The 72,089-nt window shown below is 40.8% G+C and overlaps 1 protein-coding gene across 1 annotated transcript; it reads left to right on the top strand.

Moving 5' to 3' along the window:
• The first annotated feature begins 41,849 nt into the window (after nucleotides 1-41,849).
• Nucleotides 41,850-55,632, top strand: ARL14EP (ADP ribosylation factor like GTPase 14 effector protein). The gene is made up of 4 exons (XM_027562774.1): nucleotides 41,850-41,944; nucleotides 51,712-52,199; nucleotides 53,444-53,571; nucleotides 55,092-55,632. The coding sequence occupies exons 2-4, from the start codon at nucleotides 51,774-51,776 to the stop codon at nucleotides 55,318-55,320; spliced, it is 783 nt and encodes a 260-aa protein (XP_027418575.1). The 5' UTR covers nucleotides 41,850-41,944; nucleotides 51,712-51,773; the 3' UTR covers nucleotides 55,321-55,632.
• The last annotated feature ends 16,457 nt before the right edge of the window (nucleotides 55,633-72,089 follow it).

Below are 72,089 nucleotides of genomic sequence, written 5' to 3'. Positions count from 1 at the left end.
GTTCATCAGGCACTCTATCTATCAGATCTAGGCCCTTAAATCTATTTATCACTTCCACTGTATAATCATAAGGGATTTGATTTAGGTCATACCTGAATGGTCTGGTGGTTTTCCCTACTTCTTCAATTTCAGTCTGAATTTGGCAATAAGGATTTCATGATCTGAGCCACAGTCAGCTCCTGGTCTTGTTTTTGCTGACTGTATAGAGCTTCTCCATCTTTGGCTGCAAAGAATATAATCAATTTACTTTAGCACCTATCAAAAATCCATTAAAATAGTAAAGGATTTTTTTTAAAGGCACAAACCCACAAAAACGTGGAGAACAGGAAATGAAACAAAAACAAATTCTAAGAGAATATAAAACTGAAGGAAAAGAAATTATGACTTAGTAGAGATAAGAAAACTGAATCTTAGCTGGCAGCAATAAACCCTGGAAATTTTGGGCAGGAGGAGAAAGGGGAGCAGAAGATGAGATGGTTGGACAGCATTAGCACCTCAGTGTACATGAGTTTGAGCAAACTCCAGGAGACAGTGAAGGACAGGGAAGCCTGACGTGCTGCAGTCCATGGGGTCACAAAGAGTCTGACACAACTGAGCAACTAAACAACAACAGGTATCTTTGGGAATGTGGGTAAAGAGAGGACTTTTAAAAAGAAAATTATTTGAAAGTCTAATTGGGCATCTGAAAGTCTCAGAATGCAGTAGCAAAAGATTGGAGGTCTTTTCCTTAAGAAATGTAACATAGAGGCACCTCTCTTCTGGACTGATATCACTGAAAATAGCTCAAGGGTCAGCTACTAAAAATAGCTTACTAAAAATAGAGGAACTTGCTATCCCACTGGGCTTACAGAATGCTGTCAGCCAGCCATCACCCTCCAGGAAGGAGACTGAAGATTCTCCTCTGCAGAATCTCATCAGCCCCGGAGGACACAAACATCAGAGTTCCTCCACTCCAAATGTCTAGTTGGAGCAACCTGCAAGGGAGTTGAGAGTCTGCACTTGTATTTTCACATTTTCATTTGGCTTTTTAATTCCCTTTGAAAACTGAGAAGAAAGCTACCTATCAGCACACATTTAAGGAAAACTTCTCCTATAATGTGTTTTTTCCAGCACCATGGAGCAATTGTCCAACTCTCAGTGGACCCTGACGGGGTGTCCTACAATTTATTCTAGCCCTGCCTACCTGAAAAGCATGGGATCCTCCGCCTTAAGGATTCAACCCCTTCCTTTCAGATTCCAGTCATCCTGGTTGTCACCTGTGCTTCTGACCAAATGACTACAGATCAGAGGTTCCCACAACCCACTCCTTGGTTTCATTTAGATTGCTAAAGGCACCCACAGAACTCAGAGGAACATTTGCTTAATTTACCTGCTTATTATAAAGGGCACTGAGAGTGAGGAGGCTCAGCCACTGGACCACCAGGGAAGTTCCAGAAATATGATTTTAAGAATAATGAATATATTAAACCAAAATTAGATCATCACTGTATTGGAAGTATACGAGATAAAGTTGCATGTGTATGGTGAGGCAGAGAGAGAAAAGAATTATATCCTTAACTTTCATAGACAGATATCAATAGCTTGGATAAATGAGAATATATCAATGAAATCATATTAGTTAGAGACACTCACAGATACTGAAGTAAATGTGAAACCAAGTAAGTTGTGTATCTCCAGCTTTGCTGGAAAATATGGAGCCTACCCACTCCATACGATGTCAAAAAGGCAACACAGCACAGTTGTTGAAAGCATTTGAGAGGTGAACAAGCCTGGATTCTAGTCTTGGCTCCACCATCTATACAGTTCAGTTCAGTCGCTCAGTCGTGTCTGACTCTTTGCAACCCCACGGACTGCAGCACGCCAGGCCTCCCTGTCCATCACCAACTCCTGGAGTTCACTCAGACTCTGTGATACAATGGGAAAGTTCCTTAACCACCTAAAAGTGCAGTTCACTCATTTACAGCATGGACATAATGATAATGATAATATTTAATACATTATTAGATACACAGTTGGTACTATGTATTTGTAGAATGAATATTAATAAAGAGACAGCATGTGTAATATTTTAGCCTGATATATAATAAATGCTCAATAAAAATTAGTTTTGTGTTTAGAGCTAGTCTGAGTATAAGCATTTTATAAATCTAAGCCCTCTCCCTTCTCATCAAGTTAATGGGAAAGAACTGGTTATTACACTGACTTTATTCTTAGAAACTCTGGAGGCATGTTTAACTCCTCTCTTTCTCAGCCAGTCTCTCAGAACAATCACTATATTCTATTAATTCTACTTTTATACCATCCCCACAAGATCTCCTTCCTCTTCTGACTCCCCTTATTTACTCTTGCTTATCTTCAGCAAGTTTCCTAAATGGTTCCACTGCCTCAAATCTCCTACTCTTCAACTATATCTTCTACCTTGCTGCTAGAGTTACCTTTCTAAAAACACAAATCCAATCATATCACTTCCACGCTCAGACTTCCTAGAGCTCCTCATCACTTGGAGCAGATAGCCAAGCTCCTCAGAGCACCCCTACTAAGCCACTAAACTGTTAAGTCACTTCAGTCCTGTCCGACTCTGTGTGATGCCATAGACAGCAGCCCACCAGGCTCCCCCATCCCTGGGATTCTCCAGGCAAGAACACCGGAGTGGGTTGCCATTGCCTTCTCCAATGCATGAAAGTGAAAAGTGAAAGTGAAGTCGCTCAGTCGTGTCCAACTCTTAGTGACCCCATGGACTGCTGCCTACCAGGCTCCTCCGCCCATGGGATTTTCCAGGCAAGAGTACTGGAGTGGGGTGCCATTGCCTTCTCCCAAGCCACTAAACAATCTTATCCAAACGCACCTTAGTCTTATCTCCTGATAGAATCTAACCCTCCTCTGCCCAGCCATCTTTCCTCCCCTGTATAGCCCAGGCACATGCTGTTCCACAGTCCCTACATATGCTATGCTCTTTCTCCAATCTGAGGCTTTGCACACACTCTTCTACCTGGAAATCTTTCCCTCCTTCCCCTTTTCACTTGGCAAACAAGCTGTAAATTAATAGCTTGTTCGTCACCCCAACTATAGTTCAGTTAATTTCAGTCACTCAGTCGTGTCTGACCTTATGGACTGCAGCACGCCAGGCTTCCCTGTCCATCACCAACTCCCAGAGCTTGCTCAAACTCATGTCCATCGAGTTGGTGATGCCATCCAACCATCCCTTCCTCTGTCGTCCCCTTCTCCTCCTGCCTTCAATCTTTCCCAGCACTGGGGTCTTTTCCAATGAGTCAGTTCTTTGCATCAGGTGGCCAAAGCACTGGAACTTCAGCTTCAGCATCAGTCCTTCCAATGAATATTCAGGACTGATTTCCTTTAGAATTTACTTATTTGATCTCCTTGCTGTCCAAGGGATGCTCAAGAGTCTTCTCCAACACCACAGTTCAAAATCATCAATTCTCCAGCGCTCAGCTTTCTTTATAGTCCAACTCTCACATCCATATGTGACTACTGGAAAAACCATAGATCTGACTATATGGACCTTTCTCAGCAAAGTGATGCTCTGCCTTTTAATATGCTGTCTAGGTTGGTCATAGGTTTTCTTCCAAAGAGCAAGTATCTTCTAATTTCATGGCTGCAGTCACCATCTGCAGTGATTCTGGAGCCCAAGAAAATTATTTTGGAGCCCCAACTATAGTATAGGTTCATTAAAGTTTGCAGTCTGTAAACTTGTAGCCTGCCCAACACCTCCCATAGAGCCTGGCCCATGAAAGTGAAGTTGCTCAGTCATGTCCGACTCTTTGCAACCCCATAGACTACCAGGTTCCACTATCCATGGGATTTTCCAGGCAAGAATACTTGAGTGGGTTGCCATTTCCTTCTCCAGGAGATCTTCCCTACCCAGGGATTGAACCCGGGTCTCCTGCATTGTAGGCAGATTCTTTACCATCTGAGCCACCAGGGAAGTCCATGGTAGGTGCTAAATAAGTCTTATTGACTAAAGGAAAGAGATAGCCCTATATGAATAGTCACTCTCATTTTGGGGTTTTGGCTTACCAATAATTAATAGGAGTTGATTATTTCATGTTATTAAAATCATACTCCTTTTCCAAACAAAAGAATCAGATTTCCAGTTTCCCTTATTTACTGTCCAATACTAAAGGTATTAAGTATGGAGAAATCTAATTTACTCACCATTCAATAAATGAAGAAGACCTTCCACTGTACCTGAATTCTGTCTCCTCTAAAGACAGTCAATTGGTACAAACATGCCCATTTTAATAAGCAAAGAATTTGCATTTTAGGGGAGTATTTACTATCTTTTAATTTGTTTATTGATTCTATTCCCACCCAATCTCACTGCCAGGGAAACCTAGATTTAACAACTAGTGTGTTTGCACCTTTACATATTTCTACATGTCAAAATGGGCTTCCCTGGTGGCTCAGATGGTAAAGAATTTGCCCGCAATTCAGACCTGGGTTCTATCCCTGGCTTGAGAAGATCCCCTGGAGGAGGACATGGCAACCCACTCCAGTATTCTTGCCTGGAGAACCCCCATGTACAGAGGAGCCTGGAATGCTACAGTCCATGGAGTTGCAAAGAGTCGGACATGACTGAACGACTAAGCACAGCACAGCACATGTCAAAATATTTAGACATGTAGGTATATACACATATGACACACCTGTATGCACATGCAATAACCCTCTTTACATGCTTTTCCACATATTACTTTTCTCACTCAGTGGAATCTATGAAGGGTCCTCTAAGTATTATATTAATTCATGTTGTATTTATTGGCTACATTATTATCCATTGTCAACTCAGACTTTTATGAAAGTTTTACCACCCTCTCATTTAAATTATCTTCTTGGCCTGGTCAGTCCAGGCTATAATAACAGAACACCATAGACTGGGTGGCCTATAAACAACAGGAATTTATTTCTTAGGTTCTAGAGGCTAACAAGTCTAAGATCAAGGTGCCAGAAGATTTGGAGTCTAGAGAGCCTGCTTCCTATTTCACAGACAACAGTCTTTTGGTTGTGTCCTCACATGCTAAAGGGGCGTCCCTGGTGCCTCAGATGGTAAAGAATCTGCCTGCAATGCAGGAAACCATGGATCAATCCCTGGGTCGAGAAGATCCCTTGGAGAAGGAAAAGACAACCCTCTCCAGTACTGCCTGGAAAATTCCATGGACAACGAGTCTGGTAGACTACAGTCCATGGGGTGGCAAAGAGTCAGATACAATTGGGCATGCTTGCCTGCATCACATGGTGGAAGGAGGTGGAGGAAGGAGCTCTCTGGGGTCTCTCTTATTAATATAAGGGTACTAATCCATTCATGAGGGCTTTGCTCTCTTGACCTAATCAACCCCAAATGTCTCATTTCCAAACACCATCACATTGGGGATTAGGTTTCAACTTGTGAATTGGGGAGGGCATGGGGTGGCACATTCAGTCTATAGCATGGCCAGTGAGAAGGGAGCATGAAGAAACTTCCTCACCAACCAAATGAAAGGAAATCTGTAATTCAAAATGATTGGCAATTTCAAATTTCTGCCAGGATTGAGCAGATGTAAACAAAAAAAAACCTAAGCTGAATGTAATCAACAATGAAATTGAGGTCAATGATTTAAATACATATGTTGCTAGACAAACTGTCTTAGGAATTTGTATTTGATTCATTTATATTCAGTACAACAAAAACACTACTGCAATTTATAAGGTACCTCTGGGCATTTCATTTGTTAGACTAGTTTACAGTAAATTGGATTATTCCAACATAATAAAGAATAGTCTTTGCTACATGCCACTAAAATAAATTAATCAAGCAATGTAAAATTGAGTTTTCACACCACAATCCTGTTTTGTTTTCCCTCATACCTAAAGTAATAGCATCTATCATCATTTAAAACCAATAATATGATTTGTGCTATGCAGAAACCAACAAATTAAAAACCAAACCTTTGCATTAGGAGCAACAGAAACTGCCAACAGTGTTTGAGAAATGAGTATGATTTTTCCTTCACTATTACTATAGCGCATGAAATCTGGGAGCAAATGGGGCTTCATACTATCTTGTGATTCATTTAAAGGCTGTAACACTTCAGGACAATGCAAATGGCTTCTTACATTAAAAAGACATTAAATAGCTCAACAATTTAGCAGAAAAGGCACACAACTGCTCTCGAATGTTAAAATACATTTCTGTGAAAAATGATCCTGGGGTGGCAGGAGACCCTGAGGCTACTGTAATGTATCTCTTCATGTGTGCTGTAAGTGATGAGAGTGTTCCCCAAGCTCTCCAGGGTTGAGAAAGGCAGAAGTCTTATTGTTCAAAGTATTTAAAATGAGTGATGAATCACAAGCTGTGTCATAGGCATAGGAAGCAATGAAGATGGAAAACCTGAAAAAAACAAATGGCTTTGTGGAGGAGGTGTAACCAGCCCTAGATTAATTCTGCTAATGGAAAAGAGTGTTGTGGATAACACAAACATAATTAAATGCCAAAGGAAAACCAGCCTGACTTTGTCCCAAAAATATAAACTGAAATTTCAAGATATGAAACACATTTTCCTCCCATGAAACTGTTATCCATGGGGATGGGTCGATAATTTAACCAAATACTATCTTTAAAATAATAAAGCTTTACAGTGTTATAGAAGTTAGAGTAATAACATTTGACAAAGGGAAATACAGTCTAGATACATTCTTTCTAGAATAAGCACAGCTTTCTCTGTATTGCCCTCGAACCCCTATACCTATCCCCTAGCCTTTAACATAAAGAGGTGAAATTTTAATTATTGGAAATTTTAAAAAATCTACTAAGGTTTCCCATAGTCACTGAGACACTCTGATAAAACAGAATATAATAATCCAGGTTTACCGAAGCTTTTATAGGGATACAAACTGGTCTGTTCCATAAACACACTCACCAAGACAGGGACAATATGAATGTTCATTCAAGCTTTCTACCAAATAATATTCAGTGGGGATTATGGCCCAAGCAGCACACTAGATACTGAGGATGAACTGGTGAATAGAACCAACATGGTCACTGCCCTCATGGAATAAAGCACCCAGCAACTCTTAACACACAGTAAGTGTGCAATAAATATAATTTATATTTTTCCTCTCTCTCGGCTTCTTTTAGCTTGTTTACACTTCTGTTAAATGAGAATACTAATATATACCAGAACATTACTAAGATTAAGAGTTTTAATAAGAGTTCCAAAATATACTCATTGATTTTGAAATCTCTCCAGCTGCTCAGCCCAGCTGATAAAATATCAACGTACATTAAAAGGTGGGGGTGGGTGGGGGTGGGGTTGGGTAGACCATAAGTATTTAGGGAAACACGCTAGCTGTTACTTCCTCTATAATGGGAAGTGCAAATAAAAGAAATCAAATCTAGTGGAAAATCCATGGGGGAAGAGATTTTTAGGAGTTTAACTGATGGTTGTCAATATTTAAGAACTTTTAAAGAGTGAATGGAAAGGGCATCAGATTCCCAAAGAGATTTGTTCTAAGTTTAGTGCCAACACAGTAGAAGATTTTAAAAAAAGGTTGAGAAAATGTCAAATAAAAAACATACAAAATCAAAAATGATACTTGCTTATACCAAGTATACTTTGGGAGTTGGGGAAGAAGGCAGGAAAATATCTAGTCAATAAATCAGAATTATTCTTAAATATTTTTACTGGATCCCTTATTTTTCCCACTTAGTGGTTGACTTTGTCACTGTAAAAACAAGAATCACATGATTTTGACGACTTACACAGGAGCATCCATGCCTCTAGAATTCCATCTAAAGAATTTTGCTATTCCCTGTTTAGGGCTACAAGTATTAGAATCAATTTTCCCCAATTTCTACCATCTATCATTCTGAGCATTGCAGAGATTTCTTTAGACTCCTCTCTATACAGATTAAAGCTTTACAAAGACTGAGTTTTAAAGTTCAACTGTAGAAAAAGAACATATACCAAAAGCCAGGAATATTCTGAAAAAGAAAATGAGAAGGACAAGCTCACCCTGATAATTAAACATGGTGAGAAGTTACAGTTTGTGACTGAAGAAGCAGCATATGGGTCAATAAAATAAAGAGAGAATTCAAAAATTGATGTAAACTCCATTTGCTAAGTGAGTATTTCAAATAAATGGTCAAAAAGAATAGATTATTCAATAAATGATTTGAGACAACTAGATGATCCATTTTAAAAAATTAAGTCAGATCTCTATTTGATATGCAGCAATTAAATAATTTCCAGAAATATCTAAGATTTAAACACTTTAAAAATGAAACCATGAGTGTTCTAAAAGAATCAATGAATGCATTCAAAATCTCAGAATGGCAAAGGCCTTTCTAAGCACGATACAATTCAGAAATCATGTGACTGCTGCTAAATCGCTTTAGTCATGTCCAACTCTGTGCGACCCCATATGACTACATTTTAAAAAATTAGTCATTAAAAATTATATTCAAGACTGGGGAGGATATTTGTAATACATAAATGAAAGGAATAATTTCTTTAACATATAGGAAAGTTTTATGAATCAAGATTAAGACAATCTAATAAAATTAAGCAAAATATGTGAAAAAATAGTTTAAAGAAAAACAAATGACCAGTATGCATGGAAAAATTCATAATTCATAATTAAAGAAATGCAAACCAAAACAAGACATTCAGTTCAGTTCAGTTCAGTTCAATCGCTCAGTCACGTCGGACTCTTTGCAACCCCATGAATCGTAGCACGCCAGGCCTCCCTGTCCATCACCAACTCCCGGAGTTCACTCAGACTCATATCCAACGAGTCAGTGATGCCATCCAGCCATCTCATCCTCTGTCGTCCCCTTCTCCTCCTGCCCCCAATCCCTCCCAGCATCAGAGTCTTTTCCAGTGAGTCAACTCTTCGCATCAGGTGGTCAAAGTACTGGAGTTTCAGCTTTAGCATCATTCCCTCCAAAGAAATCCCAGGGCTGATCTCCTTCAGAATGGACTGGTTGGATCTCCTTGCAGTCCAAGAGACTCTCAAGAGTCTTCTCCAACACCACAGTTCAAAAGCATCAATTCTTGGGCACTCAGCCTTCTTCACAGTCCAACTCTCACATCCATACATGACCACGGGAAAAATCATAGCCTTGACTAGACGGACCCTTGTTGGCAAAGTAATGTATCTGCTCTTCAATATGCTATCTAGGTTGGTCATAGCTCAAAAAATTGGTCATAATTTTTAAAATGTAACAATTGGACCAAGACTAACACTGTTGGTAGCAGTGTAGATTTATACAACATTTTGAAGACAATTAACCACTATCTTCCAAAATCTGAGGAATTTGACTCATTTGATCCAGCAATTCATTGCAAGGAATTTATCTACAGCCACACTTGCAAGATACGATATAGGGTGCTTACTGTAGCCAAAAATGGAAACAACAAATCCTTTGAATATTACAGTTCTTATTAAACAAAATATGACATCTATACTATGGAATATCATACAGCCCATGATATAAGAGGGGCAACTTACATTAGCTGATAATGGAAAGATGGCCAAGCCATATTACTGAGTTACAAAAGCAAGTGTAGAATAAAGTGTAAAGTATGATCCTTTTCTGTGAATAAAAACCAGAAATATTTCTAGATGCTAGTGTAGGCATAATTTCTTTTCTGGAAAGAAGCACAAAAAACTATTTATAGTTAGTACTTTTGGATGAGAGACTGGGAATCATTTAGAAGCCTTCTGTACTGTTTGAACTAGGTTTACTATGAGTAGATCTTTATTTTTTTATGTCATAGACATTATGGGCGATTTCCTAAAATACATTTCACCTATCTTTAAAAATAAATAATATTATTTAACATTTAAAAAATTTTAAGTCAGTTATTTGGAACTCAGGATAGATCATCCACTTAGCAAGATGAGGCTAAGAAACTTCCATCTGGTCACACATGATCACATGTTCTAGTTCCTATTTTCAGCTGACCATTGAAGGAAAAAGGGACATAGATAGGATTTCTGTTAATAAGGAAAATAGTTCTCTCTTTGTGTTAATTAAGATATCTAAAAACACAAGCATACACCTATGAGTTTACCCGTAGAATTTCCTAAATTAAGAAATCCTTGGAGAACTAAGCGAGGCCCAACTCTAGCATGCAAAAAGGCCTCTGCACAAAGCAAGTGAGTGAGCTGTGATCAGGTTAAAAGACTGCCCCAGGCAACAGCAAGAGTCAACAACATATATCTGACGTTTAAGTGAGGAAAGTGCAGTTATTTATATTCCAGGCATTTGTTCAACAACAAACATTGACTGAGAATCTACCACATACAGACAGGTCAAAAGCATTTAGTAAAACAAAGTATAACATGGATCTTATATTCTAACCAGAAGAGACAGATAAAGACTGAATAAAGACAAAGACTAAATAAATGTGTAACTAATAAAATGTCAAGCAAGAGCCCAAGAAAAAAACAAAGAAGGATAAAGAGATTGAGAGTGAAAGAGTGGTTATTAGGGAAAGACTTCCTGATAATTAATGTTTAGGTAGATTCTTAAACTCATTAGGAATAAGCCAAGATAAACTGAAGAAGAGAATTCTAGGCTGAGGGAATGGCATGTTTTAAAACGCTGACATGGACGTTAGATTTGTGTGTTCAAGAGACAGCAAGGAAGACAGCCTGACACGGGGACACCACAGAGAGCACTCAGTGAGACACAAGGTGGCGTCAGGAACAAGGCAGGCCAGCTCATACAGGGCCTTAAAGAAGCACCTTAGAAGTTTACTCCAAGCATGAGGGGAAACCGCTGGAGTATTTTGAGCAGGAAAGTGATGTGATCACATTTATTTTCTTAAAGGATTCCTCTGGCTGCTTTGAGAGGATAGACTTATGGAATGTACCAGTCAGGGTTCTCTAGAGAAACAGAACCAATAAAACATTACATAGACAGATAGATAGGAGAGAGATTAATTTATTATAAGGAATTTAGAAGATTACAGAGGCTGAGAAGTCTCAAGATGTGCAGTCAGCAGGCGGAATGGAGACCCAGCAGAGCAGGTAGTATAGTTCCAGTTTAAGTCTGAAGGCTAGGAAAACCAGAAGAGCTGATGGTGTAAAATCTAGTCTAAAAGCTGGCAGGCTCAAGACTCAAGAAGAGATGATTTGTCAGTTCAAACCTGAAAGCAGGAAAAAAGCAGATGTCCCAGCTCAAGACATTCAGCGGGATTTCCCAGTTACTCACAGGAGGGTCTACTTTTTATTCTAATCAGGCCTGTAACTAACTGGATAAGGATCACCAACATTATGCAGAGCAATCTGCTGTACTCAATCTACCAATTCAAATGTTAGTCTCATCCAAAACACCCTCACAGATACACCCATAATAATGTTTGACTAAATATCTGGGCACCCATGGCCCAATTACAGTAACACATAAAGTTAATCAACACACAGATAAGAAGAGAGGAGGCAGAAGGACCATGAGAAGGTTCTTGTCATTTACCAGACAAGAGATAAGGATGTCTTGGACTTGGGTTGCAGCCGCTGAAGTGATGGAAAGAGGCGGGATTTGGGTACTTTACTTGAAAGTAAAGCCAAAGGAAATTGCTGCTCAATTTCATACAGGATATGAGAAGGAATAACCAAGGATGACTCCAAAGTATTTGGCCTGAGCAACCAGCTAAACTCATAACCCTACTGCACTAATCGCAGCTTTTCTTATTTACCTTCCTTTTTGGTGGGAGGAGGTGAGAATAAAGTAGAAATCAAGAATTTGGTTTAAGACATCTTAAGAGTTAAGAAGTTTATTAGATACCAAGTGGCGATGTCATCAGTTTTCATATAAAAGCCTAGAGTTCAGAAAAGAGATCAGAATTGGAAATGTGAATTTGAAATTTATATAGGTGGTATTTAAAGTTAAGGGACTGAATTAAGTCACTAAGGGAATGAGTACAGAAAGAATAGAAGAGGTATGAGAACTGAACGTGAGGAACCCCAACATTTAGAGGTCAGGAATGATGGATGAGCCCATAAAATCAAACGAAAGCCAAAAGTATTCCAAGTAGAGGAAACATCATGAGAACAAAGTACCCTGGAAGCCACATAAAGTCTTTCAAGAAAGAGATCACATTTGTGGGAAGACACTTAAGAGGTAGGAGGACTGACCACTGTATCTTGCAACCATGAGTTCTTGGCTGATCTTCCAAAGAAAGTTTCACTAAATTTTATTACAATTTGTATTTCTTGTTTATACACATCCTGTAAGCAGGAAGATATATACATTTTTGTTTGTTTCATTTTTATTTTTAGATATCAAGGAGAGGAACTGGCTAGCCACTGATGAAGTTCACATTATTATATGTTGGTGAATGAAATAAGGTCTTCAGTTTTGATGGCCTCTATTTTATCAGTTCACACAGAAATGTTTAAGTTCCAGAGAACCAACTCACCCTGAAAGTTACAAATTTACTGATAAAATCTGATTTGTTAATCAAAAGCCAGTTTACCCATTTTTATTAGGAAATATACTATTCTAACACCAATGGAAAAGAGTTAATAGTAAAATGAGCCCTCTCAGGGTGGTATTACTTTGAAGAAGTTACCATAGTCCAGAATCTAGTCCTTATTCTGCCTGGTATTAAACTCTGTGAGCAGATTTGACTTGAGAAGTTTGGCTTTTCACTAATCACATTCAAAAAGACTCCTGAATGAACTCCAATGAAGTTTGTTTGAGCTTGAAGATCTATTATTCTTTGACTTGCTTCACTATCAAAGACTGAACACTTACTGGCCATATTTCAAACTTCTCAGGACACCTTGCTGTAGCTCTTTATGTCCTATATTCATGTAAATAGATATCTGAATAAGCTTAATAAGTTATATTTTATAGATAAATGCAAACCTAAACATGGAACTGCACATTCTGTCTATAATGTATCAGGAATGTGACTAGTACCCCCCACTTTAACTGCTACTGCATGAGCTCACAGTACTGTCCACATTGACTCACTGCATCGGCGTCCTCCCAAGTCACTGTGCTCCCACACTTGCTCACAGTGTATTCCCAAGAACTGACTAATCCAACAGCCAGAATGATTCTCATAAATGCAAGACAACTTTCGAAACTCTCTAATATCTCTCTATTTAACTCAGAGAAATACCCAGAGTCCTGACAGTGTCCTAGGGCATACCACCTGAGCTATATCCCCATCACTTACCTTTGACTTGTTCCTACTACTCTTGGACTAACTCACCCTATTCCAGGTGTACTGACATCCCTGATGTTCCTCACTCATCCCGGACATGGCTCCACCTCAGGTATTTGTACTGATTGTTCCCTCTGCCTGGAGAGCTTTTCACCAGATAGTCACACTGCTGACTCCCTCACCTCCTTCAAGTCTTTGTTCAAGTCATATCTTCTCAATGAAAATTCCTCTAGATAAATGGTTAACAACACCCTTTCTACAAAATTGCCCTTGGGTTAACATTTTAGCACTCTTTCCCTGAAAAGTTAATAAAGGTAAAAGAGCAGTTGTGCCATTAAGCAACAGCACTTATGGTAAAAACAACTCTGGATTCATAAGTAGCATCTGGATCAAAAGTTATGTATGTGAACCATAGATTCTTGGTTGGAATCTATAGCTTTGGAAGTGATAATTCTCGTAACTAAACATGCCCCTTGCAGGAACATGTTCCCATGCCTGAGATCGTAATGTGAGACACTAGGTTATACTTAAGGAACAGGGTTTCTAAGCCAGGGTGCATGTTGTACTTCCCCAAATGGACCATCTACTTTCACACTAAAACTCTGGTGGGGCTGCAAAAAAGTCTGGCTCCTGGATGGCTGTAGGGATTGCTGCAAAGACTGCTCACACTAAAGAGAAACACATCCCTGAGCTACTGGCATGCTGCTTTTCCTGACCTATATCCTTTTTTTTTTTGGTAATCAATGTTTATTGGAGTATAGCTGATTTACTGTGTTAGTTTCTGCTGTACAACAAAGTGTATCAGTTACATATATACATATACCCACCATTTTAGATTCTATTCTGATATATATATATTATATAAATAATATATGTATATATATATATTTTTAAATAATATACATTATATAAATAATATATATGTGTGTGTATGTATATTTATTTACTTATTTATTTATATCCTGGAGAAGGAAATGGCAACCCACTCCAGTATTCTTGCCTGGAGAATCCCATGAACGGAGAAGCCTGGTGGGGTCCATGGGGTCACAGAGAGTCCAATACAACTGAAGAGACATAGTTCACACACTATGTAAGTCATTACCAAGTATTGAGCAGGGTTCCCTGTGCTAGGTCCTTATTAGTTATCTATTTTACTGACCTATATCCTTCTAAGTAAAGCTTAGTGCAAGTATGGCCTATGGTAATTTAACTGAACCAGAGAATACTTCCCAGGTGGTGATCACACAAGGAGTTCAAGAGAAAATGAGCTGGAAATCAGCCATGAAGCAGACCAGCAGGAGTGTGGAAGAACTAGGAAAGCTCTGAATGAGGAATCTGGGCATGTGGACAGTGCAAGAATGCAAGACTAGAGGTCAGAGCTGAAGTCTGCAGGCACTAAAAGAGGCATCTGTAGGTTCATCAGCACAACTACTCTCCCATTAACTACCCACATCTAGGATGCCTGCACCTGGCTTCCTAGCCTTTGGATGGATCCTGGGGAGCAAACTCAAACACCCCACCACTGCTTCTGCACCTGTCGACGGAACTGACAACTATCTGCCCCTGACTGGAGTGGGCGCCACAGTCAACTGGCAGCAATTCCTGGGAAGCCCACAAAGCACAGTGGGTGAGTCAAAGCCTTAAAGCAGCCAAAGCACTGCTGTGCCAAGGCAACTCTGGCAGCTTAGTGGGAGCATGTGAGAAACTGTGTCTCTAGGCCCAGGATGTTGGGTCCAGGGACTCAAGGAATGTTTTGGAGGAACTGATTTCCTATGTACCATGTCAACAGAGGAACATCCCACTTCCATGGGCCCTTCATGGAACAGCTCCCATTGGTCTCTAGCTCCATCAAGTCCATATCCTTCCTTCCCTGCCTGCTCTCAACATGCTGTGCTTCTCACCACTGCTTCAACACAGAGGACTTTTCACACCCCTGTATCTTGCCAAATATTATTCCCTCTGCCTGGCATGGACTTTTCCAACTCACTTTCTCTATCTGATCCAGAAAAGGTTGCTTCAGGCTAACTGAATCCCTTGACCTAAAGTCACCTTTCTTTAGGTGTCCTTTTCTCCAGATACTGCTTCTTCCTCCTTTCTTTGTGCCATATCTCCATTAAGTTCTCCTCACATTATTCAATTTTTGTGTGTTCCAGCTCTTTCCAACTGAGACTCTGACTGGCAACATTTATAGAAATGTACTGAATATTTTTACTTATCAGTTTCTTCACTAAGAGTATACCTTCCTCAAAAGTGCAAACAATTATTTTATCTATTTGTTCAGTAGTTTAACAAGTATTTGCAAGTTTTTCCACTGTCAGGGATCCAGAGAAAAAATGGCAAGCAAGAAAGACCATCCCTCATGGAAGGACTATTAAAATGCTTTCCTAGGATTTCTTGATTTTAGAGACCACACATCATTTCAAGCATTTTTACATATTTTTTTTAAAATATGTTTGTTTATTTATCTGGCTGCATTGGGTCTTGGATCCTCGATCTTTATTGCATCATGCAGGATCTTTTAGTTGCAGCATACAAACACTTAGTTGTGGCATGTGGGATCTAGTCCCCGGACTAGGGATCAAACCCAGGCCCCCTGCACGGGGAGTGCAGAGCCTTAGCCACTGTACTACCAGGGAAGTTCCTCAAGCATTTTTAAATGTACCAGTAAAAGTCATGAAAGAGTCTTACAATTTATTGTGTGACTCATTAGATACAAATAGCACATATAATTCATGAATTATGATTTTGTATGCAAGGAGATCCAACCAGTGCATTATGAAGGAGATCAGCCCTGGGATTTCTTTGGAAGGAATGATACTAAAGCTGAAACTCCAGTACTTTGGCCACCTCATGCAAAGAGTTGATTCATTGGAAAAGACCCTGATGCTGGGAGGGATTGGGGGCAGGAGGAGAGGGGACGACAGAGGATGAGATAGCTGGATGGCATCACTGACTCGATGGACGTGAGTCTGAGTAAACTCCAGGAGTTGGTGACGGACAGGGAGGCCTGGCGTGCTGCGATTCATGGGGTCGCAAAGAGTCGGACATGACTGAGTGACTGATCTGATCTGATTTGATCTGATCAGATCTGATCAGTTGTATCTATTGAGGACTTTGAAATTAAGAAATAAACTTTTCAAAATCACTGAAGTATTTATGAATACTCAACAATGAAGTCAACATTTAATTTATTAATGTGGATTTTCTTCATTTTTAAACTTTGGATTTTTTTATTAATTTAAATTTATGAATTCAGATTTTCAGTTTTATTTTCACATTTTGGAACTTTTAGAGACATGATCTAATACCAATATCTAGCCTTCCTTGCCTCCAGGCAAATAGAAAGCTGTATTTCTTAATGACTATAGTTGTGCAAAGCCATGTGATTAGACCTGCCCAATGAAAGGAGAACGATGGACAAAGAAGAGCCTCAGTTCTTTAGACTCACCTTTTCTCTACCTTGGCAATCCGGAAGCCTGGGTTTTCTAGGTAGTGCAGCTAAGGGACTGTGGAGGTTGTATCAGTATGGGTTCTTGAGTGACTTTGTAGAGCCCAGCATGCCCGTTCCCTTACCATTAACCTGTAATGAACATGTAACATAAGCTAGAAATAAAGCTTTTGTATTAAGCTGCTAAAGACCTGGGAAATATCAGTTGTTGCAGTATAGCCTAACCAATGCTGACTAATACAAAGCCCCATTTTTATTTTTTTGGTATTTTTTTTCCAGGTCTCTTACATTTTCAGAGACCCTGCCTAGAGGCCTAAGACACCATGCAAGCTGCTGCTGCTGCTGCTGCTGCTGCTGCTAAGTCGCTTCAGTCATGTCCGACTCTGTGCGACCCCAGAGACGGCAGCCCACCAGGCTCCCCAGTCCCTGGGATTCTCCAGGCAAGAACAATGGAGTAGGTTGCCGTTTCCTTCTCCAATGCATGAAAGTGAAAAGTGAAAGTGAAGTCGCTCAGTCGTGTCCGACTCTAGCAACCCCATGGACTGCAGCCCACCAGGCTCCTCCGTCCACGGGATTTTCCAGGCAAAAGTACTGGAGTGGGTGCCATCGCCTTCTCCGACCATGCCAACACTACCTAGTAAATAACACAGTCTTAAGTCTACTAGGGGAAACAGATGATCAAATGAGAAGTTAAAGTTTAATCAATGCAATTCACTCAACAGAGATTTACTGAGCTCATGCTACATGGAAAGAGGATAAGATCAACTTCCCCTGAGTCACATGGCTGCAGGAAGAGCGTGGTGGATACTGGAACAGATTCAGAGTTCTAAGCAGGAGAAAGAGAGATGAATGCTCTGTAGACAACTATTAGTATCTGCCACTGGGCAACAATTCCAAAATTATAATGGCTGCTCTCACCAATGGCCCCAAATGAAATAACAATAAGATACTCTGGTACCAAAGAAAAGATGATTTCTATGAGAGATAAACAGAGACACTGTTCTGTGTTGTTTTAGTCTACAGGCTATTAAGGGAGGCTAAGGAGGATGGACTCTTATAAGGAAAAAGAGGCCATTCCATTAAACAGAGTGAAAAGCACTTTCTCTTCAAGTGGGGTATGATAGAGAAAGAACCTGGATACCTGAGAGATGGCAGTGGCCAGGAAAATATAAGGGAAAGAACACAAGAAAAAAATTTGTCAAGAATTCTGACCTAAGAAGATTCTCTATTTTTGGCTGTCAGTAATACTATAGTTAAAATATTATCTTGTACAATGCTCCCCGTAAGGTTGAGAGACTGGGGTTCAGACTTCTTTTTCTGTTGATATTGTACTTTTTAAAATATAGCTTTCTGTATATCACAACAAAATCAACCAATAATCATTCTTAAATTGATTTTATAGAGGCTAATTTAACTACAGTAAAATTCACTAATTTTAGGTTTACAGTTTGATGAGTTTTAAGCTATGTAATAAGCATTACTACCAAAATATAAAACATTTAATTTGTCCAAAAAAGTTCTCTCTTATTCCTTTGATATATATCCTCATTTTGAAATGCGTCCTTAAGAAAGTTTGCCAACCTCATTTCCATGAATGGACTCTCATTCAGTTCAGTCACTCAGTCGTGTCTGACTCTTTGTGACCCCATGGACTGCAGCACACCAGGCTTCCCTGTCCCTCACAACTCCTGAAGCTTGCTCAAACACATGTCTTTTGAGTCAGTGATGCCATCCAACCATCTCATCCTCTGCCATCCCCTTCTACTCCTGCCTTCAATCTTTCCCTGCATCAGGGTCTTTTCCAATGAGTCAGTTCTTCATATCAGGTGGCCAAAGTACTGGAACTTCAGTTTCAGCATCAGTCCTTCCAATGAATATTCAGGACTGATTTCCTCTACGATGGACTGGTTTGAACTCCTTGCAGTCCAAGGGACTCCCAAGAGTCTTCTCCAACACCACAGTTCAAAAGCATCGATTCTTCAGTGTTCAGCTTTCTTTATGGTCCAGTTGTCACATCCATACATGACCACTGGAAAAACCATAGCTTTGACCCTACAGACCTTTGTTGGCAAAGTAATATCTCTGCTTTTTAATATGCTGTCTAGGTTTGTCATAGCTTTTCTTCAAAGGAGCAAGCATCTTTCAGTAGATTCTCAATAGATTGCATCAAAGATGATAATCATAGAACTTCTCTGGTGGCCCAGTGGTTAAGAAATCTACCTGCCCATGCAGGGTATATGAGTTTGATCCCTGGTCCAGGAAGATACCACACGGCCATGGAGCAACTAATCCTGTGTGCCACAACCACTGAGCCTGAGCTTGAGAGCCTGCACTCCACAACAAGAGAAGCCACTTCAATGAGAAGCCCATGCACTGTAACTAGAGAGTAGCCCCTGCTCAGTGTGACTCGAGAAAGCCCACACACTACAGGGAAGACCCAGCACAGCCAAAAATAAAAATAAACAATAAAATTGGTTTTAAAAAGATGATAACCACAAACCCTTGGCTAGTAATTGTTTCAGGAATGAATGCGTGCATGCTAAGTTGCTTCAGTGGTGTCCGACTCTTCGCGACCCCACGGACTACAGCCCACCAGGCACCTCTGTCCATGGGATCCTCCAGGCAAGAATACTGGAGCCATTTCCTCCTGCAGGGGATCTTCCCATCCCAGGGATTGAACCTGAGTATGAAAATCTAATCCTGGGCTAGGACTGGATTGCTATAAACTTCCGGGAAAGCATGGTTATCTTCTGCTCCTAACTGATGCTAGACATTTTCGCCATAAACAGAAAACTGGACCAACTTTGTGAAAGAACTGTGTTCAGACGTTATACAACAGGTAGTGAAGGATTCTGACCCCCTTATGTTTACTCCCAATTTCTGCCCAAAAGAAGTGTCCAGCCTGCAAAGAAGGAAGGTATAAGTAGGGCAGAAAAAGGCTCATTTACAAAGCCAGGGAGACAGAGATCAGAATTTAGGAGGCTGAGCAGCAGAAATTTCTATAGCAGAACACCAGAGAGAAGGGAACTAAGCAGAGAAAGAATGCCAGAAACCTGCATCAGGGTCACAAGTACTCACTAAATTCTAAGATGCCACGCAGTTGGTCAAAGAGCAAATATAATGAAAAAGAATAGCAAGTGGTAAAAGCTGAGTATCTTAGAACTTCTCTCATTAGTCATGCCATCCTACTCCCTTTATTCATAATCCCGCAGCACAGGGGCCTCTGTCTCCTCTATGTCATCACTGTCTACTCTCATCTCTGATGCACAGAGGACCTATTCCATAAAAATGCAGTTATGTAAGTGCTCTAAGATTGACTTGTGATTCTAAAGAAGAACTTGCTTGCCTTATGGGTGATCCTTTTAGGAAAATAAGGGTCCACCACTTCCATCCAGAGATAGAGCCTAAGGTTTTCCGGAGCAGCAAAATTTATCAGAACCCAGCAGGGAGTTGGGGAAAGGGAGGAAACCAAGGCAGTACAAGGACAGAGGGCAACAGACTGAAAAACAGGGTACTTATTGGTACCCATTGGATGATTACTCTGTTTGTTCAGCCATAGCACGTGGTTTGTGGGATCTTAGTTTCCTAACTAGGGGTTGAACTTGAACCCTTGGCAGTAGGGTAAACTGGAAACAGTGACAGACTTTATTTTCTTGGGCTCCAAAATCCCTGCAGATAGTGACTGCAATCATGAAATTAAAAGACACTTGCTCCTTGGAAGAAAAGCTATGACAAACCTAGACAGCATATTAAAAAGCAGAGACATCCCATTGCTGACAAAGATCTGGACTGTCAAAGCTATGGTTTTTCCAGTAGTGATGTATGGATGTGAGAATTGCACCATAAAGAAGGCTGAGCACTGAAGAACTGATGCTTTTAAACTGTGATGCTGGAGAAGACTCTTGTGAGTACCTTGGAGCAAGGAGATCCAACCAGTCCATCCTAAAGGAAATCAGTCCTGAATATTCATTGAAAGGACTGATGCTGAAACTGAAGCTCCAATACTTTGGCCGTCTGATGTGAAGAACCAATTCATTGGCAAAGACCCTGATGCTAGGAAAGATTGAGGGCAGGAGGAAAAGAGATGACAGAGGATAAGATGGTTGGATGGCATCATTGACTCAAAGGAGATGAGTTAGAGCAAATTCCTGGAGATAGTGAGGGACAGGGAAGCCTGGCATCCTGCAGTCCATGGAGTCACAGACAGGACTTAGCAATCAAACAACAACAACAACCTTGGTAGTAAAAGCACAGAGCCCGAACCACTGGGCTGCTAGGGAATTCCCTGATTACTCTGTTTGGCCCAAAAGGTAATTCAACAGCAATAGGAAAACATGTTAGGTCATTCTCTAAACTATGAATGTGTTTGAAATAAGCCATTCATAAGGTCAGTTTCTTTCTTGTAATACCTGGACTCACCCGTTTCCAAATGTTTTTAGACAGAGTCTCTCAGTCGTGTCAGATTCTTTGTGACCCCGTAGACTGTAGCCCACCAGGCTCCTCCATCCATGGGATTCTCCAGGCAAGAATACTGGAGTGGGTTGCCATTTCCTTCTCCAGAGGATCTTCCCAACCCAGGGATCAAACCCAGGTCTCCTGCATTGCAGGAAGACGCTTTAACCTCTGAGCCACCAGGGAAGCCCACATAGACTAAAACAAACACTCTGGTTCTCAATGACAAAGAATGGCCTCTCAACTATCATTTTGGTAACATGGGAAACTTAGAAGCTACAGAGTATCCACAACCAGGATTTAATTTCCAACATTTTATTTCAGATTAAACATCACAAAGAACGGGATTACCTTGCAGAACACTGAAGAAGTAGGCTGGGAAGTAAGAATCAAACAATGGGAAATTTGAATCTGCTGATAAGCAAGGAAGTGGGAAGAAAAGTTTTCAGGTCACATCTGCTTCTCAAGGGTTGGGGTCATGGAAATTTCTTCCAAGTCAGTAGGTAAAACAAAAGTATTAAGTAACACTAAAAAGAACAAGGATTAAAAAAAAAAAAAAAAATCTCTATTTGAAAGCACTAAGAGCTGCTGAGGCAACCAGGACTGAAAGGGCCAAGATCCTAAAGAAAAGTGAAGACAGAAAGGTAAGCCATTAAATTTCCCCTTGGGGAATTACTTTCCTAATTCTTGAAAGTGAAAGTCACTCAGTCATGTCAGACTCTGTGACCCCATGGAGTGTGGGATTCTCCAGGTCAGAATACTGGAGTGGGTAGCCTTTCCCTTCTCCAGGGGATCCTCCCAACCCAGGGATTGAACCCAGGTCTCCCACATTGCAGGTGGATTCTTTACCAGCTGAGCCACCAGGGAAGCCCAAGAATGCTGGAGTAGGTAGCCTGTCCCTTCTCCAGTGGATCTTCCCAACCCAGGAATCAAACAGGGGTCTCCTGCATTGCAGGTGGGTTCTTTATCAACTACACTGCTAGGGAAGCCCTAATAAAAGGCTAAAAGGCTAATTTGTGTTAGTCACTCAGTCAAGTCGGACTCTGCGACCCCATGGACTGTAGCCCACCAGGCTCCTCTGTCCATGGGATTCTCCAGGCAAGAATACTGAAGTGGGTTGCCATTTCCTTCTCCAAAAGCCTAATTTAGCCGGCTAAAAGGCTAATTTGGGTGAAGTGTAGTTCCTAACGGGCTTCCCAGGTAGCGCTAGTGGTAAAGAACTCACCAGCCAATGCAGGAGACCCAAGAGAAAGAGACGTGGGTTCCATCCGGGTGGGGAAGATCTCCTGAAGGAGGGCATGGCAACCCAGTCCAGTATTCATGCCTGGAGAATCCCATGGACACAGGAACCTGGCTAGCTACAGTTCAGAGGGTCTCAGAGAGTCAGACACACCTGAAGTGACTTAGCATGCATGCAGGCAGGTAGTTCCTAATAGGCAAAGCAGCAGGAGTTTCTGGTAATCATACAGGACTGTGCTGTCTCTAAGTTGTGTCCAATTCTTTTGCAACCCTATGGACTGTAGCCCACCAGGCTCCTCTGTCCAGGGGATTCTTCAGGCAAGAATACTGGAGTGGGTTGCCATTTCCTTCTCCAGGGGATCTTCCTGACCCAGGGATCAAACCCACATATCTTAAGTCTCCTGCATTGGCAGGTGGGTTCTTTACCACTAGCGCCAGGACAGAAAAGACCAAAGTGGATTCCAGAATCACAAAGACAGAAAGGATGGGAAGAGACAAGCCTGACACACAGTTGAATTTTTAAGGTATACAAAGCAAGAGGGTAAGAATCTAAGGAAAATGCCAATGAAAGCACCAGAGTTTACAATGGTCTGACAGTGCCAAGGAAATAACAATATATGACCCAGCAAAAAGAAGAGGCCCTTATAAACACCCACAGCCTCTCAGTTAAGACCTCTGGATGGATATGTCCACAAGATGGGGCAAAGAGTTGTATATTTGTCTTAGTAAAAATTGAAACACAGATGATTCACAACTCAGTTGTTGATCAAAGTAAAATGATCTGACTCCCACCCTAGCATTGTGACAGAGAACAAGGTGTATCCTTTCTGAGGGAAGATAAAAGCATGTGGAACCAAGGCAGTTTTTCCATATACAATATCCATTGTTTAATGAAAGGTGACAAGGTCTACCAAGAAATAAGAAAAAGAGAAAATTTAGATGATATACACAGACCTTCAGATTGTCTGGATCACCGCTGTCCAAGAGAAGTTTCTGCAACGATGGAAATGCTTCATGTGTGCCATCCAATGCAGTAGTGACTGCACACACATGGCTACTGAGTACTGATGGGAAGAACTGAATTTATTTTATTTTAAATAATTTACATTCCTGTTTGAATTTAAAGAGCCACATGGACCTGACAACACTTGCATAATTTTCATGCTGATAAAGGGAAATATAATTTAAAAAATTTTTGATTAATCGAACAAAGAAGGGAAGAAGGAACATGAAACAAATGAGACAAAAAGAAAAGAGATAGTATAACGGTCAATATACATCCAATTATGTTAGTAAATGTGTCAAATACAGAAAGGATATATGCTGCAATAGAAAGACAAAGACTGTCAGGCTACAAAAAGACACGCTGCTTACAACTGTCACACACTCAATTATGGAAATTTCTTTATATACTACCTCTCCTTTCCTCTCTTCTCCTCTAGAACTCTCATCATATTAGACATACGGTCACCAGATGGTCCTCTACGTCTTGCCCTTTTTTCCTATTTTTCATTTCTTTACTTATCTTTGTAGCATTTTGGTTAATTTTCTCAACTCTTCTTTCCACTTCAGGAATTCTCCTTTTCCCTGTGACCTCTCCTCCCTTCTATTGAGTTCTTTTATTTCAATGATTTTATTTTTGATAGTTCTTTTCAACTATTTTTTGAATTCATGTATCCTATTCTAATATTATAATATCTTACTCTTTCCTTTTGGGTTTTACTCCTTTTATCACTTTAATAATATTAAGCACAGTTACTCTATCGTATCTATCAGATTGTTGTACTTTTCCAAGTTCTTAAAGTTCTAATATTCCTCTTTATCATGTCTAATTATTCTCTCTCCTGAATTATTTTCTTCTATGATTCATACATTTTAATCACTAACTCTTCATGGATACTTTTTATTGCCCTGGACTCCTAGAAGTGCTGCTACAAAGAGTTCTGCTTTGGCTAGACACCCAGAGATCCCACTGGTGTGAGAGATTAATGTTCATATTAAAATCCTAGGAAGATTGTCAAATGAGACTTTACATTTGCATATGGCAAAAACTTAAGAGTGTTTATTTCTCAGAAGAATTTTATTTAATTTTTGGTTTTAACATTTAGCTTTTCTAATTACCCTTTTATTGAAAGGCAGCAATCTGAAGGTCCTGCTTTTATTCAGGGACCTGAGTTAAAACTTTCTGCCTGCCTCACACAAGTCAAAGCCAGTCTTTTGTACCCAGGAGAGCTTTGAAACTACAGCTGCCAGCTTCTAGGGGCTATAAGCAGTCAACAGAGCATCTCTGATTCATTTGTACAACTATCCTTCATGTACATCTGATCCAGTGAAAACCAACCTTTGGATTAATGTGATGGTTTTGAGTTCACTGCTCAGTCAACTAGAAAGCTGAAAACTAAGAAGAACATCTCAAAATCATACTAATTGTTAACCTTATCAAATTTAATGTCTCACCTTGGCTGTACCCTCGAGTTTCAAGGTGATCTTTGATCAGTTTGCTCTCCCAAACCACATGATGACAATCTTATAGTAGGGCCTCCGTATCTGAGGGTTCCATATCCTCACTTGGCTGAATCTGAGGATGTGAAACCCACAATAGGAAGGGCTGACTGAACTACACCATTTTATAGAAGGGACTTGTGCATCTGCAGATTTTAGTATCTGTGAAGGTCTTGGGACCAATCTCCCAGATACTGAGGAAGTACTGGTGTCCTGTTACTTCGAGTCAGACCCATCACCAGGATGTCTCTCAGCATTCTGCTTCCATGCAGACATTCACATATGGCTCCACCTACTTTCCTTTAGCTCAGAAGTTTGGTGTCCCAACTGCAAATCAAGGTGCAGTCCTCCACTCCAAGCTTCATCTCATTTCCTCTCTCCTCTGTGAGGCCTTCTCTCCAATATCTTTTCTCAACCAGCTTCTTTCTCACACCTGATAAACATACTCAATTGCCTCTCCCTTTCTAAAAGGCTAAAATTAAAATATATAAAAATAGTGTCTTTTCTCCCAGACTCCTTATTTAACTAATGTTTTGCCTCTTTCTTCTTCTCATTGAAAACACTTGAAAGATTATTTATTCTTCTTGGCTCTACTTTCCAATCATTTTTCTACCATGAGTAGTCTGGCTTCCGTCCAACTACTTTATTGATATTGTCCTTACTTAGGTTGTCAATAAACTTCTGGTTGACAAACCTAATGAACAGTTTTCAATATATGTCCACTGATAAGTCCTCTCCACTGCATATAGCACCATGGATCATTCCCTCCTCCCTATTTCTTCCTTCCCAAATTCTCTATTTCCTTTGCTCCCATGGCACTGTATTCTCTGTCAATCACTTCTGTAATACATAATATTTCCTGAGGCGTTCTCTTTACACAACATACTTTCCTCACGTAATATCTTCATTTTATTGACAACTTAATAGTGGTGACTCAGACAGTAAAGTATCTGCAATGCGGGAGACCTGGGTTCGATCCCTGGGTTGGAAAGATCCCCTGAAGGAGGGCATGGCAACCCATTCCAGTATTCTTGCCTGGAGAATCCCCATGGACAGAGGAGCCTGGCGGGCTACAGTCCATGTGGTCACAAAGAGTGTGACACGACAGAGTGACTAAGCACAACAACCAATGAATCCAATTCTCTAGCAAAGGTGTTTTCAAGCCCATAAATATTAACTTGTATACATCGTCTTATGGTCATCCCACAGGCCTTATCCTCTATATTTGCAGTCCTGAACCTTTTTGGAACCAGAAACTGGTTTCGTAGAAGACAATTTTTCCACAAACTGGGGTGGGGGAGATGGTTTCAGCATGATTCAAGTGCCTTACACTTATTGTGCACTTTATTTATATTATTCTCATATCAGCTGTACCTCAGATCATCAGGTATTAGATCCCAGAGGTTGGGGACCCTGCTGTACATGTCCCAAATCGAATTCATCATCTCCATTGGTGGAACATCTCCTGTGTTCTCTTCTTTGGTTGGAGACACCATCATTTACCTATGATAGAAAGCTGAGAGTCATTCTTGACTCCCCCTTTTCCTTACTCTTCACATCTCTTTGCAGTAGTATAGTATGGTGACCCAGAGATTAGCACTGGACAGGCCCCTGCTCCAGATTTATTAACTATAGTTGGATGTTATTAGATGGAATTTCATAAATTCAACCTAGTACTCAGTCTCTTTCAGCTTATTCTTCTCCCACTTGAAAAGCTGGAAAAGGTATGCTACACATCATACAGAAGATTGTTGTGAAGATCAAAGGAGTTAATGTGTACAAAATACTCAGTCTCCTGCTTCATACCTAACAAATCCTCGTCAAACTCATCAAGCCTTGACTGCCAACTTCCAAAATATATCTTGGTGTTATCTCCTCTACCTCATCAGTATTTATTTACCCACTCACTAGCAAATTTTTATTGAATAGTCACATGTTCCAGATACTAAGCTTGGCCTTGGGAATTCATAATAAACAAAGTAAACATTGCCCCGGCTCTAGTGGTACTTTCAGAATGGATGGAAGAACAAACTGTTAAATAACTATTACATGAAGTCATAAAAAGTCATGACCCTAGGGTTTGCTCTGGTTAGTGAGAGTATATTTGCTGGGTCTCATCCCCACCCACTAGGGTCCTGGGTGAGGAAACAGGCAACAGGAGAGAACTGTTGAAGAAACTCCTGCCAGAGTGACCTGTTGTTTAGTCCCTAAGTCATGTCCAACTCTTTGTGATCCTATGGTCTGTAGCCCTCCAGGTTCCTCTGTCCATGGGATTTCCCAAGCAAAGAATTTGGTGGGGGCGGGGTGCCATTTCTTTCTCCAAAGGGTCTTCCTGACCCAGGGATTGAACCCATGTTTCCTGCATTGGCAGGTGGATTCTTTACTGCTGAGCCACTAGAGAAGCTGAAGTGATCTGCCTAGACCACAAATCTGACTACGTCACCCATTGTGTAAATCATGCTATGGTTTTTTACTGCCTTCAGAGTAAAATTAGACCCCATAAAATGACAGATAACCCACTTTATCTCTTAAAATGAGAGACAAAGTGCCAAGCTATGTTTCACTAATACTGAACTATTTCTATTTCTGTATACATGCCATTCTTTTTTATGTTTTTATACCTTTATTCCCAAAGCCCCTGAACCATCCTTCACCATCTCTCTGCACTGGTAACTCTTTATACAAGCTGGGATTCTTATGGCTGCAAAGGAAAGTAAACCAACTCAAACTAGCTTGAGAAAAAAGAGAACTGTATCATAAGGAGACTGGGATGTCTCATGAAACAGAAGGACAGGGAAGTGACGACATAGCTACTGTAAGTAACAACAGAACCAGAGGCATGAATGCTGAGAACATGCATTCTCTTCACAGCTTCTTCTGCGTCTCCCTGTGCATTGTCAGCATTTTAACTCAGATTGTCATTGTTTTTCCTCCACCAAAAGGCAGAAAACAGAGCAGCTGACAGTTCTCAAGCTTCACTCAGACCTATGTTGAAAACTCCTAGGGAGGGACACTGATTAGCCCAGCACATTTCAACTGTGGCCTCATGGACAAAAACTTGTGGCCTTGGGACACAGCGTAACAGTGAGTTGAGAGGCTGTTCTTGCCATAAGCACGTGGATGTGGGAGGAAAGCACCTAGAAAAACAGGAAAAAGAACAGGGCAGACTAAGGAATACATTGAATAAAGTACATTCCTACTCATCCATTTTGACAGCTTAGGTGGTCCTCCTCCAGGAAGCACTCCAGATCCCCCTTATCGGGTTGAATGTCTGTATTCTATGCACCCTTACTGCCCTACATATACATTAGACATATGTCTAATTGTCTAATATTGCCATTTCAATGATCTATTTCTGTGTCAGTCTCTCATGAACTCCTTAAAGACAAGTGTGTTTCATATTCAGTTTGATTCCTCAAACTCTGAGGATACAAAAAAAAAGCAATAATGAATGTGTAAATTTATGAAATGTTTCTGGAAAAATGAGTAGTTGATTACTTGAACTGACATATGAATTCTATTTCTAAAACTCTAGCAACAAAAAGTCATAATTTCAAACTTTCTTTGAAATCAGTACACATTTATCCTCTGTATAGCAAACTCCAGTGACATAATTCCAAACCTTATTAATTGTTATTTTCCTGAAGTAATTATTAGAAGTCAGAGAATCTATATAATTCATTTGGTTATATACATTTAAAGTCACTTAATTAACCCACTATTCTGAAGGAAAGCCGACACATACACCAAAAAAATATCCTCTCGATATGCTTAAGAACTTTCCAAACCCAGCTCACATGATAGCCAATAAATTAAATAAAAACTCCAGTTTGCTAACAAAGGCATTCTCTGCTCTTCCTAAAAGTACAGGGAAGAGTAGTATTTTGCTCACCACTGTGAAGGAATTTATCAAATATGTGCAAAAAAGAACAAAAGGTAAAACAGTGAGAAGAAACTTGATGAAAATGTCAAAACAATGTTCTGCTCTCCCTCTGCTGGCTCCCAGGTAGTACTGCCCTTCAAAGATCTGCCCAAAAGCCCGAAGGAGGGCTCTCTCATGGAATCCACAAAACATTCAGAATTGTTCCTATTGTTCATCTAAATAAGCCCCTCTCAAGCCAAAGCATCCCCCCCATGCCATCAGTATCTTCTCTCCCTATCATTAATAATGGCTAATTATCTGAAAAAGAATAGATATGTATCTGTATATAACTGAATTACTTTGCTGTACACCTGAAACTAACATTGTAAATCAACTGCACTTCAACGAAAAATTAAATTTAAAACAAAAATAATGCTAATATAGAAGAGAGATGCTAATGGCTTGACTCCTAATTTTTCAAGAGAGTACTTCAAAAGAAGAGAGGTATATGTAATATTTTATTTTCTGGTTTTCTTAGAATATGATCCTCACTAATAGATCAAGACGCAACCTGACAGAATGGGGAGAACACTGCATTTGGAGTTATAAGACCTAAGTATGCTTCTTGGCTTTCCCTATTTCTGCTGGCTGTGTAACCTTAACTAATTGTCACTTTTACATTGGTTTTTTAACATCACCATTTCTGGAACTCAGTTTCATCAACTTCTAAATGAAGAAGCTGTGCTACAGAACGGTTGGATCTTTGTTTTTCTGAGTTCTGTTGGATTTTTCTTGTTCTAATATCTTATGATTTTAAGTGCTGTTGAATTACAAAATTTTAATGATTTCTGCTTTTTCTTTACACCATTTGAGTCATTCTCAGACATAAGCAAAATGGTTGAAACCTTTCCTGTCACCATCAGCTTCTTTTCTTGATGTAGTGCCAAACACACTGTGGATATCCAAATGAATCTAAATTGATATATTAATGATTATGATGGCAATGAAAAGCCCTAGGGTTTTAATTTGAGGCAAATTCTCTCCTGGTTATATGGCTAGAATTTTGAGTAGCAGCTGTGAACAGATCTGTATTTCCTTCCCCACGCCACCCCCACAACAGTCTGAAATCTTTGCTTGAAATGAGAAAAATCAGAAGCAGCTAAAAATGCACTTTCAATCTGTTCTACTGTCCAGTCATTAGTTGAATTCCCTAAGTCACATTTCTTTATATCAGTTAACTCAAATATTGTTTCAAGGAAGAAGAGTACAAAGTGGTGAGAGGGAAGTCAGGAGACATAATATCAAATAACACCTCTATTTCTCAGTTTAACATTCCATCTTTTAAGACTAAAACACAGCATGTCATGAATGAGAGACATGTGTGGACTGATCACTCCAGTGCTTCCATATACAGCATAATTGGCAGTTCAGAAATAGTAGCAAACATAATTATCCAGTTCAGTTGCTCAGTTGTGTCCAACTCTTCACAATCCCATGGACTGCAGCATGCCAGGTCTCCCTGTCCATCACTAACTCCCGGAGTTTACTCAAACTCATGTCCATTGAGTCAGTGATGCCATCCAACCAACTCATCCTCTGTTGTCCCCTTCTCCTTCTGCCTTCATCTTTCCCTGCATAAGGATCTTTTCAAATGAGTCAGCTCTTTGCATCAGGTAGTCCAAGTATTGGAGTTTTCAGCTTCAGCATTGGTCCTTTCAATGAATATTCAGGACTGATTTCCTTTAGGATGGACTGGTTGGATCTCCCTGCAGTCCAAGGGACTCTCAAGAGTCTTCCCCAACACCACAGTTCAAAAGCATCAATTCTTCGGTTCTCAGCTTCCTTTATGGTCAAACTCTTATATCCATATGTGACTATTGCAAAACCATAGCTTGGACTAGACAGACATTTGTCAGCAAAGTAATGTCTCTGCTTTTTAATATGCTCTCTAGGTTGGTCATAGCTTTTCTTCCAAGTAGCAAGCATCTTTTAATTTCATGGCTGCAGTTACCATCTGCAGTGATTTTGGAGCCCCCAAAAAATAAAGTTTCTCACTGTTTCCATTGTTTTCCCATTTACTTGCCATGAAGTAATGGGACTGAATGCCATGATCTTTGTTTTTTGAATGTTGTGTTAAGCCAGCTTTTTCACTCTCTTCTTCACTTTCATCAAGAGGCTCTTCAGTTCCTCTTCACTTTCTGCCATAAGGGTGGTGTCATCTGCATATCTGAACTTATTGATATTTCTCCCAGGAATCTTGATTCTCTGGCTTGTGCTTCATCCAGCCCAGCTTTCTCATGATGAACAAGCAAACACTCATGGAAACAATGGAATAGTATTTATTAAATAGAAATTAAGTACAAAGCTCTCAAAGGACACGAGTTTGGGTGAACTCAGGGAGTTGGTGATGGACAGGGAGGCTTGGTGTGCTGCGATTCATAGGGTTGCAAAGAGTCGTACACGACTGAGCGACAGAACTGAACTGAACAAAGCTCTCAGCACAGACACTGAGAGGGGGTAAAGAGTCCTCAAAAAGGCAGGGATTGCAGCAGTTCTATATCTTTACCAGTATTCATCTGTACGTTTTTGGTTGGCTCCTGTCCTTAAAAAAAAAGTCACTTTTAATCAATCAGTTTAAAGGTCAAGATGCTTAACCATATCTTTATGGTTAAGCCATATCTTTATGGCTTCAGTTCAGTCGCTAAGTCATGTCCAACTCTTTGCGACCCCATGAATTGAAGCACACCAGGCCTCCCTGTTCATCAACAACTCCCGGAGTTCACTCAAATTCACGTCCATCGAGTCGGTGATGCCATCCAACCATCTCATCCTCTGTCATCCCCTTCTACTCCTGCACCCAATCCCTCCCAGCATCAGAGTCTTTTCCAATGAGTCAACTCTTCGCATGAGGTGGCCAAAGAATTGGAGTTTCTGCTTCAGCATCAGTCCTTCCAATGAACACCCAGGACTGATCTCCTTTAGGATGGACTGGTTGGATCTCCTTGCAGTCCAAGGGACTCTCAAGAGTCTTCTCCAACACCACAGTTCAAAAGCATCAATTCTTCGGCACTCAGCTTTCTTCACAGTCCAACTCTCACATCCATACATGACTATTGGAAAAACCATAGCCTTGACTAGACAGACCTTTGTTGGCAAAGTAATATCTCTGCTTTTCAATATGCTATGTACGTTGGTCATAACTTTCCTTCCAAGGAGTAAGAGTCTTTAAGTTTCCTGGCTGCAATCACAATCTGCAGTGATTTTGGAGCCCAAAAAAATAAAGTCTGACACTGTTTCCACTGTTTCCTCATCGATTTGCATTGAAGTGATGGGACCGAATGCCATAATCTTAGTTTTCTGAATGTTGAGCTTTAAGCCAGCATTAATCGCTGAGGAAGGCTTTCTTATCTCTCTTTGCTATTCTTTGGAACTCTGCATTCAGATGCTTATATCTTTCCTTTTCTCCTTTGCTTTTCGCTTCTCTTCTTTTCACAGCTATTTGAAGCCCTCCTCAGACAGTCATTTTGCTTTTTTGCATTTCTTTTCCATGGGGATGGTCTTGGTCCCTGTCTCCTGTACAGTGTCACGAACCTCCGTCCATAGTTCATCAGGCACTCTATCTATCAGATCTAGTCCCTTAAATCTATTTCTCACTTCCACTGTATAATCATAAGGAATTTGATTTAGGTCATACCTGAATGGTCTAGTGGTTTTCCCCATTTTCTTCAATTTAAGTATGAATTTGGCAATAAGGAGTTCATGATCTGAGCCACAGTCAGCTCCTGGTCTTGTTTTTGCTGACTGTATAGAGCTTCTCCACCTTTGGCTGCAAAGAATATAATCAATCTGATTTTGGTGTTAACGTCCGGTGGTGATGTCCATGTGCAGAGTCTTCTCTTGTGTTGTTGGAAGAGGGTGTTTGCTATGACCAGTGCGTTCTCTTGGCAAAAGTCTATTAGCCTTTGCCCTGCTTTATTCCATACTCCAAGGCCAAATTTGCCTGTTACTCCAGGTGTTTCTTGACTTCCTACTTTTGCATTCCAGTCCCCTATAATGAAAAGGACATCTTTTTTGGGTGTTAGTTCTAAAAGGTCTTGTAGGTCTTCACAGAACTGTTCAACTTCAGCTTCTTCAGCATTACAGGTTGGGGCATAGGCTTGGATTACCGTGATATTGAATGGTTTGCCTTGGAGACAAACAGAGATCATTGTGTCATTTTTGAGATTGCATCCAAGTACTGCATTTTGGACTCTTTTGTTGACCATGATGGCTACTTCATTTCTTCTAAGGGATTCCTGCCCACAGTAGTAGATATAATGGTCATCTGAGTTAAATTCACCCATTCCAGTCCATTTTAGTTCCCTGATTCCTAGAATGTTGACGTTCACTCTTGCCATCTTGTTTGACCACTTCCAATTTGCCTTGATTCATGGACCTGACATTCCAGGTTCCTATGCAATATTGCTCTTTATAGCATCGGACCTTGCTTCTATCACCAGTCACATCCACAACTGGGTATTGTTTTTACTTTGGCTCCATCCCTTCATTCTTTATGGAGTTATTTCTCCACTGATCTCCAGTAGCATATTGGGCACCTACTGACCCAGGGAGTTCCCCTTTCAGTATCCTATCATTTTGCCTTTTCATACTGTTCATGGAGTTCTCAAGGCAAGAATACTGAAGTGGTTTGCCATTCCTTTCTCCAGTGGACCACATTCTGTCAAACTTCTCCACCATGACCTGCCCGTCTTGGGTGGCCCCACACGGCATGGCTTAGTTTCATTGAGTTAGACAAGGCTGTGGTCCGTGTGATTAGATTGACTAGTTTTCTGTGATTATGGTTTCAGTGTGTCTGCCCTCTGATGCCCTCTCGCAACACCTACCGTCTTACTTGGGTTTCTCTTACCTTGGACGTGGGGTATCTCTTCATGGCTGCTCCAGCAAAGAGCAGCCGCTGCTCCTTATCTTGGACGAGGGGTATCTCCTCATGGCCGCCCCTCCTGACCAGCAAGAATACTGGATTGGGTTGCCATTCCCTTCTCCAGGAGATCTTCCCCACCCAGGGATTGAACCCAGGTGTCCCACATTGTAGGCAGACACTTTACCGTCTGAGCCATGAGGGAAGTTATATATATATATATTTATTTATTTATTTCCCACAACCATATAAGGCAGATAATATTATCCCTATTTTACAGATGAGAAGTTGAAGCTTAAGTTACTATAGTGACTTCCATAGGTTATCCCACTAATAAGTGGCTGATCTAGGATTTAAACCAGGCATCTAATTCTAGGGTCCATCGAGAGTTGTTTTGACGTACCCAACTGGTACACTGAAACAACTTAGTGTCCCCCACCCCCACACCAGTGCTTGTGCTCAGTCGTGTCTGACTCTTTTCGACCCCATGGACTATAGCCTGCCATGTTCCTCTGTCCATGGGATTTTCCAGGCAAGAATACTGGAATGGATTGCCATTTCCTCCTTCAGGGGATCTCCTGATCCAGGGATTGAACCCACATCCTCTGCATTTCAGGTGGATTCTTTACCCACTGAGCCATCAGGGAAGCACCAACTTAGTATTAAAAAAAAAGTACTTATGCAGCTTCCAGAATAACTAAAATGAAAAACCACAATAACAACTGATAATCCCAAGTGATAGGAACATGTTTATGAGTGTAATATGGAGCTGGAAGGAGTATAAATTGATGCAACCACTTTGGAAACTGAGAGAGTCATTTCCTAGGCAGGTTGATAAGAAGTCTAGGGGTCCCCAAGGAGAGAGGGGTCTGGAATTCTCAAGGAGGAAGAAAGGACAAACTTTTTTCCCTCTACATTCCTTAGGATCATTTAACAATAATGTATCCTGCCTGAGAACAGCCTCTGGATTAAACCTTCTGGCTAATCCTGTTATCTTAAAATGTAAACTATGGGAGTAGGTCTGGCCTTTACATGGATTATATAACAAGAATGTATCTTGCCTGAGGACAGTCTCTGGATTAAATTTTCTGGCTAATCCTGTTATCTTAAAATGTAAATTATGGGAGAAGGTCTGGTGAGGTCTTTACAACGTCCAGACATTCTTTGGATTCATTGGAGAGTATATAACTCCATTGCTAATACTAGCAAGGGGGTACTCTTTCTGCCCCCTTCTGATGCCTATCTCAGAAGCTTTCTCTATCTCCTTTATACTTTAATAAAACTTTATTACACAAAAGCTCTGAGTTATCAAGCCTCGTCTCTGGCCCCAGATTGAATTCTTCTCCTCCGGAGGCCAAGAATCCCAGAGTCTTTGTGTGGTTCAGCAACAACCTTTTAAAACTCTTGGGCAGTATCCACTCAGACTGAACATACACACTGCCTATGATCCAACAATTCCACTTTTCACTATATGTCCACTACACATGTTCATGCAAAGTGCAGAATATGTGCATAACAAAAGACAGAAAGTGCACGGCAGCATCATTTGTAAAAGCCACAGATAAGATCAATCCAATGCACATCCACCATGAAATGGATAAAATAAAAGTTTCTCACCTTCATGTAACAGAAATATGATTCAACAATGACAAATAACTACTGCTACAACAATAGAGATGGATATAATGTTGTATCATGGAAGACAGACACAAAAGCATACATTCAGTACAATTCCAAAAACAGGTAAAACTAGTCTGTGGTAAAAGTTTTGGAATGCTCATTTCCTTTGGCAACATATGACAACAACTAGGGGTGGGGGCTTAAAAAATCTTCTGAGATAGTGGAATTTCCTGACCTGGGTAGTGGTTATTCAGATATAAAAATTCATCAAGCTATGACTTGTGTATTCCTGTCTGACATGTCAAAATTCAATATGAAAGCTTACAAAAGGAAAAGAGGAGGAGGAGGAAAATAATGACTAAGAATCCATCCTTGTTCATATTCCATAATCTCTTTTGGGGTGCTAGGTCATCTCACCCCAAATTTGGGACCCATTTCATATTAATGCTTCATGTTTTCCCTAATGTGTGGTTCTTTTTGCATACTACCTTCCTCCTCACATATACATACATATCTGTTACAAAACCCAACCAAATCTGCTTGCTTAACTTCTATCCTTTCTACACTTTCTTAATTCCCTTAGTTCAAGGTTTCTCAATCTTGGCAACACTGCAATTTTGAGCCAGATTCTTTGCTGTGATGGGTTTTCTTGTGCACTGTAGGGTGTTTATCAGTTTCCATGTCCTCATCCCACTAGATTATCAATAGCACCCTCTAGTTGGAATAACCAAAAATGTCTCCAGACATTACTAAATGTCTTGAAGGCAAAGGAATCACCTCTCACTCCACAGAGCCATTGCCTTAGTTAAACGATGTCCTTACTATTAATCACCTGTATTAGGGCAAGAGATCCCACCTGAACCTCCCACCCAGGATGGTGAAGTGAAGAAGTGAACGTATTAGTTATTCAGTTGTGCCTGATTCTTTGTGACCCCATGGACTGTAGCCCTCCTCTGTCCATGGAATTCTTTAGGCAAGAAAACTGGAGTGGATAGCAATTTCCTTCTATAGGGAATCTTCCCAACCCAGGGACTGAACCCAGGTCTCCACTGGAGGCAGATTCCTTACTGTCTGAGTCACCAAGGAAGCCCCACCCAGGACAATACCTCTTCCCTATTCTTCACAGTCCTTACAGTTTTAGTTTTCTCCAGTATAAAATCTAGTTATCTCTGCTGCTGCTGCTGCTGCTAAGTCCCTCCAGTCGTGTCCGACTCTGTGTGACCCCAGAGACAGCAGCCCACCAGGCTCCCCTGTCCCTGGGATTCTCCAGGCAAGAACACTGGAGTGGGTTGCCATTTCCTTCTCCAATGCATGAAAGTAAAGAGTGAAAGTGAAGTCGCTCAGTCGTGTCTGACTCTTAGTGACCCCATGGACTGCAGCCACCAGGCTCCTCTGTCCATGGGATTTTCCAGGCAGAAGTACTGGAGTGGGGTGCCACTAGTTATCTCTAATGTAGCTTAAAAATGGTATTATCTTTCCTCTACTTACCTCGCCAGCTTCCTACCCCCAGCTATACTGAATTCCTTGCAGTTGTCTGAAAGATGGATGAAAGTTAGAAAAAGTGTTAGTCAGAAGTGTTAAGTACACTAGCATTTTAAAAGATAAAAGCAAAACTCCTAGAATGTTTTATATATAGAATATGAGTAAGCATGTACTTTGTGAAACATAGACAGAATTGTGTTAAATATACATAGTAAGTTAGTAAACTATAAGGCATACCAAACTTAAAATAAATAAAAAATATGGAACAGAGCATCACTTACAGTCAAATAGGAATGGAAAAACAAAGATATGAATAATTATGCCATCTCTAGGATGACAGCTATGTCACCCCTAAATCAGTCATCCACAGGCAATACTTAGTATGGTCTCATACATGTGCTATCCAAGAAATGCAAATAAAACACATGTCTGCTCCTCAGGCTAATTAGTAAGCTCTGGTTGTGACCAAGCATGTTTCCCTTTATCTATCCAACAGAGCACACATGGTGGAAGTGGGTTAACCCCAGAGTTACCTGGATGTGATCCACTATGAACCTGAAGCCTAGAGAATGCAAAGCACATGGCAAACCATATGCACAGATAATCTAGCAGCTTAGTTTCTTCCCACTAGTTCTTTTCAGAATTGATAGTAATTAGCAAAATGAACCAACTTAGGTTCTATTTCCATTAATGAAAGTGTCATTAGAGTGGCAGTTTTTTACCATGGTGCACACTGCTATGAATTTTACATTCATGATCTTATGTCATGTTTAGTCACAGCATCCACTGCTACTGGGCTTCCCTGGTCGCTCAGTAGTAAAGATCTGCCTGCCAATGCAGCAGACGCGGGTTTGATCCCTGGGTCAAGAAGCCCCCTGCAGAAAGAAATAACAACCCACAGCAGTATTTTTGCCTGGGAAATCCCATGGACAGAGAGAGGAACCTGGCATGCTACAGTCCATAGGGTTGCAAAGAGTCAGACATGACTAAGCAACTAAACAACAAACAGAGCAGGTGTGTGCCATTACCCCAAAGGACTTTCCACCTGTGGGCCTCCCTGCTGTGACCTTAACCCCAGCCCTCATAAGCATATCATCAGTGGCAAAGGCTGATGTGGCAAACACATGAACACTGTATAACTCATAACTCAGCTGACGCCGCCCTTCCACTTGCCTGCACCATAGTCTAAGCGTGTCAATTTATCCCAAATCTTTCCCCTTGCTTTTTGCTGGATACTTAATTCAGGCTTTAATCTCCTTCCAGAATACTCTTGCTTTAGAACCTCTCATTTTATCCTCTTGATATCCTTTTGTTTCTACAGTTGTGGTTTTAGCTATTTATCCTTCTGTCTCATTAGTGTATGAGCTCTTTGAGAACAGGAATAAAATTTCATCCTTTTTTTCTCATTATAACTTAGCAAAGTGCTAAGTTACTTAGCAAAGTAACTACTAAAAGAACTACTGACCTACAGACACAGTTGAGGAGGTTACCCATTGTTCTTGCCTTTCTCCCATTCTTAGTTTCCAAGATTGGTGTAAATCAGGGAGTGGCAAAATCCTGCTTAGCTTCAAAGCAGTAAGGAGGTGTTCAGTTCAGTTAAGTTCAGTTGCTCAGTCATGTCCAACTCTTTGCAGCCCCATGAATTGTAGCACGCTAGGCCTCCCTGTCCATCACCAACTCCCGGAGCTTACTCAAACTCATGTCCACTGAGTCGGTGATGCCATCTAGCCATCTCATCCTCTGTCGTCCCCTTCTCCTCCTGCCCCCAATCCCTCCCAGCATCAGGGTCTTTTCAAATGAGTCAACTCTTCACATGAGGTGGCCAAAGTATTGGAGTTTCAGATTCAGCATCAGTGCCTCCAATGAACACCCAGGCTTCATCAATACATGAACTATGAACTTCCAGATGTTCAAGCTGGTTTTAGAAAAGGCAGAGGAACCAGAGATCAAATTGCCAACATCCGCTGGATCATCGAAAAAGCAAGACAGTTCCAGAAAAACATTGACTTCTGCTTTATTGACTATGCCAAAGCCTTTGACTGTGTGGATCACAATAAACTGTGGAAAAGTCTGAAAGAGATGGGAATACCAGACCACCTGATCTGCCTCTTGAGAAACTTGTATGCAGGTCAGGAAGCCACAGTTAGAACTGGACATGGAACAACAGACTGGTTCCAAATAGGAAAAGGAGTACGTCAAGGCTGTATATTGTCACCTGCTTATTTAACTTATATGCAGAGTACATCATGAGAAACGCTGGGCTGGAAGAAGCACAAGCTGGAATCAAGATTGCCAGGAGAAATATCAATAACCTCAGATATGTAGATGACACCACCCTTATGGCAGAAAGTGAAGAGGAACTAAAAAGCCTCTTGATGAAAATGAAAGAGGAGAGTGAAAAAGTTGGCTTGAAGCTCAAATTCAGAAAACTAAGGAGGTGTTAGGAAGAACAATAGATTCACTGCAGAAAACAACCGACAGTAGGTGTTCCTTGGTGGCTGAGTAGTAAAAAAAAAAAAAATCTGCCTGTAATACAGGACATGTGGCAGGAGCTAAGGGTTTCATCCCTGGATCCAGAAAATCTCCTGGAGAAGGAAATGGCAACCCACTCCAGTATTCTTGCTGGGATAATCCCATGGACAGAGGAGCCTGGTGGGCTAGAGTCCATGGGGTCACCAAAGAGTGGGACAAGACTTAGCAACTAGAACAACAATCAAGAACATTTTGGCTTTGGTGGCTCTTATTTCCCTGACCCAGTTTTTCACTCAGCTGTGTTAGGGTTCACAAGGGGCTCATAGCGAATAGTTAAAATATGGCCCATTGTGGTGACCTGACAAACAAGGAATAAAGTCATAGTGGCCACATTGCCCTAGTGGGCATTCTGTTTCTCCCGTATGGCAATATCCTGTTTTTCCCTGCTGGTACCAGTTTCTCAAGACTACCTGACGACCCCAACAGTGAGACTCCTTCAACTACATGACCACAAGACCCCAGCGGCTGACTAAAGATAAACTGAGGCCCCCTCCCTCTGGGGCACAATTTCCCATCACTAGGGTATAAGAAGCATTGGCTTTAAAAAGAGGGCACTGGTTTTTCTCTAAGGCCAGTCTCTTTCTTCTTTCTTCCTATAATAAATCTTTCTCTGCCTGACTGCCTTGCTTTCTCTCTTTTTCTCCACGTTTGCCTTATAGGCTAGTTAGTGAGGCAGGGCAGGGTGGGACGGGGGTCCTCCTACCCCTACCTGAAAATATTTGAAGGCTTAGCCCCTTAGCTAAGAGATGGAGGGCCCTCAAAAATTCCAGGTGAATAAATCTGCTTTAAAAATTCACTTCAGTTCAGTAGCTCAACTCTCTGAAACCACATGGGCTGCAGCACGCCAGGCTTCCCTGTCCATCACCAACACTCGGAGCTTACTCAAACTCATGTCCATCGAGTTGGTGATGCCATCCAACCATCTCATTCTCTGTCGTCTCCTTCTCCTCCCGCCTTCAATCTTTTCCAGCATCATTGTCTCTTCCAGTGAGTCAGTTCTTCCCATCAGGTGGCCAAAGTATTGGAGTTTCAGTTTCAGCATCAGTCTTCAGTGATCAATGCCAAGAAATAGAGGAAAACAATAGAATGGGAAAGACTAGAGATCTCTTCAAGAAAATTAGAAATACCAAGGGAACATTTCATGCAAAGATGGGCTCAATAAAGAACAGAAATGGTATGGACCTAACAGAAGCAGAAGATATGAAGAAGAGATGGCAAGAATACACAGAAGAACTTTAAAAAAAAGATCATCATGACCCAGATAACCACAATGCTGTGATCACTCACCTAGAGCCAGACATCCTGGAATGTGAAGTCAAGTGGGCCTTAGAAAGCATCACTACGAACAAAGCTAGTGGAGGTGATGGAATTTCAGTTGAGCTATTTCAAATCCTGAAAGATGATGCTGTGAAAGTGCTGCACTCAATATGCCAGCAAATTTGGAAAACTCAGCAGTGGCCACAGGACTGGAAAAGGTCAGTTTTCATTCCAATCCCAAAGGAAGGCAATGCCAAAGAAATGTTCAAACTACCTCATAATTGCACTCATCTCACACGCTAGCAAAGTAATGCTCAAAATTCTCCAAGCCAGGCTTTAAAAATTAATGAGCTCCTAATTGGTACAGACAATAAGGATACAAGAAAGACAACACTTTTTGTTCTCCTCAGAAAATTTGCAAGTGTCTTCCTGGTTCCTACACGAAGCGTGCATGCTTCATCCCTTCAGTCCTGTCCAACCCTTTCCGACCCAACGGACCGTACCCCACCAGACTCCTCTGTCGATGGGATTCTCCAGGCAAGAACACTCGAGCGGGTTGCCATGCCTTTTCCAGGCGATCTTCCTAACTCAGGGATCGAACCCACGTCTTTTATGTCTCCTGCATTAGTAGGCGGGTTCTTTACCATTAGCGCCGCCTGGGAGGCCTCCTATTTCACTCGAAGTAATAAACAGCTATTCTCATAGTTTATAATGGGATTCCCAGGTGGCGCTAGTGGTAAAGAGACAGAAGGAATAAGGGTTCGATCCTTCGTTCAGGAAAAGCCCCTGGAGGAGAAATGGGAACCCACTCCAGTATCCTCGCCTGAAGAATCCCATGGACAGAGGGGCCAGCAGGTTACAGTTCACCGAGTCACAAAGAGTCGGACACGACTGAGCCAGTGAGCACACACATTCTTATAGTTTATAACAAAGGGGATGCATTTTGGAATATATTTCGCTTGAATTAAGTAAATCATAAAATGGGAGACCTCATACAGAGGGCCTTCTTAAGGTGTTTTGAATTCATTCACTTCTTCAGGGATTAGGAGGCTTGAGGTGCAAAGATTCTGCGTCACGCACAGACGTAGAAACTCGCGAACACAACTCAAGTTAGCGGAACTTGCATCTTGGTAAAGTTGACCCTAGGCACAATTCCCTAATGTCAAAGGAAAAAAAAAAAAATTCCGTCAGCATCTGAAGCAACTATTGCCTCACCTTGAATCATTCGCCAATTCATGCCGCCCCGCCCTTTCCGCCCCGGAGGCCGCCAAGCTCTGTTCCCCTCTAGACTTCTTCAGGGCCTCTCTTTATGGTAGCGCTGAGCCTCTCTAGCCTCCCTCGCCGTTCTCTCGGTGGTAAACTCCAGGAAGTGTTGAAAAGCGCGTACCCAGGACATTCTCAGAGGCGGCGGTTATGGTGCGCACTGGGTCGGTGGAGAGCTCGAGCTAAAGGTAAACAGGGGATAGAGGGGAGGGTCTGGGGCGTGGAGACGCGTTCCTGGGTGGGAGCGGGGCTCGGGCCGGCTGAGGGAGGGTCCCAAAGCAGAGGAGGGGGAGCACGTTGGACACGTGAGGGGAATTTTCAGCTGCGTTCTTGGGGCCTTCCGCGGCCTGCGGCCCTCCAGCGACCCCCTCTCCCTCCGGTCGATCTGCGGCCCCTTGTGTCGAAGTCAAGCACGGTTCCTGTCTACTCCGCGGGTTGTCGCCTCTCTTGGGGAGACCTGGAGCCGTCCTAATTTTGACTTAAGGTTTGTCTTATTTAGAGGAGAGCTTTTGTGGCTTAGAACCCCATCCACTGCTCTTTGGGTTTTATTTTTTAAATCAGAACCTTCCTAGTCCTAGCTGTTTGGTTGAGGCTGGAGGTCGAATAGTATTCTTTTCTCCATCCCGGTAGCATGAACATAAATAGGGGCTCATACGCTGGATCTGGTGGCTTACAACATTCTCAAATAGCTGGTGAAAAGTAGGGTAGTTATGCATGCAATGCAGGAGACCCCGGTTCGATTCCTGGGTCGGGAAGATCCCCTGGAGAAGGGATAGGCTACCCTCTCCAGTATTCTTCGGCTTCCCTTGTGGCTCAGCTGGTAAAGAATCCTCCAGCAGTGCGGGAAACCCCGGTTGGATCCCTGGTTGGGAAGATCCCCTGGAAAAGGGAAGGGCTACCCACTCCAATATTCTGGCTTGGAGAATTCTATGGGCTCTATACTCAATGGGGTCGCAGAGAGTCTGACACGACTAAGCGACTTTCACTTTTTAAAACAATACTTTTACCTTTATAGTCTTGTTCTTAGCAAGACTTCCCATACTTTGTCATTCCTAAAATGTTTTAGTTTCCCAGAGGGGAATCATTTATTGAAAAATATAAAAGATGAGACTTTTAAGTTGCGTGATAGTGGAGTAGGTATTCCCAGGCTCAGTTTTTGGAAGGAAGGAAGGTTGGGATTCTAATCAGGCTAAAGAAACTGTTGCTTGGCAGATGGCTCAGTGGTAGAAACCGCCCGCCAATGCAGGAGATGCAGGTTGGTCTCTGGGTTGGAAGGATCCCTTGGAGAAGAAAATGGCAACCCACTCCAGTAGTCTTGCCTGGAAAATTCCAGACAGAGGAGTCTGTTGAGCTACAGTCCACAGGGTCTCAAAAGAGTCTGGATGTGACTAACTCAACAAAGAAAGTGTTAAGGACTTTAAACTACTGCTCCAATGAGAAGAAGCCCCTGGGGAAGGGTGTGTGGGAGGAATGCCATCACTGTGCTTGTGACCACAGGATTGAAATTGGGATAGTTGCAGGATCCTGAGCATCTGGTTATACTGATTTGGGGGCGATTCAGCCTTCTCCGTGTGAGATTCTGGCAGTTTGAGGAACATGGATTCATTCGAAAGAAGCTACAGCTGTAACAGGACCCAGATGATTCCTGGCCCTCATGGAGCTTAGTATGTAATGGAAAAAACTAACAGGAAAGAAGAAAGCCAGTGATGAGTGCTATAAAAAGGGAAGTCCCTGAACTTCCTTCTTCTTTTTACTTAAGTGATATAGAAAATAACACCATATAGCTCCTGTCTTCCAACAGCTGAGAAGTAATAGAGGCAAAGTTTCAAACAGAGGAAAAAGGATCTGTAACAATAGAATTTGGGTAAGGCATGCCAGAAAGATGAATATGGGCACAGTCTTGAAGGATTAATTAGCATTGCCTGGCTTTCCGAGCATAGAGAACAGTGAAAGTGAGAGTCGTGCAATCATGTCCGCCTTCTTCCAGGGATCTTCCCAACCCAGGGATGGAACCCAGGTCTCCTGCATTGCAGGAGGATTCTTTACCAGCTGAGCCACCAGGGAAGCCCCAATATGAAGACTTAAAATGTAACAGAAATTTTCAGGTAGTGTAGTTTGACCTGCAGTGTATGATGTTTGAACAAATAATGCCATGCTAAGTGTCCAGACGTTTGTTTTCTAGGAAGAGGTGAGTGTTTTCCACACATTAGCTTACAATTCAAGGTCACAATCACTTACCCAACATCTATATTGAGTATTAAGTTAATTGTGGTTGTTGTTCAGTCCCTAAGTCTTGTCTGACTCTTACGCAACCCCATGGACTGTAGCCTGCCAGGCTCCTCTGTTCATGGGATTTCCCAGGCAAGAATACTGGAGTAGGTTGCCCTTTCCTTCTCCATAGTATTATAAGTAGTATTAAGTACTGTTAATCTGTTTTAAAAAACTGAAGTACTGTTAAAAAGTTAAAGTATTGTTCATCTCCAGGAGTAGTTAGTAGTGCTTGACAGTTTTGACCACATCCAGAATTCAGGTAAAATAAAGAGAGCTTTACTCATTCGTCTTGGTCTGTAAACCATCCCTCAGTTGTTGAATTTGAAGTATTCTGTTCTCTTTGACCTTTAAGGACCCTAGGAATAGATACAAATCACAAATGGAGTTTAGAGACCTGAAAGGTTTGCTGAGTTGTTCCCAATACGAGCACTGTGCAGTATATCAAAGTCTTAGTCGTTCTTGCAATAAAGTGTTAGTCGTCTCCAACTTTTTGCGACCCCTTGGACTGTAGTCTGCCAGGCTCCTTTGTCCGTGGGATTTCCCAGACAAGAATCCTGGAGTGGGTTGCCATTTCCTTCAGGGGATCTTCCAGACCCATGGGTTGAACCTGGGTCTCTCACATTATAGGCAGAATCTTTACCACCTGAGCCACCAGGGGAACATTATTGTGCAATATATAGATGGGACTTATTGTTTTAATCCAGTCACCCCACCCCTATGTGGTTCATTTCATCTCCTTACATTTAAAGTGATTATTGATAGGTATGTGTGTTCAGTGCAGTTAGTTCAGTCACTCATTCGAGTCCAACGCTTTGTGACCCCATGAACTGCAGCATAGCAGGCCTCCCTGTCCATCACCAACTCCCAGAGTTTACCATACTCATGTCTATTGAGTCAGTGATGCCATCCAACTATCTCATCCTCTGTCGTCCCCTTCTCCTCCCTCCTTCAGTCTTTCCCAGCATCAAGGTCTTTTCACATGAGTCAGTTCTTTGAATTAGGTGGCCAAAGTTTTGGAGTTGCAGCTTCAGCATCAGTTCTTCCAATGAACACTCAGGACTGATCTCCTTTAGGATGGACTGGTTGTATCTCTTTGCAGTCCAAGGGAATCTCAAGAATCTTCTCCAACACCACACTTCAAAAGCATCGATTCTTCGGGGCTCAGCTTTATTTATAGTCCAACTCTCACATCCATACATGACTACTGGAAAAACCATAGCCTTGACTAGACGGACCTTTGTTGACAAAGTAATGTCTCTACTTCTTAATATGCTTTCTAGGTTGGTCATAACTGTCCTTCCAAGGAGGAAGCATCTTTTAATTTCATGGCTGCAGGTTCCATCTGCAGTGATTTTGGAGCCCAAGAAAATAAAGTCTCTCACAGTTTTCCCATCTGTTTGCCATGAAGTGATGGGACCAGATGCCATGATCTTCGTTTTCTGAATGTTGAGCCTTAAGCCAAATTTTTCACTCTTTTCTTTCACTTTCATCAAGAGGCTCTTCAGTTCTTCTTCACTTTCTGCCGTAAGGGTGGTGTCATCTGCATATCTGAGGTTATTGCTATTTCTCTCAGCAATCTTGATTCCAGCTTGTGCTTCCTCTAGCCCAGCGTTTCTCATGATGTACTGTGCATATAAGTTAAATAAGCAGTGTAGCAATATACAGCCTTGACATACTCCTTTTTCTATTTGGAACCAGTCTGTTATTCCGTGTCCAGTTCTAACTGTTGCTTCCTGACCTGCATACAGATTTCTGAGGAGGCAGGTCATGTGCTCTGGTATTCCCATCTCTTAAAGAATTTTCCACGGTTTATTGTGATCCACACAGTCAGAGGCTTTGGCATAGTCAGTAAAGCAGAAATAGATGTTTTTCGGGAACTCTCTTGCTTTTTCGATGATACAGCAGATGTTGGCAATTTGATCTCTGGTTCCTCTGCCTTTTCTACAACCAGCTTGAAATCTGGAAGTTCAGGGTTCATGTATTGTTGAATCCTGGCTTGTAGAATTTTGAGCATTACTTTGCTAGCGTGTGAGATGAGTACAATTGTGCGACAGTTTGAACATTCTTTGGCATTGCCTTTTTTAGGGATTGGAATGAAAACTGACCTTTTCCATGTACCTATTGCCGTTCTGTTGATTGTTTCTGGTTGTTTTTGTAGTTCTTCTCTTGGTCTCTCCTCTAGTGGTTTGATGATTTATTTTTTCAGTGTTACTTTTGGATTTCTTTCTGGTTTTTGTGTATCTGTTGTAGGTTTGTGGTTACCATAGGTTCATATATATTGACATATAATAATAACGTGTGTGTGCACATATATATATATAAATTCCCAAGCATGCGTGCTAAGTCACTTCAGTCGTGTCGGACTCTGTGCAACCCTGTGGACTATAGCCCGCCAGGCTCCTCTGTCCATAGGATACTGCACGCAAAAACACTGGAGTGGGTTGCCATGCCCTCTTCCAGGGGATCTTCCTGACCCAGGGATCAAACCCGCATGTCTCCCTGGTACCTTAGACTGCAGCTACAGTTTCAGAAGTTCTCTGATCATTTGGCAGGCTCTTTAGGGTTAGTAAATGGATTCCCTTCATGATAGTGTAGGTGCCCTTGAAACAGCTGCTTTTTTGCTCTGTCCCAGGATGGGCAAGTCTGTGTACAGGCTCCTCAATGATATTTCTCCCTGCTGAAGACCGTTGTGGGGGATGGGTTTCCCGTCGACACCATGTCTCTGTCTCTTTTACCCATCCTGTGTGATCCCTCTATCACTTGCTCTGCAGCCCTCAGTATTTCTTCAGCAGGAATTGATCTGTATGTAGGTACAAATTCAGCATGTTCATGTGAAGAGATAAGTTCAGGGTCTTCTACACTGTCATCTTTGACTGGATACTGTGGACTGTGTTATTGTCTGAAGTTTACTTTATGGTGCCTGGGTCTTGAGATTTAAGACTATTTCACTTAGCCATTTAACCCTTCTCTTGGTACCCATTCACATGTCCTATAGGTAGTATTTGAGGATAATGGGCACAAAAAGTTGACAGTTGCAAGAGGCATGACGTGTGTGTGCACTCTCCGGTGTGCACGCACCCAGGCCTGAAACTGCTGATTTGCATAGGAGGGGTGAATGGAATTATTATTATTATTTTATTAAATAAAAGATAAATGGGAAAATGCCTTATAAATTGTCCCTATACTGAAAAAAGACATTTTTCATGAAAGGGAAAGATTCTTAAAAGTTGACCTAAAAATACATTTAAGTTTTTTGTTTGGTTAAAGTTCCTCTTAATGTGATTTTTTTCCTACTAACTTCAAGAGTGGTAACAAAGCACAGGCTGTATTAGGGAACTTGGCACATTGGAACGTATTGTCATATCTCCCCTATAGTTCGGGGAAGAAAACAATGAGTTCCCTAATTATTTCCCGTGTCCCTCTGCTGTGTTAGTGGTAGTGATGATTGTGATGGTGCTGCTTTAACCCCCGTAGGAGGCCTGTGATCGGGTCCTAGAGCTCATGGGATTAGGAAAACCTGCTAGCATTGTGGCCTTGTTTGAGGCCACTTCTTCAGTGCACCTACCCTACCTACCTTAGAGTTGGGTAATGGATAGCAAGAGAAAATGCTTAAAACTTACTTCAGGGAATCTAGCAAAGATAATTTAAGTTTAAAAACCAAACTGGTAGATTAAAAGAACAGATTGGAAATGGCCATTGCGAAGAGTCAGGGTGGGCAAAGTGGGTGAAAAGGGGGTCAGAGCGTCCAGACTCCAGCTGTAAATAAGTAGTGGGGTGACGTCCAGCTGGATGACTAACTAGTAATTCTGTACTGCATATTTAAAAGCTGCTGAGGGAGTAGACTTTAAAAGTTCTCATCAAAGAGAGAGAAATTTCTAACTGTGGTGACAGATATTAACTAAACTTACTGTGTGGATCATTTTGCAATATGTACAAATACTGCATTGTTTCATCTGAAACTAATATAATGTGTCAATACCTCAGTTTTTTAAAAAGGCGTATTCCCTGAGCTGTCAGTGTTCACATCATATGAGGAGCAAATATCCAGTACTTGTGTTTACTACCTCAGGTATAGAAGAATGAAGTCTAACAAATCTATATTTACTTCTTTCTCTCTCCACTCTTCTGGGAGTGCTATAAAAATATTGAAAGTTAATCTTAGAATCACAAAACATACTCTGTTTAGTTACTCTGTTTAGAAAGTATTGGCAGTTCTAAAGCAAGAGAAAATTGAGAATGCAGAACTTTTTAAAGAAAGGGTCTAAAGGGTCAAATAATAAAATCCGGAGTTAGTAGGGAGAGACTTTATTGAAAGCATTATTGCCAGAGGGGAAAAGAGATTATTGCAGTGGAAAGAATTCTCTGACCAAAAGATTTACCAGCTTCTCAAGGGAGGAGTAAACAGTGCTTGGAACAGAACTGCTTGGTCTGATTGTAGATCCCAGATTGTTTTAGCCTGAGGCCAGCTTTTTCTCTGGAGGGATTCCTTGCTGGCTCTGGCCGAGGTTATACCAAAGTTCAGGGGCCTAGAGGAAGGAGAGAAACTTAAAATATGGTTAGCTATATTTTTCCAATTTTGTTCCAGTTGATTATTTCAGCAAGCAATTCAGCTAATTACTCACAAATTTATAAATGAGACAATGGGGATTTGGAGGTCCTTTGTTCTGGTCATAGGTAAACAGTGGGATGTTCTTGAGTCTTACAGAAGCCATACAGAGAGTAGGAGGGTTTCTTTAGGCAGGCCTGTTCAAGAACCAGTAGTACAGGTCTCAGGTAAAATTTAACTTGTTAAAAGGCATTTTTCTATTTGAAGTGGAAAATGTACAAATAAAGTTCATTGGAACATTTATATAGGAAGGCCTTAGGATACTCATTGACATTCAGGAATTAATAATCCTACATCACTCAGTGTAGTTTGAAAGTACTTACAGACCGATCTCACTTGTACCATAGTGAAATTTTCCTGAAAGAGGGGTAGGGAGGGGAGGGTGGAAAACCAATCTAAAGTAATCAGGTCTAAATGAACACGTTTAGGGCTTATTTGGTATATGGTTTACATCCAGTCCCATAAGAAGCTGGTTTTTGTTTTTTTTTTCCTTCTGTGAGAAATACTAGATATTGTGCTGGTCTAAGTGACTTGGCTGGAGCAAATTAAACTTTTCTATGTTTAATGTATTTTCCATTAAAAAAAAAAGAGGGAGGAAGTAAAATTGTGACTGTGACACTGGTATAAAATCAGTAGTGCCTGGTTTTTATTTTCCTTATTAACAAGGGGATTGGTAAAATGTTATAACCAGTTCAAGTGATAGAACAGACACATTTATTGATCAGGAATATTGAAATAAATGAGCAAGTAGAGGCAAAACTGTCTTCTTCCACAGTGGGCCAGGGGAGTCAGTTGTACCTCTAACAGAATTTACCAGAATATGGACAAGAATTGTTCTGCATTGCTGTTAGTTACATACAGTTGTCAGGTGTAAAATAGCTCAAAGGCAGCGAAAGATGCAGAGCTCTTATGTAATCAGAATGTGACAACCTGAAGGTTGTACTTTCAACAGTGCAGTTTTCCACTGAAGCCAGGTATTTTTCTCCAAATCTAGTTCATGAAATTTACAGCTCCCTCTCCCCCTCTCAAATAATCTTCCCTTAAGTATCAGACTTCCTAGAAGGCAAGTGCATGTCTGTATGTGTTTCTTACTCTTTTTTGGTGTATTCTGTAAATATAGAAGATGCTTGGTGAATGTTCTGTTAATTGAATTATCTATAGTAGTGCATCTCAAACTGTAATGTGCTTATGTATCATCTGGGGATTTATTTTTTGAATGAGATTCTAATTCACTGAGCCCACTGAGATCTCTCTTTTCTCATAAGTTCCCTGCTGATGCTAGTACTAGTTCATGGACAATAAATAGTAATGTATTTAAGGAAGACATTGTGCTGTGTTGTGCTCATTCACTTCAGTCGTGTCTGACTCTTTGCCACCCTATGGGTGCTAGCCCGACGGGCTCCTCTGTCCACGGTATTCTCCAGGCAAGAATACTGGAGTGGGTTGCCATGCACTCTGCCAGGGGATCGTCCCAACCCAGGGATGGAACCCATTTCTCTTATGTCTACTGTATTGGTGGGCAGGTTCTTTACCACTCGTGTCACTTGGGAAGCCTTGGCAAACATAGCACCATGCTGCAAGTGAGGAGAAGGCAGTGGCGCCCCACTCCAGTACTCTTGCCTGGAAAATCCCATGGGCGGAGGAGCCTGGTGGGCTGCAGTCCTTGGGGTTGCAAAGAGTTGGACACGACTGAGTGACTTCACTTTCACTTTTCACTTTCATGCATTGGAGAAGGAAATGGCAGCCCACTCCAGTGTTCTTGCATGGAGAATCCCAGGGACGGGGGAGCCTGGTGGGCTGCCATCTGTGGGGTCGCACAGAGTTGGACACGGCTGAAGTGACTTAGCAGTAGCAGCAGCAAGTGAAGAGAACAACATGAGGCTACTAGACTACCACTTGAAGGAAAAAAAAATACTAATTGTGGGTGACATTGCCAGAGCACAGGCCTAAGTGAGCAGAAGAAACAGTTGCTTGGAAACAAATTCTGAGAACTCATATTAGAATCTTAGCCTAAGGGAGGGGAAGAGAAGGGAGAACATTGGGAGTTACTACAGGGGAGGAGTAACCAGAGGGGGTAGGTGTTAGAAAGCAGGCAGCAGCCACTGAAATCAATGCCTGAAATTTTGTGCTTCTTGAGCTAAACTTTTTCTTTTTCATTTTTTAAAGCAGTGTTTGAATGTAAAACTGCTTTGATTCAGGTGTGTACACTTTTATCATGACAGTTTCACTCAAGTGAATGGTTCCAGTATGCCATTGAGCTTTAAGCAGTGTGAAAAATACTTTTTGTACTGCAACTGGTCTTGTCTTCTTTCAGACGGGGCACTTTAATTTTTACCTGAGGAGGTCCTGTAATTTGTTCATCGGTGGTAGTTCAGCTTTCTTTTAACAGCACAGAAGAGGTGGGAGATAATGTGGAACTGGCACCAAAGAAAGATCTCTATGTACTAGAAGATGGGGAGAGGGAAGGCACGGTAAATGAGGCTGCCAAGTTTAGCAAATAAAACATAGGAGGAAACCCAGTTAAATTTTAACTTCAGAGAAGCAACAAATGACTTTTTAGCAATATTTGTGATATAGTTTAAATTGTTTATGCATTATCTAAAATTCAAATTTAACTGAGCATCCTGTATTTTATCTAATAGTAAATAATTCTACCCTAACAGTGATACCTGAGAGATCCCACACATTGTTCTAATGATAATAGCTTTATAGTAAATAAATTTCTTATTTTGATTTCCTTCAAGATTATCTTGGCTTTCTTGAACCTTTACACTTCCATAGACCAGCTTCCTAAATTCTGGGTGGTGGGGGATTTGTGGAATACCTGGTGAAATTTGGTTTAGAATCATACTGAATTTATAGATAAATTCCTGTAGAATTGACATATTTACTATAGTCACACTTGCCATGATTGCTTTCTTATGTTTTTGTAGGCTTTTGGTAAATGTCTTTCTATTCCTTGCTTGCTAAGAGTTTTCTTTTTATTATGCAGGCCTTGCATTTTCTCAAATGCTTTTTCAGCTTCTCAGATAAAATTTTTGCAGCACAAATCTGACTGTCTTTAATGTTTTTCTCTAGGGTGATCTGCTAGAGAGTGATCTCTAGGTGAAAATCAGAAAGGAAATTTACTATAATCAAGCATGATGGATCCATGTTCAGTTGGAGTCCAGCTTCGAACCACAAATGAGTGCCATAAAACCTATTATACTCGTCATACAGGTTTCAAGACTTTGCAAGAATTGTCATCAAATGACATGCTTCTACTTCAGTTGAGAACTGGAATGACACTTTCTGGGAACAATACAATCTGCTTCCATCATGCAAAAGTTTACATCGACAGATTTGAGGATTTGCAGAAGTCATGTTGTGACCCATTTAACATACACAAAAAACTAGCCAAAAAAAATTTACATGTAATTGATTTAGATGATGCCACTTTTCTGAGTGCAAAATTTGGAAGACAGCTTGTACCTGGTTGGAAGCTTTGTCCAAAATGTACACAGATAATCAATGGAAGTGTGGATGTTGATTCTGAAGACCGGCAGAAAAGAAAACCTGACTCAGACGTATGTAGAGTCGATTTTTTCTCTGCTACTTCTACAATGTAGGGTTTTATTTAATTATAAAGAAATCATTTATATCACTTTATTACAGTTGGCCCTTAAACAACACAGGTTTGAACTGTGCAGGTCCACTTATATGTGGACTTCTTTCAGTCAGTACAGCACTATTACAATCTGTGGTTGGTTGAATCCAAAGACGCGAGGGCCAACTCTGGGACTGGAGCAGCAGCCTAGCATTTTGGTATCCAGAACTGATAGTGGGACCAATTCCACTAGAATATCAAGGGATGGACTTGAATGCAGTGAATGTAAAGTTGGGGAGGTGAAAATAGATGATGTTTTCTAAATATTTGTGGAAACCCAGATTGTATGGTAAAGAGAGTTGGCTTGGGGAAAGAATAATATAATATTCCCTAGACTTTCAAGCGGCAACTCCTAGTGCTCAGACATTCTGGCATTGCCAGAGCTTAACAATCTTAGCTCTTTTTCTGATACAGAAGTAACTCAGTGGGTTATGCCTGCCAGCAAGAGTTTGAAATACAGCAGAATGAATTCCCTTTTTTATGAAAGACTTGAAAACTGCTGCTCTAAAAGGAACTTTGTGACTTGAAATAATTGTTTCTTATTTCAGCCTTTCTTTTGACTTTGGCACTATCCCATTCTTATCTGGGTTTTTAAGATGTTTGTGAATTTCCTTTGCGTCTAGCTCTGAATTCTTGTTATGGTCAAGGCTAATTTTAGGACTCCCTACTGTCAAAAAGCATACATTTTTACATTGCAAGTATTAAATATCTTATAACTCTCTTCCTTATTCACATGCCTACATTTAGATTATTTAACCATTATCAGAACAGTTTAAGATTTCATAAAGCTTTCTGGTGTAGAACAAGGACTGGTATGTCAAAGGAGGACTTGTCAAATTTTCTATTTATAAGCAATTTATAATTCTTGCTGCTGGCATATTTTTCTCAATTTTCTCCTTTCTATTATATTAATAAACCACATTAAAAGATAATTAAAATTTTAAATTATATGTAGTGCTTTTCCTTTGTTATCCCCTCAAAGGCATAGCTCCAGGACCCAGTATAAATTTTGTTACATTTGGGCACTAAAACTTTTTTCTTTCTTTTTTACAAATTCCAGACTGTCTTCCCGGCTAAGAAATAATCTGGATTAATGTTAAGTGAAATATCTGTGTATGGTTTGATATTAAGATTTGAGTTAATAATTTGTTAACTTTTATTCAGGGAAGAACTGCTAAAGCTTTGAGGTCATTACAATTTGCAAATCCAGGAAAGCAAACTGAATTTGCTCCAGAAACTGGTAAAAGAGAAAAAAGAAGGCTTACCAAAAATGCAACAGCTGGTTCAGACAGGTACACTATGTGTTGTTTAAGTCATATGTTAGCTTGCCTCACATCTGCATTGTTTTCCTATCTTTCTCTTACAAGTTTTGAGTTTTCTGGTTAGATAGTTTAAATTCGATAATCTGGAATTAGTAAGAACCCCCAAGGGTCTCATAGAAAATTAAGGTGTTCCCTTCCACTCTAAAAATTTTTTTGTTTCTAAGAAAGTCTCAATGAAGTGCATTTATATAATCTTTTTGGCACAGTAATTAAAATAATTTAAGCACACTATACTTCTTGTAACTAAAATAATTATTTGAAAAGCATTAATACATCAGTTGTATGTCTCTGCTCTATAGGTGGCAACTAAAACAAATTTTGTGAGAATGCAAGGTTGTTTTTTATTTTTTAATGTCTAAAATAGAAATGGGCTTCCCCGGTGGTTCAGTGGTAAAGAATTTGCCTGCAGTGCAGGAACCACAGGAGACATGGGTTTGAGTTGGGGAGATCTGGAGGAGGGCATGGCAACCCACTCCAGTATTCTTGTGTGGAGAATCCCGTGGACAGAGCCTGGCAGACTGTAGTCCATGGGGTGAAAAAGAGCGGGACATGACTGAATGACTTAGGACACATTTTCTAAGAGAAAGAGTCCTTGTATATAGAATGTCCTCAAGCAAGGATTACTTATGCTTCCCTAGTGGCTCAGACGATAAAGAATCTGTCTGCAATGCAGGAGTCCTGGGTTCAATCCCTGGGTTGGGAAGATCCCCTGGAGGAGGGCATGGCAACCCACTCCAGTATTCTTGGCTGGAGAATCCCCATTGACCGAGGAGCCTGGCGGGCTGCAGTCCATGGGGTCAGAGAGAGACAGACATGACTGAACTTCTAAGCATAGCAAAATAGAAATAATTTTGGTGTAGTTAATAGAACGAACAAGAAAGCTAAATTGTTTAGAATATGATTTTTTTAATTGAGCATTTCTAAAATACAAATTGACAAAGCAATGTTAGTGTAATCATCCAGAATTATTTTTTATACAGGCCATTATTCCATCTGTGAAGGTTTTCCATTGAGTCATTAGGTGCTTTGAGGCCAGATTTGCTAGTCTGTCAAAGAACAAGAAACAGATTAATTGCAGTATAAAAAACAGCTGGATGGTATACTGTGATAAAAATAAAGCTGTGTTCACAAAGCAATAAAGAGATTGGTTGCTAATAAAATGCACCACTATTACCTAGTCTTTTCTTTTTGGTAAGGGATAAATAGTTTTAGCAGCTATATTATTATTTTTGGACACATTTCGCCTGCATTCCTTTGGATATGTTTCAACCCTTTACAAGAGAGGGCCTTCTTCTCACAAGCAGTTTGTTAACTGTTAATTGTAGAGTAACTTTGAGTCAGGTAACCCAGGTATCAGTTTGGCAAAGTTTCATCTATAATCCGAAACATTTTATCTCCCTTACATTTTTTTTATTACCCTATTGTCAACTAAATATTCAGAAATGAAATATGCATGAAGTGTATAACTTGCCTTGTGTTTTGTATTACAGACAGGTGATCCCGGCAAAGAGTAAGGTCTACGATAGCCAGGGTCTCCTGATTTTCAGTGGAATGGACCTCTGTGACTGCCTCGATGAAGACTGCTTAGGCTGTTTCTATGCTTGTCCTGCCTGCGGTTCTACCAAATGTGGTGCCGAATGCCGCTGTGATCGAAAGTGGCTATATGAGCAAATTGAAATCGAAGGAGGAGAAATAATTCATAACAAACATGCTGGATAATTTGTGGTGTCCGATTGTGACCCTTTCTGTATTTCTAAAGTTCTGTAATTCTAAGATACATGTTAAAGTTGGTTTTGCCAAATCACACATATGTACTCAGTGTGCACTAACACTGCCTTTGGGTACCTTAAGATAAATTATTTGATGTCAATTTAGATGGACTGTTTTATTACTCAGCAGTCATCTCTTTGAGCCTTTCTGGGTTAATGTAAAAAAGTAATGTATAGGCAGTCCTCTGTTTGTACAACTCCCATGTCCATAAATTTCCATGGCACTGATACAGTTAAATAAACCAGTTCCTTAACAGCAACAGTTCAAATTTCAGTTACTGTGGTATGTTAACTGTGAGTAGTTCCATGAGGTACGAACTTCCGGCTAGCTGTTAAGCTCTCAAATCAGTATGTAACGCGTGTACTTCAAGGTCAGTGACTGAGTAGTCAGATTACTTCTCAAATCCTGCTAGTGATTCATCGCTGCACGTCTATTACTCAGTTTGTTCAGACAGCAGAGCACGTAGTGGTGGTGTCTCCTTGTCACCCACATGACCTTGCATGTCAGGAGCCACGTTAGGCGTTACTGGCAAAATGGAGGCACGGCCCCAACCCCCTCCTCATCTCGCAGGCACGGCCCCGGGTTGAAGGAGGTAGGCCTTGTGATTCTGACTTGTTCTTTCCCTTCTTCGGTTGAGTTGGCTGGAAAGAATGTTAAGGTGCTTGAGAGAAGCATGAGAAAGCACAAAGCCTTCTACAGTTGTGCCCAGAATATAAAGTAACCATTGACATTTGTTCAAGGATCTTTACAAAGAATGTCCCAGGATGAGCACATAGGCCGCAGCTTGAGGCCAAGGATTGTTGTTTGAGACTTGTTTGTGAGGGAAATATTTATGGCAAAAGAAGTTTGTTGAGTTTAGGGTTTAGAAATAATTAAGAATAGCTAGAAGCCTTTTTCAGAGAAGGCAATGGCACCCCACTCCAGTACTCTTGCCTGGAAAATCCCATGGACAGAGGAGCCTGGTAGGCTGCAGTACATGGGGTTGCTAAAAGTTGGACACGACTGAGCGACTTCACTTTCACTTTTCACTTTCATGCATTGGAGAAGGCAATGGCAACCCACTCCAGTGTTCTTGCCTGGAGAATCCCAGGGATGGGGGAGCCTGGTGGGCTGCTGTCTATGGGGTCGCACAGAGCTGGACACGACTGAAGCGACTTAGCAGCAGCAGAAGCCTTTTTAAGAGAGAGTGATCTTAAGATGCTAGGGGCAAACAGGATTTAGAAAGATAAGAAATAAACAGGAATGTAGCATGAATTACAATGTAATCACAAGTTGAAAGTGAAGTCACTCAGTCTGGTCAGACTCTTTGTGACCCCACGGACTGTAGCCTACCTGGCTTCTCCATCCATGGGATTTTCCAGGCAAGAGTCCTGGAGCGGATGGATTGCCATTTCCTTCTCCAGGGGATCTTCCCTACCCAGGGATTGAACCCGGGTCTACCACATTGTAGGCAGATGCTTTTATCTTCTGAGCCAGGGAAGTTAAGTACAGTCAATTTTGGTGGAGGAAGCTAAAAACTTCAAACCTCTGACCTAATGCTTTTGTCAAAGTATAAAAAAGAACCTGAAGCTTGAAATAAACATGTAGGTCCATACTGTGAGTCAGAGACTACATCATCCCCCACTGGCATCGCTCACCCATTCAGGCAGATTCCCTGGCTGCTGAAGCTGGACTCCGGCACTTTTCCAAAGCGTGTAATCGGAAATGGCCAACAGAGACAAAATTGCAGTCAAGAAATGAAAATGATAAAGCTAGAGGTGAAACATGAATAGACGGGGTTATAGAAGGAATCACTGATCATGGGAATATTGCCAGTGTTGCTACGCTAGAGCCTCTAGATGTGCAGCTAGAGGAACTTGGTGCAAGCAGACTCATCATAAATGAGGGTTGTGATGAAAAGGATGAACATGTCCCAGAGGAAATGATGGTAACAGTTCACATTAAAGAAAACTACAGAGATGGTTCCCAACATTGAAAACACAAACAATAACATAGTGGAAGCTAAACTTCCACATAGAAGTATGAAAATTTGCAGTGGTATAGAAAAGATGCTTTCCCAGTGTCATACGTTACTTAACAAAAAGGCAAGTATGAGTATTCATGATTAGTTTGTTTACAATGAAATAGCACTTTAATTCCCAGTGTTTCTGATGTTTTAAATTACAGTATACCGAGTCACATTTTTTCATTCTTTTACATTTATAACTGACACCTTTTAATATTTTGACATTTTTTTCAAGGTCACACAATGGTAATTCTCTCCATTAATTATTGAGTATTTTGATTGACACTAGCACCCATGCAAAGCAAAGACTGCCTATAGGTGAGAATAGTACATACTTAAGGAAAAATCTGATATATCTGAGTAGTTGAACTATTTTACAAATAATCTCCCTTCCATAAACTCCATAATTCCAGAAGTGCTAAAATACATCATTTCTTCTCCCCACTTACTCTTTTTAAAAACGTTTAATACTGTAAACCTTTCATTACTTAGACTGTGTTCTTGGTGAAAATTTGTCCTTGGTGGCAAAAATCTATTTCTGTATGTAAAGCATGGATATATATGCAACATTTAAACAGGTACGCCTTACATTAGGCTTCCCAGGTGCTGCAATGGTAAAGAATCCGCCTGCCAGTGCAGTCGCTGGGTTGAGAAGACCCCCTGGAGGAGGAAATGGCAACCCACTCCAGTATTGCCTGGAAAATTCCACAGAGGAGCCTAGCAGGCTACATTCCATGGGGTCACAAAGAGGCGGACATGACTGAGCAAGCATGCACATGCACGTACATTTTATCTGTGGTGTTAATAGGATGTTGACTAGGATTAAAAGGACTAAAAACAGCTCCATGATGGAGTACTAATGAAGAAAAGTGGAGAAACAGTGGTTGAGATAGAGAATAAATTGTAAGACTAATTTATTAGATAGACTATAAGACCTATCAATGTGTCTAAAACCTTATTGTATAGACATGTTTTCTGAACTAGGTTTTTGTTTTATTTTCCATAAAGATAGTACTTTAGTTTAATCAAATTAGCCTTTTAGCAATTTGAAATACTTTTTAGCTGTTGAAAGATTTATACAGCCAGTTTGATTGAATTGACCAATAGAGGTTTATTTTTACTCCTGTGTACTTTTGGTATGTTTTAAATGACTGATTTTACTTTGATGGAATGCCATTTTCAACCTGGAATTAAATGTCATTTTTAAGTTATAACTGTTCACTGGCCTAGTTATCAGGAATAAACTTTATCAATTCCTTGACCAATATGTTTTTGACAGAGCACTGGCAGAAAGAATATTTTGTCTTCCTATACTTAAATCCATGGTGGGCTTCCCTGGTGGCTCAGATGGTAAAGATCTGCCTGTAATGCAGGAGGCATGGGTTTGATCCCTGGGATGGGAAGTTCCCCTGGAAAAGGAAATGGCAACCCACTTCAGTATTCTTGCCTGGATAATTTCATGGACAGAGGAGCCTGGCGAGCTTCAGTCTGTGGGGTCGCAAAGAGTCTGACATGACTGAGCAACTAACACTTTCACGTACTTAAGTCAGATGCTGGATTCATTTTTTCATTGAAGGATAATTGCTTTACAGAATTTTGTTTTCTGTCCAACCTCAACATGAATCAACCGTAGGTATACATATATCCCCTCCCTTTTGAATCTCCCTCCCCCTCCCACCCCTCTAGGTTGATATAGAGCCCCTGTTTGAGTTTCCTGGGCCATACAGCAAATTTCTGTTGGCTATTTATTTTACATATGGTAATGTAAGTTTCCATGTTACTCTTTCCATACATCTCACCCTCTCCTCCCCTCTCCCCATGTCCATAGGTATATTCTCTGTATATTGTTTCTCTGTAAGTAAATTCTTCAGTACCATTTTTCTAGATTCCATATATGTGCATTAGAATACAGTATCTTATCTTTCTCTTTCTGACTCACTTCACTGTGTAATAGATTCTAGGTTCATCAACCTCGTTAAAACTGATTCAAATGTGTCCCTTTTTATGGCTGAGTAATATTCCATTGTGTGTATGTACCACAACTTTTTTTTTTTTTTTAACTTTACAATATTGTATTCGTTTTGCCAAACATCGAAATGAATCCGCCACATGCATACATGTGTTCCCCATCCTGAACCCTCCTCCCTCCTCCCTCCCCATACCATCCCTCTGGGTCATCTCAGTGCACCAGCCATCTGTTGATGGACATCTAGGTTGCTTCCATATTCTAGCTATTGTAAATAGTGCTGCAGTGAACAATGGGATACATGTCCAGTTTTGGGGGTTTTTTGATAATTTTTCAGTTTTGGTTTCCTCGGGGTATGCCTAGAAGACAGATTTCTGGATCATATGGTGGTTTTATTCCTAGTTTTTTAAGGAATCTCCATACCATCTTCCATAGTGGCTGTTTCAGTTTACATTCCCACCAACAGTGCAAGAGCATTCCCTTTTCTCCACATCCTCTCCAGCATTTATTGTTTGTGGACTTTTTGATGATGGCTGTTCGGATCAGTGTGGGGTGATATCTCATTGTAGTTTTGATTTGCATTTCTCTAGTAATGAGCTATGTTGAGCATCTTTTAATGTGTTCGTTAGCCATCTGTAGGTCTTCTTTGGAGAAATGTCTGTTTAGGTCTTTCCCACTTTTTGATTGGGTTGTTTGTTTTTCAGGCATTGAGTTGTATGAGCTGCTTGTATATTTTGGAAATTAATCCTTTGTCAGTTGTTTCACTTGCTATTATTTCCTCCCATTCTGAGGGTTGTCTTCACCTTGCTTATAGTTTCCTTTGCTATGCAAAAGCTTTTAAGTTTAATCAGGTCCCACTTGTTTACTTTTGTTTTTATTTAAATTACTCTAGGAGGTGGGTCATAGAGGATCTTGCTTTGGTTTATGTCATCCAGTGTTCTGCCTATGTTTTCCTCCAAGAGTTTTTATAGTTTCTGGTCTTACATTTAGGTCTTTAATCCATTTTGAATTTATCTTTGTATATGGTGTTAGGAAGTGTTCTAATTTCATTCTTTTACATGTAGCTGTCCACTTTTCCCAGCACCATTGAGTCTTTGCCCCATTGTATATTCTTGCCTCCTTTGTCAAAAATAAGGTACCCATAGGTGCATGGGTTTATTTCTGGGCTTTCTATCTTGTTCCATTGGTCTATATTTCTATTTTTGTTCCAGTACCATACTGTCTTGATGACCGTAGCTTTGTAGTATAATCTGAAGTCAGGAATGTTGATTCCTCCAAGTCCATTCTTCTTTTCTAGACTGCTTTGGCTATTTGGGGTCTTTTGTGTTTCCCTATGAATTGTGAAGTTTTTTTTTTCTAGTTCTGTGAAAGATGCTGTTGGTAATTTGATAGGGATCGCATTAAATCTGTAGATTGCATTTGGTAGTATAGTCATTTTCATAATATTGATTCTTCAAAAAAACAATCTAATATATTGAATATTGAATGTTCCATGTGCACTTGAGAAGAAGGTGTATTCTTCTGCATTTGGATGGAATATCCTAAAGATAGCAATGAGATCCATCTCATCAAATGTATCATTTAAGACTTGTGTTTCTTTATAATTTTCTGCTTTGATGAACTGTCCATTGGTGTGAGTGGGGTGTTAAAGTTTCCTACTATTATTGTGTTACTGTCCATTTCTCCTTTTATGTCTGTTAGTGTTTGTCTTATGTATTGAGGTGCTCCTATGTTGGGTGCCTGCTGCTGCTGCTAAGTCGCTTCAGTCGTGTCCAACTCTGTGCGACCCCAGAGACGGCAGCCCACCAGGCTCCCCCGTCCCTGGGATTCTCCAGGCAAGAATACTGGAGTGGGTTGCCATTTCCTTCTCCAATGCATGAAGGTGAAAAGTGAAAGTGAAGTAGCCCAGTCCTGTCCGACTCTGAGCGACCTCATGGACTGCAGCCTACCAGGGTCCTCTGTCCACGGGATTTTCCAGGCAAGAGTACTGGAGTGGGGTGCCATTGCCTTCTCCAATGTTGGGTGCCTATATATTTACAATTGTTATGTCTTCCTCTTGGATTGATCCCTTGATCATTATGTACTGTCCTTCCTTTTGTAATCTTAACAATTTTAAGGTCTGTTTTGTCTGATACGAGGATTGCTACTCCAGCTTTCTTTTGCTTCCCATTGTCCATTCAGCCAGTCTGTGTCTTTTGGTTGGTGCATTTAACCCATTTACATTTAAAGTAGTTATTGATATATATGTTCCTATTGCCATTAATTGTTTGGGGTTGATTTTGTAGATCTTTTTTTCTTTTGTATTTCTTGACTATTTAAGTCTCTTTGACATCTGTTGTAAAGCTGGTTTGGTGGAACTGAATTCTCTTAACTTTTGCTTATCTGAAAAGCATTTTATTTCTCCATTAATTTTGAATGAAATCCTTGCTGGATGAGGTAATCTTGGTTGTAGATTTTTCCCTTTCAATACTTTAAATATATCCTGCCATTCCCTTCTGGCCTGCAGAGTTTCTGCTGAAAGATAAGCTGTTAAGCATATGGGGTTTCCCTTGTATGTTACTTGTTGCTTCTCCCTTGTTGCTTTTAATATTCTTTCTTTGTGTTTAGTCTTTGTTAGTTTGATTAGTATGTGTCTTGGTGTGTTTCTCCTTGGGTTTATGCTGTATGGAACTGTTTGTGCCTCTTGAACTTGATTGACTATTTCCTTTTCCACGTTGGGGAAATTTTCAACTATAATCTCTTCAAATTTTTTCTCATACCCTTTCTTTTTCTCTTCGTCTTCTGGGACCCCTATAATTCAAATGTTGGTGCATTTTCTCTGAGTCTATCCTCAGTTCTTTTCATTCTTACTTTATTCTACTCTTCAGAAATTATTTCTACCACTTTATCTTCCAGCTTACTGATTCGTTCTTCTGCTTCAGATGTTCTGCTATTGATTCCTTCTACAGAATTTTTAATTTCAGTAATTGTGTTGTTTGTCTCTGTATGTTTATTCTTTAATTCTTCTAGGTCTCTTTTAATTGATTCTTGAATTTTCTCCATTTTGCTTTCAAGGTTTTTGATCATCATTACTATCATTCTGAATTCTTTTTCAGGTAGTTTGCCTATTTCCTCTTCATTTATTTGGACTTCTGTGTTTCTAGTTTGTTCCTTCATTTGTGTAGTATTTCTCTGCCTTTTCATTATTATTATTTTTTTAACTTATTATGTTTGAGGTCTCCTTTTCCCAGGCTTCAAGGAAAGTTGAATTCTTTCCTTGAAGAAGGTTGAATTCTTTCTTCCTTTTGGTTTCTGCCCTAAGGTTGGTCCAGTGATTTGTGTAAGCTTCATATAGGGTGAGATTTGTTACGAGTTTTTGTTTATTTGTTTGTTTTTCCTCTGAAGGAAAGACTGAGGTGGTAATCCTATCTGCTGATGATTGGGTTTGTATTTTTGTTTTGTTTGTTGTTTAGATGAAGCATCTGCACAGTGCTCGACTGGTGGTCGGGTGATGCCTGGTCTTGTATTCAAATGGTTTCCTTTGTGTGAGTTCTCACTATTTGATACTCCCTAGGGTTAGTTCTTGGAGAAGGAAATGGCAACCCACTCCAGTGTTCTTGCCTGGAGAACCCCAGGGACAGGGGAGCCTGGAGGGCTGCCGTCTCTGGGGTCGCACAGAGTTGGACACGACTGAAGCGACTTAGCAGCAGCAGCAGCAGCAGGGTTAGTTCTCTGGTAGTCTAGGGTCTTGGAGTCAGTGCTCCCACTCCAAAGGCTCAGGGCTCGATCTCTGGTCAGGAACAAAGATTCCACAAGTTGTTTGTTATGACATTAAGTGAGATTAAAACAAATATCCAAAAACTAGAAACCAAAGCTGAACCCCAGACAAATGGCAGTTATGAGATCAGGCAAATAATAATTAAAATAATGGAATATACACATATACACCCATGAGCAAAGTTAAAACAGTGCAACAAAAATAAAGTACAGTAGATTGACCTGGCGAACAAAGGAAATCAAAAATTATATTTACCAGTTAAGAACAAAACTAACTAAAGCACAAAGTGGAAAACAAAACTAAGGCAAGGTACCAAGTGGGGAATAAAGCAATGAAAACAAAACTAACAAATATGTTGAGAGGAAAGTAAAGAAGGAAAACAAAGAATAGATATGCAAAGTTAAATAGAGGTAGATGAAGAAGATTTATATACATTAAAGATTAACTGCAAGGAGAAAAGAACAGTAGGAAAGGCAAACAAAGGAATAAATGTAGAAAAAATATAATAGGTTTAAAAAAATGAAATTACAAAAAAAAAGAGAAAAAAACAGAAGAAGAAAGAAAAAAGGAAAACTCCACAGAACTGCAAAAGGCCAATGTAGAGGCAGAGGTTTATAACAACAATAAAAAGCGTTTCTGAATATAAACATATAAATATACACCTAATACGCAAAATCAAAACAGTTCAACAACAATGAAGTACAATATATTGATCCAGCAAACAAAGGAAACCAAAAGTTATATCTACCAGAACAGAACTAATAAAACACAAACTGGAGAACAAAACTAAAGCAAGGTGCCAATTGGGGAATAAAGCAATGAAAATAAAACTAACAAATAGGTTCAGAGGAAAGGAGAGCAAGAAAAGAAATAGATATGCAAAATTAAATAGAGGTAGATGAAGATTTACATACATTAAAGGTTAACTGCAAGGGGAAAAGAGCAGTAGGAAAAGCAAAGGAATAAATGTAGAAAAAAACAATAGCTTTAAAAAATTAAAATTAAGGGGAAAAAAGGGAAAACTACATAACTACACAAGTCCAATGTAGAAGCAGATGTTTAGAACAATAAAAAATGTGAGGAAAAAAAAGCTCAAAAGCTTAATTGGATTTCATCGTGCCAATAAAATCGGCAACTACAACAGAGTCGGGTGTGGGGAGAAAAAACATCCAAAAGATTCTACAGAATGAATCAAAAAATAAATGTTTTTCTTGAGTCACTGCTGTCAAAGTCCTTTCCCTCGCTGGGAGTCACAGTCCACCATACCTCCCTAGGCTGCCCTCCAACCCTGCTGACCTTTGGACCTGCTGTGGGGACAGCTCAGATTCCAATCTGCTCCTACTCCTGTGTGTTCTTGCCTGCAATGCCCACAGCTAGGGTGTTTTCTTTTGTGGGAACTCCCAATGATCGTTTATATATCCCATAGACACAGAGTCTGCCTAGTTGATTGTGTGGATTTAGTCTGCAGCTTGTACAGCTGGTGGGAAGGTTTTGGGTCTTCTTCCTTAGCCACACTGGCCCTGTGTTTCAATTGTGGTTTTATTTCCACCTCTGCATGTGGGTCATCCACTGGAGTTTGCTCCTGAGGTTGCCCTGGAGGACTTGGGTTTGCCCCTGTGAGGGCCAGGTGTGGAGGTGGCGCAGCTGCTTGGGTTGGAGGGATTCTGGCAGCACCCGGTACTCAGGGAGGTTGGTAGCTAGGCCAGCAGGAAATACAGTGCTCTAGAAGGGTATGGCAACCAGTATGGGCCAATATGCTCCAGTATTCTTGCCTGAACCCCCCCTCCCTGACAGAGAAGCCTGTTAGGCCACAGTCTACACAGTCACAAAGAGTTGGACACTACCAAAGCAACCCTGTGCACATAGACGCAAGACATTTTTTGTCTATGGCAGCTCTGCCCCAGTGAGAGTTGACTGTGAAGGTGGCACAGCTGCTTGGCTTACCCCTCCACCACTGGAGTTATAGCCCTATCAGTCTTTTTTTGAGCCTCTTAGAGCTGGTGATCAGAAGGCCTCTTTAGCCAGTCTCTCTCTATAGCTCCGCCCAATTCAGGCACTTAGAGGGTTCCCTTGCCTGAGGTCCTTCTCTATTGTTCAGCGCGTTAGGCACATAGAGGGGGTCCCCTGGCTGGGGTCCTACTCTGTAGTTCAATGCCTCGGGCATTTGGTGGGTCTGCCTCTTTATTGTTCAGCTGCCAATGCTGGGGTATGGGGAGAGAGAGGCTACTATGGTGATGGCTCTAACCCCCTACGCATGACTCAGCAGTATCGCCTTGCTTCCATGGCTGCCCGGCTTTCCTCCACAGGCATTTCCCATCACAATCTCCTCCCTCACATTCTCTCAATCCATCTCTCCACAGTCAACAGCAGCCCTTGCCCTGGGATCACTTCACAGTCCCTAAACTCCAGCTCCCAGCCACTGCCCCTTCCATGGGACCTGCATCCCTGTCCAGGGTATGTATGGATGCGGCAAGGACTGTCTGATTCTCACTCCATTTAGGCTGCCACAGATCAGCTGTTTCACTCTCAGCCTTAAATGTTTCTCCTCTGACTCAGACAGTTGCCCCGATGTGGGGATCAGACCCCTGCTTCGGTTCCCCCACCTGCTGAGGGCAGGTCCAGTCCTACTAACACTCCTGTTTTTCCCCCAGTTCCTTCATCCTGTGGAGTTTTGCGTGGTTCTCTATGTTCTTTTCCTCTGGTCAGGTACTCCCGCCTGCTCTCAGCTGGTGTTCTGCATGCACTTATGTGTCTGAAGTATATTCCTGATGTATCGTGGATAGAGATGTACTCCACATCCACCTACTCCTCTGCCATCTTGTTCTCCAAAACTCAAATTGTTATATTTCAACATTGTTTAGTAGAACATTTCTGTTATTTTTCAAAGGTAAGTTTTTTAAGGGAAACTTTTTTGAGCAGTTCTACAAATATTTGTTCATTACATGACATCAAAAGTCCACTTATGGTTTTAACATAAAATTACAGAAATACAGAATACAATGAAATCATCATCTAGACCCCTTTTATATTTTGCTTAAGTATGGTGGCTACATTTCATGGGGTTGCAGAGTCTACACGACTGAGCACACACACACACACACACACGGTTCAACGTGGCTGTTATTTTAAAGTCTTAAAAACAAAAGTTGCATAAACAGTCATGTGCATAAACACATAACTTTGGCTAAATATGGGTCCTGGTTGAAAAGTTAATGAAAGACTACAAACATTGGTCTTAACACAGTATTGGTCACAAACAGAGTTTAAAAAATGCATGTACATATTTGAATAAAATGATTGACATTCCAGTGATCTTTTTCCCATTTGTCTTTTACAAGTATAAGAAAATAGCTTATCTTTGGAATATTATACATGAGATTCTTCTATTTTTTAAAATATTACATCTATTTCTATATAACCGTCTGTTCTACAACCTGACAGTCTATTCTAAAACTGCTTTCCTGGCATGGGTTCAGCTAAGTAATTTTTAACAGATGTATTTTGAAATACATATATATATATATATATATATATATACACACACACATATGGAGAATGATGTATTAATGCAGAGAATATAACTTATAGTAAGTTCTAGCATGGTTCTTAACTTTATGGAGGTCATGGACCCCTGTGAAAAGCTGATGAAAAGTATGAACTCCCCGGAAAAATACATTTGAGTACTCATAAATATTCCACATTCTGAATCCCTGAACATTTATTGAAGTACCTGCGTAATAGGTGTTTTCTGTAAACTACTTGATTTTTTCTTTTGAGAATGTCTGTCTAAAGTGTAATGTGCTTTGTTATGTAGTGTTGTGGATGAGTTTTAGTAAACAAAATCAGAGCAGTTCAGTTCCTTAAAAGAGCTCTTGCTACCTCGAAAAAAGCTGGCTACCACTGTGGCCCACCTTCCCCTCCTCCAAAAAGGTTATTTACAAGTCAAAATAGCAACGTAAAAATCCAAGATGTCTTACATGAATTGAGCTTTCGTAATTAGAGATTTTCTTATGATTATGCTGTTAGAAATCACTTAGCATCTTTGCATAGATTCATGTGACACTGCCTTAGTTTTTGCTGACATCTGCTGGTATTTTCACGAAAATAAACTCTCTGCTACTATATGCTTAATCTCTTTGCGTATAAATTAAAATATGAACACTGGTCATTACACTGATGTGAGATATTTTTGAAAATTGTCAAAGTAGAATGGCTTTTTAGGTCTTGCCCAGCAGTGGTCACCAAATTTTTAAGAATATGAGTGGGGATGGAAAAGTATACATGGACACTTCTGGATTTCTTTTCATTTTATAAAGTTAGAGAAACTTGCGGAGACGGAGACGGCAATGGCACCCCACTCCAGTACTCTTGCCTGGAAAATCCCATGGGCAGAGGAGCCTGGTAGGCTGCCGTCCATGGGGTCGCTAAGAGTCGGACGTGACTGAGCGACTTCACTTTCACTTTTTATTTTCATGCATTGGAGAAGGAAATGGCAACCCACTCCAGTGTTCTTGCCTGGAGAATCCCAGGGACAGGGGAGCCTGGTAGGCTGCCGTCTATGGGGTCACACAGAGTCCGCCATGACTGAAGCGGCTTAGCAGCAGCAGCAGCAGAAAAACTTGGGGAAATAATGCTTTTATCTGTTTTTTTAAAAAATCATCAAATACTTCATTGAAAACTTAAAATGTAATAGACTTCTGTAGAGTATATACCCCAATTTGTAGATTATATATAACTGCATGGTTAGGCAGATTGACTAATCTTACCAAGATAATTTAACTTCTAGAAGACAAAGGAGATTTATTAGATAAAACAGATTGTTAACTCAGTTGGGTTGATAATTTTCCACCTTTAAATGCAATTTGAAAGTATTACAGCCCCATTGAAGTGGCACAACTAAAATTTATTAACTTTTTCCCCCTTGAAACCATGAGGGAATAATTTCTTTGTGAAACAAAGATTGAACTTTCAGTTTTCTCATTTCATATCACTACAACCAAACAAAAGCTTGTTCAAAGTTGCTGTAATCTTCCTAGACTATGGTTTTGGAATAAGTGGACTTATTACAAATAAAATGTTTGCAACTATCACTGAAATAGCCAAAACCTTCCAGTACTCCCAGTTGTAACAGCTAATACATGAAAATACAAAAGAAGTTTGGGGTTCATGATTTTTAAACAGGCTGATTTTTTTTAACTCAGTTCTTTGCAGAGGCACATTTTGAGATAAGGGCACATTTTACTTTAATGAAATAAAGTAAAAACCAAACCTCGGCTCAGAGTTGTGGGGTCTTTGTCTTAATGAGAGAACTTATTAATATCTTATTAATATCTAATTATTAGGATTCCCTGGTGGCTCAGACGGTAAAGCATCTGCCTGCAATGCAAGAGACCTGGGTTTGATCCCTGGGTCGGGAAGATCCCCTGGAGAAGGAAATGGCAACCCACTCCAGTACTCTTGCCTAGAAAATTCCATGGATGGAGGAGCCTGGTAGGCTACAGTCCATGGGGTTGCAAAGAGTCGGGCACAACTGAGCAACTTCACTTTCACTTTTTCATTAATATCTAAAACCAAGATTGAAGAATTTGATCTTTTAAAAGGAGACCTAAAACAATTCAAAATGTAAATTTAGCTTTCTAATTATTCCTTTGTTGTCAACATCCAAGCAGTTATATTGAACAATTTGATAAATACAAATTAAATGTTGGTTTTAATTATCCTAAATTCTGGTAGCCCACATTTATGATTTGGGCCTCATGGTAATATCGCAGTTATTTTCAAAATTAAATTTGTGGGCTTCCCTGGTGGTCCAGTAGTTAAGAATCCTTCTTGCAACGCAGGGGACACTGGTTCAATCCCTGGTCCAGGAGGATCCCACGTGCCACTAAGCCTCTGTGCCACAAGTACTGAGCTAGTGCTCTGGAGCCTGTGAGCCACAGCTACGGAGCCCACCCACCAGAACCTGTGCTCCGTAACAAGAGAAGTGAAGTGTGAAGTGTTGGTCATCCAATCATGTCCATCTCAGCAACATCATGGACTGTAGCCCACCAGGCTCCTCTGTCCATTGGATTCTCCAAGCAAGAATACTGGAGTGGGTTGCCATTTCCTTCTCTAGGGGATCTTCCCGACCCAGGGACTGAACCCAAGTCTCCTGCATTTCAGGCAGATTCTTTACCATCTGAGCCACTAGGGAAAACCACAAGAGAAGCCACTGCAATGAGAAGCCCACGTACTGCAACTAGACCGTAGCCCCCGCTCTCCAAAACTAGAGGAAGCCCACATGCAGCAAAGAAGATCCAGCATAGCCAAAAATAATATTTTCTTGAAAAAAATTTGGTATTTGGTGGCATAAGATAAAGTTACCAATAGTGGTAATACTGGTACCATGTAAGTGGTTTCTACGAGGTTCTGTGTAAAGTACAAATTTAATTTTGGCATTAAGAGAGGTAAAATGACTCAGGGATGTTCAGTGAATTGTGGTATCCTTAAGGTTTTTAAGTAACAATCTCATACCTTTCTCAAAGTTTATTTAGCTTTTTGATTTGGATTGGACTTATTTTCCCAGCTCAGCTAGTGTTGTGAAATTACATCAGTTTATTAAGAGTGTCTACAAACAGAAAACAAATTTACTGTTACCAAAGATGGGGAGGGGGACAAATTAGGATAAATTAGGAGTGTGGGATTAACAGATACACAACACTATATAAAAAATAGGCAAATTAATAACACAGGGAACAGTATTCAATATCTTGTAACAGCCTATGATGGAAAAGAATCTGAAAGAATATACATGAATACCTGAAATGAATACAGTATTGTAAGTCAACCATAGGTTAATTAAAAATTCACCCCCTTAAGAAAAAAAAGTCACCCCAAGGACTTCCCTGGCAGTCCAGTGGTTAGGGCTCCACACTTACAGGCCAGGGAGCATGGGATTGATCCCTGGTTGAAGAATTAAGATCTCATGCCATGCAGTGCAGCCAAAACAAAAAGTCACCCCAAACCATGCAAGGGAAATTTAAATTGGTATAATTCATAGTAATTCAATCACAAATTATCTGTTGCTATAATATCTTTTCCCTATTGCCCACAATTCAAAATTGTACTAAAAAGAAAAAGATTGGCCTAGAGAGCCAATCTGAAATGATCTGGAGAAAACTATCACATGAGCTTTCTTTTCATTACATGAGGTTTTTTAAAAATACCAGCAAGCTTCTAATCATTTCTGGCTTAAGGAATGAGACTATGCAAAGAGAATTTCTACATAAGATACAGGCCCCACAATCTGGTGCATGCAAATAAGATTCATTTTTTTTCCAAAATATTATGGCTCATGGCGTTCCTAAATTAGGCCACAAGAAGACTCCTATAGGAAATATTGAAAGGGAAACATTTCCAAAGGTTTTTAGTTAACGTTTCCAACTCATTCTCAACATGTATAGTTGAACAAATATTTAATTTCTCTTTGATGTCTTTTTGTGTCAAAGAACTACGCATAGATTTAGCAGTCAGAGACAACCACACATCCTTAACAGACCAAGCCTTCCACTGTGAGGTACCCACAACGCCTGTTAGTGGCTCAGGCCTTTTAAGGGAAGTGGCCTTAGGAGACGCCGTTTAACACCCTGCATCTTGTTTCACCCGGTCCTGACCCAAGGAAAGCCAGTCTTCATACCGGACAGCAGAGCTTGTAAGTTGGGCAAATGTTACGGAGACACTGCCCAAACAGTGAAAATTATTAACTCAGCCAATCAGTTTCTCTCAGGAGTTTAAACAGAAAATAAAGGAGAAAAATTCAGTTTGTATAAGGAGAGATGCAATGACAGAAGAGCTGAGGCACTATAATAGAAGAGGAGGGTTCTACATGTACACACGACACTTTCAACAACTGCTTAAGCCTCATTCAGTCACCAGAGCTGCTGTCAGATGAGTCCATCTATTGTAACTTGAAAATACCCCATCTCAGTGCAGCTTGGCCACATACAGTCAAGACCCTCTTATTCTCATATGTATCCTTGCAACAAACACCATTATTAAGATCCTTAATGAGGGGCTACCTCTTGGCCTGTATTGCTGGAGAACTCCAGACCAGTGGTGCTCAAATGTGAGCATGCATCAGGATCACTTGGAGGGTTTGTTAAAACCATGGACTGCAGGGCCAGGGATAAATCCATCGTGTGTGACTGACTCGGCCTGGAGTAGAGTTTGCAGGTGAGGTTGAAGTCACTGGCCTGGAAACCATGCTCAAAGAACAACTGCTGTATCAAAAAATACTTTTACCTGAGCCTCATTTACCGGTAGTACTTGATTTAACTAGTCTGAGGTTTGGCCTGAGCACTGGGGTCCAAGCCTTCTTGCTCAGTGTGAGAATCACTCAGAATTCAAGTGGGCTGATATTATGTATCAACTTGGCTAGGTGATCACATCCAGTTTTTGGTCAAAGATTATACTCTAGATGCTGCTGTGAAAGTATTTTTTAGATGGGTTAAACTTTATCTAGAAAAATGATACAGATGAATCTATTTGCAGGGCAGGAATAGAGACACAAACATATAGAACAGACAGGTAGACGCAGAGGGGCAGGGATAGGATGAATTGGGAGATTGGGATTGACCTACGTGCACTGCCATGGTGGGAAGGAGGTCCAAGTGAGAGGGGATATATGTATCAGTCACTTCAATCACTCAGTGATGTCCGATTCTTTGCAACCCATGAACCGCAGCACGCCAGGCTTCCCGGTCCATCACCAACTCCCGGAGTCCACCCAAACCCATGTCCATTGAGTCAGTGATGCCATTCAACCATCTCATCCTCTGTCGTCCCCTTCTCCTCCTGCCTTCAATCTTTCCCAGCATCAGGGTCTTTTCAAATGAGTCAGCTCTTCATATCAGGCGGCCAAAGTATTGGAGTTTCAGCTTCAGCATCAGTCCTTCCAATGAATATTCAGGATTGATCTCCTTTAGGATAGACTGGTTGGATGTCCTTGCAGT

The sequence above is a fragment of the Bos indicus x Bos taurus genome, chromosome 15 (genome assembly GCF_003369695.1).
Source record: "Bos indicus x Bos taurus breed Angus x Brahman F1 hybrid chromosome 15, Bos_hybrid_MaternalHap_v2.0, whole genome shotgun sequence".
Classification (NCBI taxonomy): Eukaryota; Metazoa; Chordata; class Mammalia; order Artiodactyla; family Bovidae; genus Bos; species Bos indicus x Bos taurus.
Note: the sequence above shows the minus strand (reverse complement) of the source record. Positions and strands in the feature narration are given on the sequence as shown.

Coding starts and splice junctions, on each gene's coding strand:
- ARL14EP (XM_027562774.1), top strand. CDS start 51,774: ATGATGGATCCATGTTCAGTTGGAGTCCAGCTTCGAACCACAAATGAG. Junction 52,200..53,443: donor AAAGAAAACCTGACTCAGAC/GTATGTAGAGTC, acceptor ACTTTTATTCAG/GGAAGAACTGCTAAAGCTTT. Junction 53,572..55,091: donor GCAACAGCTGGTTCAGACAG/GTACACTATGTG, acceptor TTTGTATTACAG/ACAGGTGATCCCGGCAAAGA.